The sequence below is a fragment of the Anolis carolinensis genome, chromosome 3, assembly GCF_035594765.1.
Source record: "Anolis carolinensis isolate JA03-04 chromosome 3, rAnoCar3.1.pri, whole genome shotgun sequence".
Classification (NCBI taxonomy): Eukaryota; Metazoa; Chordata; class Lepidosauria; order Squamata; family Dactyloidae; genus Anolis; species Anolis carolinensis.
Genome location: NC_085843.1, coordinates 103,800,881 through 103,872,969, shown reverse-complemented (window position 1 = coordinate 103,872,969; position 72,089 = coordinate 103,800,881). Strand labels below are relative to the sequence as shown.

At 39.4% G+C, this 72,089-nt stretch overlaps 1 protein-coding gene across 6 annotated transcripts; it reads right to left on the bottom strand.

The window, feature by feature from the left end:
- Window positions 1-27,514: 27,514 nt before the first annotated feature.
- Window positions 27,515-61,176, bottom strand: pnpla4 (patatin like phospholipase domain containing 4). 6 transcript variants are annotated; one of them, XM_062975295.1, is made up of 12 exons: window positions 61,000-61,176; window positions 59,319-59,432; window positions 57,338-57,399; window positions 52,020-52,331; window positions 49,241-49,367; window positions 42,528-42,712; window positions 39,375-39,469; window positions 39,054-39,189; window positions 37,100-37,165; window positions 33,280-33,432; window positions 30,237-30,373; window positions 27,515-27,930 (listed from the first exon to the last, which is right to left on the bottom strand). In XM_062975295.1, exons 4-11 carry the CDS (start codon window positions 52,176-52,178, stop codon window positions 30,242-30,244), a joined length of 1,053 nt encoding a protein of 350 aa, XP_062831365.1. In that variant the 5' UTR covers window positions 52,179-52,331; window positions 57,338-57,399; window positions 59,319-59,432; window positions 61,000-61,176; the 3' UTR covers window positions 27,515-27,930; window positions 30,237-30,241. The 6 variants fall into 6 exon arrangements, with proteins under 6 accessions (XP_062831365.1, XP_062831364.1, XP_062831367.1 ...); XM_062975294.1 differs by lacking the exon at window positions 27,515-27,930 and having other exon boundaries at window positions 29,597-30,373; XM_062975296.1 differs by lacking the exons at window positions 27,515-27,930; window positions 30,237-30,373 and adding an exon at window positions 31,957-32,654.
- Window positions 61,177-72,089: the final 10,913 nt, after the last annotated feature.

Sequence of the window (72,089 nt, the reverse complement as noted above, 5' to 3'; positions counted from 1 at the left end):
AGAGGACAGTTTCGCGAGGGCCTCAACATCGAGATGCAGGAAGAAATCTCTAAGGTGGACCCCCCAGGGACTCTTGGAAGACTCATCAACCAGTGTTTACGGGCTGAAGTCCTGCTTGCCAACAAAAAACAGTGGCTCCGAGGCCAGAGTGGAAGAGCTGGAGTAAAGCCCCCCACTTCTACCAACGTTCAGCCCCATCCAATATGGAGAACCCCACCGCCAGCCCCAAACCCCATGGGAAGCGAGGAGGAGCCGATGCAGTTGGGCAATGTGCGCCCCAGACTAGATGTTGCTGAAAAGGCCCACCGCCAACGCTTGAATCTGTGTTGGTACTGCGGGAATGGGGGCCACTTCGCCAGAGAATGTCCAGCCAAAAAGAAGCCTGCCGCCCGTCTGGCGGCGGCATCCTCCGCGGAGGCGGAGGCAGCCGAGGCGGCTGGGGCGAAGCCGGCGGGGGAAGCCAGCGACCGGGCGTAGAGAGGCTCGTCAACCCGGTCAAAAACTCCACTCAAGAGCCGCAAACGGGGGTCCTATTTCTCCTGGTGGTCACGCTGTGGTCAGTGAAAAAGGGACCCGTCATGATCCATGCCATGATAGACTCAGGGGCAACAAACAATTTCATCGATAGAGAGTATGCTGACTCTCTGGGATTACAATATCATGATTTCAAGAATGCCCGGGTGGTGCAGGCCATAGACCGCCGACCCCTGAAGACAGGTCCAGTAAGCCAATGGACTGAGCCCACCAGAATGTGGATAAGGGAACACATGGAAGAAATCTCCTTCTTTTTTACCGAGGTTCCCCACTTCCCTGTGATTTTGGGTATTCCATGGCTGACACTCCACGACCCAAACATCTCCTGGTCCAACAGAGAACTGCAGTTCGCCTCAAGATATTGCCAAAACCATTGCCTAGTAGCCAAGGTCTGCCATGCCACAGACGCAGAGCCCATCATCACCTTGCCCAAGAAATATTCGGACTTTTGGGATGTTTTCAATGAAAAGGAAGCCGAGAAACTACCCCCACATAGACCCTATGACTGTGCCATTGACCTGGTGGAGGGGGCCCCAATTCCGCGAGGACACCTCTACTCCCTGACTGAACCAGAGCAAGAAGCTCTCAGGGAGTTCATAGAGTCAAACTTCCGCAAGGGGTTCATCAGACCCTCTCAATCCCCAGCAGCTTCCCCAGTGATGTTTGTGAAAAAGAAGTCAGGGGACCTACGCTTGGTTGTGGACTATAGAGCATTGAACAATATCACGAAACGGAATCGCTACCCCCTGCCTCCGATCTCGGACCTATTAGACTGGCTCCGAGGGGCCAAGGTTTACACCAAGCTGGATCTCCGCGGGGCTTACAATCTAGTTCGCATAAGAGAAGGGGACGAATGGAAAACCGCCTTCCAGACCAAATTTGGATTATTTGAGTCCCTAGTCATGAATTACGGATTATCCGGAGCCAGTCAACAGACAGATGCCTGGGCTCAAGAACAGATTCGCCAAGGACTACGTTTCCCATTCTCACTTAAGGATGGGCTACTATGCTACAGGAATCATGTTTACATTCCTCCAGGTCCCGGCAGAGAAAAAGCACTTCATCTGTGTCATGACAGCAAGCCAACAGGACAATTGGGCTTCCCTATTACCTCTGTCAGAGTTTGCATACAGCAATGGTGTCCAGGCTTCAACTAAAGAAACCCCGTTCTTTGCAAACTACAGTTTCCATCCACGTTTCTTTCCTTCTGTCATTGAAACCTCAGAAGTCCCTGCAGTGGAGGACTGCCTGCAGGAACTCACAGCAGTACAAGAACTTTTACACCAACAACTGGATCAAGCCAAGGAGGACTACAAACGCCACGCTGACGGCCATCGCCAGCCGGGCCCCGAGATCAAGGTAGGAGATCGGGTTCTGTTGTCCACTCGCTTTTTGCCCTCCCACCGTCCCTGCCGGAAGTTAAATGCCCGTTTCATTGGTCCTTACCCAGTGGTGGCGCAACTTAACCCCGTGACTTTCAAACTCCAACTTCCGCGCTCCATGCACATTCATCCGGTGTTCCACCGTTCCCTGCTCCTTCCGGCGGATGGTGTATGCCCTGACGCGAGTCGGCCGCCCCCCGCCCCTGTTCTAGTGGACGGAGAGGAGGAGTTTGAGGTTCAGGACATTTTGGATTCTCGCTTCCATCGCCGCCGCCTTCAGTATCTCATTGACTGGGTGGGTTTTGGCCCCGAAGAACGCTCCTGGGAAGACGCTTCCACAGTCCATGCCCCCGACTTCGTCCACCGCTTCCATCAGACCTACCCTACCAAGCCGTGGCCCTGCGACTCGAGGAGAGGGGCCCTGTTTGAGGGGGGCCTTGAGGGCGGGGATAGTGTGATGACTCATGGGCCTTGTAGTCCTGTTCCTAGTACTATTGTAGCAGACGAAGATGAAAACATGGGATTTTCGCCGGTTCAGCAAGAGCCGGAGTCTCTTCACCTGCAGGATGTCGATGTTTGCCCTCAAGAATTCAGCCAAACAGGCCTTGGGCAGAACTCCCCCCCGTTTTCCAGGAGGGAAAATTATTCTAAAGATAGGGGAGTCAGGGAGGCTAATCGGAGAAGCCTGAGAATCGCTTCCAAACAAATGGCTGATTAGGTCTGCTTCCCTTGGGAAATTCTAAGGAGTCATGCATCTGGACAGAGTTGGGTTTCGCTTCTCGTTCTCTAGGGAAAGAGTTCTGTTGGCGGGAAAACGAGACCCAATATAGGTGTTTGGCGCGAGGGATTCTTTGCGGAGTCAATTGATCAGCTTGAGGAGAGAGATCGTGTGTGGACTTCGTAATCCCAGTTCCTTGCTTCCCGGATCAAGCTTCAAGCCTTGCCTTGTCTCACGGTTTTACCACGGACTCTGTTTCATGCTTCATGTTCGTCTTGCCTCCAGTCACGGATCTAGTCAAGAATCAAGTTTATTTCCAGCCTTGTTGTCAAGCTTCATTGGACTTTAAAGACTCTGTTATTTTCCCACACTATTGCTTGGCAAAGTGTGTGTTTCGGTCAAGTGGATTAAAACTTTGAACTCTAATATCTTATATTGGACAATACATTTCTGGACTATATTTGACCTTATCTGAAAGGTCTGCTTCTGAACTATATTCTTCACTTGTTTTTATAGATTTTATATATTTCTTTAATAAATATATTAGATAGAGACTGGCCTCTGTGTAAGGTTATTGGTGCTCTGCAGCCAGGGTCCTGACACTTGCGGTTTTACCACGGACCCTGCTTCATGCTTCATGTTTTGCCTTGTCTCCAGTCCCGGACCTAGTCAAGAATCAAGTTTATTTCCAGCCTTGTTGTCAAGCTTCATTGGACTCTAAGACTCTGTTATTTCCCCACACTATTGTTTGGCAAGGTGTGTGTTTCGGTCAAGTGGATTAAAAATTTGAACTCTAATATCATTTATTGGACAATACATTTTTGGACTATATTTGACTTCATTTGAAAGGTCTGCTTCTGAACTATATTCTTCACTTGTTTTTATTGATTTTATATATTTCTATAATAAAGATATTAGATAGAGACTGGCCTCTGTGTAAGGTTATTGGTGCCCAGCAGCCAGGGACCTGACACTATCCCATTATAAGATTCCTTTGCATACAGGTTCTATCAGTGAAGCTACTGATTTTCATCTGAAAGACCTGAGCAGAACTATCAACAACAAGGTGCTCTAGGACCTCATCACATGGAGGTCCTTAAGCTAGGGAACAGTAGGGGTATCCATCGGGCAGTGAGGTGAATCTGTGAGGCAACGCCCTGCATTGCCCCCTTACCATCACATGCAGTTTCCTGTCTGTTCCCGGCTTGGTCCCGCATTGTCTCTGGCTTAATCAATGAGAACACAGGTGACTGCCTTTCAACACGCTGCTGAGACACAGCCAGGACAGAGTCCCACCAGAAGTAGCCCTAAGTCATGTGATGGGCTCCAGCATGCTCCGTCTTGGCTGCATCTCAACCGGGCCCAGCCCAACACGGGACGCTAGCCATGCCCCCGTGTTGGGCGCCATGTCCCCAGGGGCGCTATCGAGCCCCTGGGAGGCGTGGCCACACTTGGCCCCGCCTCCGGCGCCCTGGCCCTGCCTCCCGTGCTGTGGGAGGCAGGGCCGCGTGACATGGGAGGCGTGGTCAAGTCTGGCCCCGCCTCCTGCGGCGCCTGCCGTAGGGACAGGGTGCCCGCCGCAGGAAGCGGGGCTGGCCACGCCTCCCGCGGCGGGCACCTTGTCCCAGCCAAGCTGCAGCGCATGCCTGCTGCAGCTTGTCTGGGACAGGGTGCCCGCCGCGGGAGGCGTGGCCAGCCCCGCTTCCCGCGGCGGGCACCCTGTCCCAGCCAAGCTGCAGCGGGCGCGCGCTGCGGGAGGCGTGGCCGGCCACGCCTCCCGCAGCGCACGCCCACTGCAGCTTGGCTGGGACAGGGTGCCCGCCGCGGGAGGCGTGGCCAGCTCCGCTTCCCGCGGCAGGCACCCTGTCCCAGCCAAGCCGCAGCGCACGCCCGCTGCAGCTTGGCTGGGAGAGGGTGCCCGCCGAGGGAGGCGTGGCCAGCCCTGCTTCCTGCTGTGGGGGGTGGGGTCAGGGTGCCCGCAAGCAGTGTAGGAGGCGGGGCCAGGTCTGGCATCGCCTCCCGCACTGCCCTACGCCATGGGGGCGGGGTCAGGGCACCCGCTCGTGGTATGGGAGGCGGGGCCAGATCTGACCACGCCTCCCGCGGCGCGGTGGGGGGGCGCAAAATTTTTTTTGCGTACCCCTGAAGATTCCCTTGGGCCGATCCTGATCTCAACAGCATCCTAGGATTGGGCTTTTAGCCCATGTGATAAGGTTCTTAGAGGTCTCTCATTCATAGAGTTGCCATAAATCAAAGTTGACTTGATGTCAATTAACAACAACAACAACAACAACAGGGAATCAAATTAATTTTCCTGGTATCTATGGCAGAAAATGGTTACTATATGTAACAGTTCTGCCAGGGGAAGTCCTTCTCCAATCCTCAAATGGTTTTTAAATCCCTACCCTATTGGAAATAGCATGCATAGCATAAGTTTTCAATGAGCTATGAAAATAAAAGGCAGAATCTGGAGAATATTAACTGCTGCATCCCCCTCTAGTTTCTAGCTGCTTGAATCAAAAGAAAGAGGAATTTATAACAACTCACCCAGGTTTTTTGGGGGTTGGTTTTTTTATGCAAGAAGCTACACTTAAACATGAATGTTTTATCCCATTTAACTCCAAAATTCATTTTTATTAAATTATTATGGAATAATTATCAGCCAGAATCTAACATTTCAGTGTTGGGCACAGTTCTGGAGTGTATGATGACCTCCAAGCTCCAGGGGTTTCTGGATAAAATGGATTCTTTAGGTCCATTTCAATCTGGTTTCAGATAATTATAAAAGTATGATTTGACTCACTGAATTTACAATGAAGAGAGATAATAAAACTATGATAAATGATTAAAAATATCATTTGAAGAGAGCATTTTATTAATTCCATTTGAATCTACATTCCACCCCAAAACGTGAAAGGTGCTTATATGGTAGATGATTAAAAAAAAACCAATGTATGTAGCAATAAATTTTTAATTGAAAGTCTCAAAGTCAGGACCTTTCATGACCATACACAATTTCCTCTGCCCTGTTAATCTTGTTTGAACTCCAAATGACTTTTTTTTTTTTACTTAACGCGTGACTAATAAATTATAATCTTTTAGTTTAACAGATACTGTATAGGCAGCTAGGGTCAGAACAATAGGCTGATGCAGTTGGCCCTTCATATCAATGGATTCTGCATCCATGGGTTTTACTATCCACACCTTGAGAATATTCCCCTTCCAATTTTATCAATTTATCTAATATGTAAAAAAAATCAGTTAATGTGTGTGTGTCAACTGCCAAATAAGATGCATGAAGCTGATTGGTTACGCCATGTCTGGAGAGCTGTTAAGCCTAGAAGTTTTCATGCTGTTGCAATTTTGTTCAGACTTGAACTAAACAGGTGCAGAGAAGAAAGAAGCAGAGAAAAGAGAGACAGAGTTGGAAGTGTGCTCTTACTTCATGAGCTATTGGAAGGAATTTATCCACATGGACAAAGGAAATACTATTTTAAAATCTCTCATAAAAGGACATTATGTGAGTTGGCAGGGCCGTAGTCAGAAAAAAAATTCGGGAGGGGTTTTGAAAATTTCGGGGGGGGGGGGGGTTAACACCTAGCACACACCCCTCCCCGCTACAAACCTGTCAATATCTGCTTGAAATAGTGCCTGGAGGGACTCTTAATGTTTTGTGTCTCATAGACTTAGCATGGGGATTTGGTTAACCAGTTAAAATTCATGAGTAAACCAGGGTTTTTTTATAACCTGAAAAATTTCGGGGGGGGGGGTTGAACCCCTAACCCCCCTCCCTCACTACAGGCCTGTGAGTTGGTGCAACTGAGCACATTGTGCACATATTGTTCTAGGTTTAAGAAGAATAAACCATTTGTTTTTTATTGTTCACCTGCATGGCACATATCTTTTTTGGCAAAGAAGAAATCTTCATTACATTACAGACCCTTCATATCCATGGATTCTGCATCCATGGGGTTTACTATCCAAAACTTGAGAATATTCCCTTTTATTTCCCAAAAAACTTGATTTCATCCATTTATGTAAGGGACTCCATCTTACTATGTCATTGTAAATGGGACCTGAACATCCATTGATTTTGTTTTCTATGGTGGCCCTGGACGCAAATTCCAGTAGATATCAAAGACCCAGTGGTTTGAGTTCCGCTAAGTAGCAAAGCTTTCTGCGTGTCCTTGATTCTGTTCCTCCAATTCCAGCCTAACCAACTTCAGCACCTCATCATAAGGTTTGTGATAAGGGAGCAAAGAGCCTTGTATTCATCTTGAGCTCATTGGACAAAACGTATCACAAGCAGACTTGTGAAGATACAAAAGATCTCTGTAGCTGCTTTCAAGTTGTGAAACTCTCTTTCTTATGAGGTCTGGTTGGACCCTTCTCTGCTGCCTATCTGTAGGCATGTAAGGAACTATTTATTTAAAGAGTTTTTCAGGTTTTATTATGTTGCAGCTGACAGCGTTTTTAATGGTTGTTGTTGGTGTTCTATTTCATTATGTGTGGGTTTGTTTTGTTTTTTTTGTTTTTTTTAAAAAAATTTAATTTGTCTTTTAAATTTTTACTGAATTTTTAAAAATTGTATTGTGTTTTAAAATTTTAGTATGCCACCTTGACACCCACATTGGGAGAGAAGTAGAATATATAAATTTAAAATAAATTAATCATTAATATCAGTGAGACTTGAATAAAATATTTGAATATCATTTAGTAATATTTGAATGAGCTCCAGTTGCCACTTTTCTGTTTCTGAATGTTTGAAATACTTGACCTATTCAGGTCCCTGTGGGGTAATTCGCATGAGCATTAGTAATTTGCACTGTCAGTGCTGTTTTCTTCTGCCAAGGCAACTCTTGGGAAGAGCTACACTCACTTTGACAGCAAAAAGTAGAGTTGAAAGGTGAACTACAATGGAACTACATGCCATTGCATGTTTATAGAAAAAAAATGAGATAATATCCCATCCCATAGTTCTTTGCTGTGATTCTCTCCCTCTGGTGACTACAAACACTACATTTTTTGCAGTTGGTTTCAAGTGGATCTGCACACATTAGCGGCCATGTATTAGACACCTTTCTTTGTTACCCATACTATTTGATGTAATACTTTGAGTTTGCTTTCTTAAAAAAAAGTGTTTAAGGATAACATAGGAAAAATGGTTGATACTTTCGTTCTTTCATAGCTGAGCAGCTCTGCTTTGCTATACTGATCCTGAGCTACTAGCAGCACAATACCGTTTTCATTCATAAATGTTTGTACTTCTAACGCATCATCTCCCCATTTTCAGATTGACTGAATTCATGTTTGCCCAGATGTGAGTTCCATTTAATTTAATGGAACTTCCTTCAGAGTAAATGTGGCTAGAATTAGATTCTTGTTCAGCTATGGAGGAAATCTTGAATGTGTATGATCGGAGGCAAAGTTAAGCAATTTCAAGTCCCATTGGTTTTAGTAGAGAGAGTTAAGCATGTGCTTAAATCTCGCCAATTAAAATCAATGGGACTTCAAAGTGATTGGCTTTGCATGGAAAAGACCCAGTGTAAGCCATCTGTGATTCCTCTTTCTAGTAAAAAGTTAATCAGATTCCAATTGCAACTTCCTTTCTGGGGAAATAGGTTGGGGACAGCATGTTTTCAGTGGAACTACTGTATATATTGTCATGGTTTGCAAAGACTCTATGCTGTGTGTGTTAACTGGAAAATGAAGTGCATGAAGCCAATTGGTTGACCCTGAAAAGATCTGGGGATTAACTTGATACTGTTTCAGTTCTGCTGCTGCAGAACCAGTTTGGATAAGTTTTCCAGTTGCTGACTATTACTTGGGAAAAGAGCAGTGTACTCACAGAAAGGCCTTACTATTTTGAGGCCTATTTTGCTGCTGAAAAAAGAGAGAGAAGAACCAGGACTGTATTCTTCTCTGAAGGAGATTTGTGGACTGAAAAATGATTGTTTATGACTGCAGACTTCTGTAAGTGAACAGATGGACCACTGTAAATACTATTGTTTTTTTGATCTCTTGGAATCAGTAAAGTTCCTGTAAACCTGAGTGGTATGCTATTGTTCTGCAGGTGACTCTGGATCGCGGGCACACATAAGAGCTTCCATTTATCATCATCAATACGCTACATATATGTCTCTTCCCCAGACTGTGGTGGAGGCTCCTTCTTTGGAGGCTTTTAAGCAGAGGCTGGATGGTCATATGTCGGGGGTGCTTTAAATGCGATTTCCTGCTTCTTGGCAGGGGGTTGGACTGGATGGCCCATGAGGTCTCTTCCAACTCTACTATTCTATGATTCTATGATTCTATGAAATGTAACTTTCTGTCTTGCTCATCAGTTCCAATTCTGACAGTTGTTGCTGATTGTATATGGGAAGAGATGTTTTTATTGAAAAAGGAACTACTGGAATGAAAAGTAACGAGACTTTTCACATATGTCCTATCTGGACCCTTGGAAGCAACCAAGCAAAAACAACTAGGGGCTTGAATAATTCAGGTGATACAATTTCTCAAACTGCCCTATTTTGGCACAATCTTCTTTCTGCCAAAGACATTTTGATCACAGCTTTGTTCTTGGTCCATTGGATCATAACTTCTGTTTTAACTTAGCTGATTTGTTTTAAATGGCATTAAAATAATTTAGAATGGATTCGCAAGGTCTTATTGGTTACACTATACCCTGAAGTCTTCAGATACAAGGCAGGACACAAATATTTAAATAAATGTATGATTTAGATTCATGTCAATAAGACATAAACAGAAAAAAGGTCTTCTGTCCCACTTTTGTTAAGTACTTTCTGTAGATGAGATCATTTGTATAAAAAATAAATCTAGAAACGTGCCATGAAGTCCTAAATATGCATGCTGTTTCTGCTATACATTGTAATAGTACTAGTATTCAAAGTAAAAACCTATGATAAAATAAATTCATCTAACAGGTGTTGATTAGACATGAAAACCCTTTTTAAAATGAAAATATTTTCCTACCTGATATAGTTCTGTTTCTTGGGGTGGGTTTTTTGTTATGTTTCTGGCAGTTGCGATATAATCATTTGCTAGTCTATACCTTTTATACCTCCTTGAATGCCTGCTTAGGAGAGGGGTTTTTTCGTGGATCTGAATAAGATTGCAGCTACAGATCTTGTAAGTGCATCACCATGACAACAGACTATAAAGGAAGCAAGGTTCAGGAAAAGCATCTCTGAAAGGGATTCACATATTAACCTCTCTTCTGCTAAGAAGAAACGTTATCCTGTGCGTTCCATATACTGATATTAATGGAGTGTAATATGCTTTTTACTCTCCATTTTATCCTCTGTGTCCACTTTCCTGGTAGGCCTTTTAGTATTCTTTAGACTTAGCCAGGCAGCTTTAGGACAGTCATAATATTCAGTTAGGGAAGCCATAGCTACATGCCTCGGGTTTTAGTAAGGCTATTATGTTAGGCCTACTTTGGCAAGTAATGCTGAATGCTTTACTTACCATTATCTCTCCTGTATAGGAAAAGGAAAAGGAAAACTAATAGACTGCAAACAATGACCCAAGGGTAGTCTTGAAACATAAAGGTTTCAAACCTCTACACTGTCATACCTTAAGGGTTCCTTCTTCTTAGAAATCTGTGACTATCTCATATTTTGCAAAAGAAAGCTGTAATAATAGTACAATTCTCATTTTTAAACCTAATATCCCCATTCTTGTATTACATTGGTGGAGGTTTAATATGAGAAAGAAAATATATTACGACCTAAAAATTATTTGGAGTTGAAAGATGGCAACATGAGTCAGAGCTATATTTCAATACTCTTGGCTGAAATACATGCTGCAGTGGATGGGAAGGAACCAAGACATTGCTAAACAAATAATACAGGTTAAGCACCTTTTTTCCAGGATTCCAAAATACCCCAAAATCCAAAATCACCCACATGGGTGGCACTTTTGCTCTCCAATTGTTCAATGTACACAGAAATTGCTTAATACACAATATCATTTTAAAAATTAATGTACCTTCATGGTGTGTGTATAAGGTGTATATAAAAATGAATGAATTCTGTATTTAGGCTTGTGCCCCATCTCCAGAATACTTCTTTATGTACATATATGCAAATATAGGTATTCCAAAATCTGGAAAAAAAATCTGAAATCTGAAACACATCTGGTCCCAAGCATTTGAGATAAGGGATACCCAACCTGTGTTTCTTTTTGTTTCTGTGTGATAGATTGATGAACTTTATGTGATACTAGAAATTGATATTTTGGGGCATTACATAAAAAGAAATGAATACAGTTTGTAGCTGTATTTTGTTTGATTGTATATTGTAAGATGCTTTGGAAGAAAGGCAGGTAGTAAATAAACAATATTAAAATTCAAGAAAACCTCCCTTGTTTAGAGAGGGATAGTAAATTTATGTTCCTCTAAATGCCACATTGCAGCTGCTGTAATCTTTCACTATTCGCTATACTAGTTAAGGATCCTGGTTGTTCCAGTCAAACGACATTGGAAGGGCCACAGCTTCTTTGCCTCAATGCCTACATCTCAGGACCTCGAACCTTTTCTTTGGTCTTCAGGGCAAAAACTTGCTTTCAAATTAGTGTCTAAATGAGCGCTGTGTACATATAATGTTTTTAGGATTTTTTTTAAATACGAATGACAAATTCTGAACAATTGTGGCTGACACTTAATGTATTATGCTTCCTCTTAATTACCAGGATCACTAAGAGCTACTTTCTGACCTCAGATTTCATATTATAATCTGACAGCTCTAAATGTTTAGGGCATTTAAAATCAGAAGCCATGTAGTAGGAGCCAGAATTTCATAGTGGTTTAAATGTGGGACTATAACCAGGGCTGTAGCCGTGTGTGTGTGTGTGTGTGTGTGTGTGTGTTAGGGGTTCAACCCCCCCCCCCCCTCCTCCCTGAAATTTTTTTCTGGCTACGGCCCTGATTACAACCCTGGTGAATAGGGTTAGAATACCTGCTTGGCCAATAAAACCTTGAATAATTCACACACTCTTAGCCTCAGAAAATCCCATGTTACATTCATCATAGCATCACGTTAAGATGGCTTGGTTAAAGAAACAGGTTTGTAAGATGCCCTCAGAATATTTTTTCCATGAACTTTTAATCTAAACATTTATGTCTAAGAAGGAAGGATAGAGAAAGGGAAGAATAGAAGTGTGAGTATCTGTGAGAGAGAGATTGAGAGAGAGAAAGAGAATATTGGGTGGAATGTCTGTAGACTTGGGGAAGGTCCACATAGTTCAAAATTTCCCTTAAGTTACCCACTCTATCAATCTTGTGTTAAGGGAGGTGACTCATGCAAACAAATGGTAACTGTCAATGGGTGGTGGTAATCATATTCCATTCTTAAATGCATTTTAAAAATAATATAAAGCGGGTTGTAAATGATGACACAACATGTGTGTGGGAAATCATTACCCTTCTGCCACACTCTTGGTAAATTGCTTACTGAAACCCATACCACATGACAGTTTGCATTATGGGGAAAATTTCTGGGAGTTCATTTCCTAATACTAATTATAGCAACTAGGGAAGGAGGTACTGAGATCACAGCGGAGTCAAAACTTAAATCTCTCTTCGTCTTGAGATGCACTTGCACATGCCTGGTGTTAAATGTTCTAAAATTAATGCGTACAGTTAAGACCTTATGTTCTTCATGGTCTTATACAGCCATTTCTTGCACACATTCTTAAGACACTGGGAAACCACCTCAAATCTCAGCACTGCTATAAATTTGCTGGTTGAAACTCTCATCTACAATACAGAGTTAATACTGCTATCTTTAAAGAACTGCTATACTATGCTGCTAACATGTTATACATGAAACACTTTGAGCATTTAGGAAGATGCATTATACCAGATGAAAGATATCTAATGTTTCCAAATGTTTATAGACAAGGAAAGAGATCCCACCTATATATTAGAATATATTTTCCCATGGTATAAGTGGGTCAACACTGGGAAAGAGTACCTCGGAATGTAGTGGATTCTTCTTCATTGGAAAGTTTGAAATAAATTTGGATGGCAATCAACATGCCAATAGTTTGGACTAGATAGAACGTAAGGCTTCTTAGAACCATGTAATGTTATGACGAATGTGTACAATAGGTAAGAATATAATACTGTCCAAAATCATATTGGGCAGTGAAAAGCACGTAACTTAGAGTTTACATTTGAGACTGATAGTCATGATATCTACATCATCCCTAGTTTAGCATGTATACAAAGACTGTATCCTGGTATTGGATGGGGAGGGAGTGTCCAATGACATGTTTTGGAAAGCAGCTGAAGTGTTTGATGGAGACACATTCCCATGTTGATTGAAAAGAAGTTGGCCAACAGTCCTATCTCCCACCTCCCACACAAGTGATGCTTGGTGCAAGCAAAAATCGTAGCAAGACCTCTGCTTTTGTCTCTTCTACAGAAAATTGCTCATGGGATGAGGTGGGACAGTCAGATAATTGTTTCCCAATTGCCAGGGGAACAGATTCCCATCAATCACTGTAGTTGCTGCTCTTGAAGTGGAGGTTGTAGGGACTGGGATGGATGTAACTTACAGATCCATAATTCCCCAAACAGATTCCAGCCATTTTCTGTTATTTGTTTCCTGATTTAAGACAGGGTTTCCTATCAGTTGGGAGTCCACCTGGGATAAACAATAAAGCAGTCAGAACTTCATACATTTTTCTATGCATTTTCAAATAACAAGCATTCTAGGAATTTTTTTTCTGTGCAGAAAGAAAAAAACCCTACATTTTTCTGCACAGGAAACAGTTTTTTTTCTGCATATGAAATACATTTCTTTGCACAGAAAGTTTATTTTTTTCACAATTTTTTTTGCATAGAAAAATTACTTAAGGGCATATAAATGTGTAGAGGAATCTGAACAGATATATTTGTTTTCTCCTGCAGCAAGGAAAAGCAAACCAAAGTAATGGTAATTGTTCACCTTTGCACAAGAATAATGAAATACTTTAGGATCTATTTCCTTAGTGCATATACACGATAGAAACTTTAAATGTTACATACATATAAACAGTAAACATGAACAATGTGACCATATACATATCTACACAGACAAAAGCTCCATGAATTCAGTAGGTCTCACTCCAAGGGCAGTATAAGTAAGATCTCACCATAAGTAGTTTAAGGGTTGTTATCTCTTGCTAAACAGAACCATGCAAATTTTCCCTGCTGCATTTTCCCATCCCAACCACTTCAAAAACCTGCACTGGGATATTGAAGAACTATCTAGATCAGCAGTTCTCAATCTGTGGGCCCCAGACGTTTTGGCCTTCAACTCCCATAAATCCTACCAGCTGGTAAACTGGTTGAGATTTCTGGGAGTTGTAGGTCAAAACACCTGGGGATCCACAGGTCGAAGACCACTGATCAAGATTCTTGGAAACTTCCATTGTTTCAGGCAGAGAAGGGAAAGAGAAGAATTTCTATGACATTAGGCTTGGTTGGGAATCCCTTATCTGGAAACCTGGAATACAAACATGAACATTGATCAGGCCACTTGTGTTTGTTGTACTATAATGCACTAAATATGAAGGAGGCAACCATAAATGCTTATTCATGAGCCTGACTACTTCATATAAAATAGGAATTGAGAAGGTAGCATCTAATTTGGCCTTAAAATGTTCTCCTACCATGAACATTCTGTAATTATGGATGATATGCTATAAAACAAAACTAAAAGCCATTCAAAGCAGTTAGATAGTTTATTATGAACAGAAAAAAATCAGTCATAAACCTATCAAAGATGAAGTTTTTAAGCCCTAAACAAAAAAGCCAAATCTATCAGCTGTATTAACATCATTCCTGAGCTTCAGTAGTGAACTGACTGCATGCCAAAGTCTTTTTAATTATTAATTATTATCTTTCACTCATGATAACTCATGAAAATAATAGACAATGTGATTATTTTCTTTCTTACAATTAAAAAAACAAAATAAAATGTTGTAATTAAATAATTACCAATTCTCAGTGTAACTTTGCCAGTCTGCCTCAAAGGATTCCTGCCCAAAATACTATAGCACGCCAATATATATTTATAGATGTTTGCCAATGACTCTCCCTCCTCACTGCAAGCCTGCTTCATTAATTTATTGGATGAGAAATAAATATTTGATGTGCAATTAACTAGAGATTAGTGTGGAACTTTCCCATAGAAACAGATGCTCAGTGCATTCTGCGGCTGAAAAGCATTTTACAATGAAGAAAAAATAACGTTATTGTGTAACTTTGGGCAGGGGAAATCGTTCAAAACATTCAATTAGTGAATAAAATGGCTGCTCATTTAATACTTTGGGGGTTGATTAATTGCTGCTATAGAGGAAAAACACTAGTAGCCATGTGTTCACATAAAATAGATGCCAAGTGCCAATCTACCAGAAATTATTCTGAGGTAGCAGCCAACTAAGACAATTCAGTATTTTATCCAGTATTTTAAGATCCGGAGCTCCGGTGGCAAAGTGTGTTAAAGCGCTGAGCTGCTGAACTTGCAGACCGAAAGGTCGCAGGTTCAAATCCCGGGAGCGGAGCGAGCGCCCACTGTTAGCTCCAGCTTCTGCCAATTTAGCAGTTCAAAAACATGCCAATGTGAGTAGATCATTAGGTAGCACTCCGGCAGGAAGGTAACGGCGCTCCATGCAGTCATGCCAGCCACATGACCTTGGAGGTGTCTACGGACAACGCCGGCTCTTCGGCTTAGAAATGGAGATGAGCACCAACCCCCAGAGTCAGACATGACTGGACTTAACGTCAGGGGAAACCTTTACCTTTACCTTTATTTTAAGGTCCAGTTGATAACTTGGTTTGGTAAATGTCAGGTAAAAAATGACTATATGAACATTACTCTGCATTAGATTCAGGCAGTTGAAGAAACATCAAAGAACTGTTATAGGCCACTTGCTTTTGGTAAGCTTTTCAATTATACTTATATTGCACATATATCACTACATAGATATTATTAATTTAGAAAATGGTTTACATCATTGTTACACACAACTTTGAAATCATCAGATAACAACAATTGTTGCAAAGGCCAATGTCCTATACTACTTTTGCATGCTTATACTAACTAGTACAGTAGAGTCTCACTTATCCAACACTCGCTTATCCAACGTTCTGGATTATCCAACGCATTTTTGTAGTCGATGTTTTCAATAATTTGTGATATTTTGGTGCTAAATTCGTAAATACAGTAATTATTACATAGCATTATTTCGTATTGAACTACTTTTTCTGTCAAATTTGTTGTATAACATGATGTTTTGGTGCTCAATTTGTAAAATCATTACCTAATTTGATGTTTAATAGGCTTTTCCTTAATCTCTCCTTATTAACCAACATATTTGCTTATCCAACGTTCTGCCGGCCCGTTTATGTTGGATAAATGAGACTCTACTGTAGGTATATTGTGTGTCCCTTGCTAGGAGATTAGGTACATGTTTATTGCAACTTCCTGTTTGTTAGTTTAAAAGTTTGGTATTTTTTTTCTTTGGTAGATCCTATATGTAGGCTAGAATAGGCTGATGAACTGCTCAGATTATGCGTAGTGCATTAGTTACTCTGCTTGAGAGACCTACTTCAGTATCTCATATTTTCCAGTAAGTTCCACATGTAAAAAGCTATGCTGAGCCATACACCATCCTCAACCACCCTAACTCTGGACTGACCATAAAAATACTGAATGTCTTCCCTGCATAGTCTTCAGCCTGTGGAAAGCAGAGAAAGATAGTTATGGGTTATGATTCTATAGCCAGATATAAAGCAATTACATCAGCCACTGAAGTGTGGAGGTTTTTCTAACCAATGTCATCATTTTGCCTATGGGTATAGGAACATAGATGCTTCTGGAATCACTGGCCGTACAGTAGGCCCATGGGTGGGTGGGAGCACAGGTCATTATGGAGGGAAAATGGGAAAACTAACTTTACAGTGATTAAAAAAAGAACATACATGGGCATGAGTTTAACATACACCTGCATGTGCCACACACCACCTCATCATACAGAGCTTAAACCAGCGACATACACCGGTTAAGCACTAGGTAATGCACAGAGCCCACCGGCTCCCATCAAACGCTGCAGAGGAACTTCCAGCAAGACTTCATGGATGATCTAGGGCTCATGCTGCCGACACAGAAACATGGGAAACTTCCCATGTTGCCATAAGAAGCAATGGGGGAAAGCCACATGGTTGATGATTCCCCCCATAGGATCAGCTTCCTCGGGACCTGGGCAATGTAGGGCGTGGGGTGGCAGATTCCCCATGCCCCCCAACGGGGTCACCGGATTCACCACGATGTGTGGCAATTCCAGCAGCCATGTGATGAGACCATAACAAAATGTCTTCCAAAATGTCACATTTCTTGGTTTTTTCTAGGTATGACTGAGAAAGCTCCTTTCTGAAACCCTGGAGAGCTACTGCCAAATGGTATAAAACCAGGGCTCCTTAAACTTTTCACTCGGGATGCCTTTTTGCCCAAGAAATGTTTGTGTCACCCTGGGTATAAAATATATAAAATAGGTATAGAAGTCGAAGATCTACTGATAACAAATAAAATTTGCAAGGCTTGCTAACTAGGTTGGTTTTTTATGATATATATCTGAGGCATCTCCTGAAGAGTTCAATGTATTGTCAAAGGCTTTCATGGCCGGGATCACAAGGTTGTTGTATGTTTTCCAGGCTGTATGGCCATGTTCCAGAAGTATTCTCTCCTGACGTTTCACCCGCATCTATGGCAGGCATCCTCAGAGGTTGTGAAGTATTACCTCACAACCTCTGAGGATGCCTGCCATTGATGTGGGTGAAATGTCAGGAGAGAATACATCTGGAACATGGCCATACAGCCTGGAAAACATACAACAACCCTACTGCATAATAGATTCATGTAAATGTCTAAAACAGCCACTTGGTGATGTTCAGAAAACTTTTTTGAGACCCCAACATTGAGCTAAGAGGACCCAATTTGAGGTAGGGGCCCACAGTTTAAGAAGCCCTGGTACAGACTATACTGAGCAAGATAGGTCAATAAACTGATTCAATTTAGACCTTATCTGCACTGCATATAATGTAGTTTCAGAATGCAGTTTAACTGCATTGAACTGGATTATATGAGAGTATCCTGCCATATAATTCAGTTCAATACGGTTAACTGCATTCTGAAACTGCATTATATGCAGTGTAGATGAGGCGTTAAAGTAACTTCCTGTTTTTAAATTGGCTGAAATTCATGATCACAATTACAAATTTGTAACCTGCTCAGAAAAATCCCTCAGATCTCTTTGTGGCATTTGAATACTGGGAGAAAACTGCAAATGTCTTGGTGCTCTATTATCCTTTACAATAGGCCTCCCAATTGTTGGAAAAGTTATTTTATGATCAAGGAACATTTAATGTCTCTGTGTAGGTGACTTCAAGTCACCTGTTGACTAATAATAACACAATGTGTTGTCGAAGGCTTTCATGGCCGGAATCACAGGGTTGTTGTGTTTTCCGGGCCAGAAAACTTATAACAACCCAATCATAATACATATTTTATATCCCTGGTCAAGACCAACTTGTTACAATGGTTTCGACCCATTGATTCACTGCACAATTTGATTCATATCACATGCAGTGAATAACTTTGGAAGCTCTCATATCTCAAGTGCATCACAAAATAGCATTTAAAATTTTTAAAGAAAATTTCAGTGGCTTTCACTGTGTGTCAGCAAGAGCACAGTAGTCCAGGACAGATGTTATTATGACCTCTATTTACTGGAATCTGACAGCTAGTTTAGGCACCATCTGCCACCTATTTGGGACACTCATTGAGGAGTATTAAACTGCTGATGCATAATTATGCCAGGTGTCATAGTTGATCAAATGCATCATTCTGAGTGCAATGAATTGAAATCTTTTTCATTCACTATTGCTTGAAATCTTTCTTTTAACCCAGCCACACCTCATTAAGTAAAGAACCTGAAGTCTTTTCATTTGAAACAATAGGGGTGGAAACCAAAGAAAAGATAAATATCTTAAATATTCCAGTCATCTGTTCAACTCCAGGAGTTGTGACCTGTGAAGACTTAGTAAAAGCAAAACCAGAAAATACCTCTCCTCAACTTTCATGTGAGTTATTGGTGTTCTTATCTCTGAAAAGTAATAATTTTAGGAATTTTCATAACTGTATTTATGTGAATAATTCATTTATATTCCACCCATCTTCTCCATCACAGTTCCTTATCTGCATAATGAAGAAAAAAGCAAAACCAAAAGCACCAGTTGGATTTGTGTTACTTATATTTTGTGGCACAATACAAACATTTGGCACCTTCACTGTATTGAGAATTTTGTGTATATTTAGACACAACACTACCAGTAAAATCAATTTAAACTCCAGATTGTAATACAAGAAAATGCAGAAATGTCAATCAAAGCACTGTATCCTTAGAGTAAAACAGTCATAAATAGTGATTTTGCACTTGCAGTAAAGTCTCGCTTATCCAACATAAATGGGCTGGCAGGACGTTGGATAAATGAAAATGTTGGATAATAAGGAGGGATTAAGGAAAAGTCTATTAAACGTCAAATTACAGAATGTTGTGCCAATATACAAATAAAAGTGATTTGGTCATGTTCACATTACTGTCCTGGAGGGTGGCATTTCCTTATTCCCCTTTGGGGCCTCTGGAACTGTAAGGAGTCAGATATGGAGAGCTGAGGTATAATAAAGAAGCATTAACTTTGAGTCCCACCCATGGGAAAAAGTGGGATAGAAATGAATTATTATTAATAATAATAATAATAATAATAATAATAATAATGTACACCTCCCTTGTCTAGTTTCCAACAGACCTCACAACCTCTGAGGATGCCTGTCATAGATGTGGATGAAATGTCAAGAGAGAATGCTTCTGGAACATGGCCAGACAGCCCAAAAAACTCACAGCAACCTAGATTGCTTCTCTTCCTGTTAGTAGCCAAGTGGCCTGATTGGAATTTCTGCCTCATATTTGGTGAGAAGGACACTTTTCTTTTTTCTTTTTGGCAGGAATTTCAGGCCAGCAGCCTCCTCTCTAGAGACACTGTCCTTGCTTCGGCTCCAGGCTCCCTTTTCTGGAGAGGAAAAATATATGTTGGGAGCAGTTTAGACACGTTGCTCTCACCATCCTGAATACCAATGTGTTGAAAAACATGCTTTTTAAAAATGGGGGCTTAAGAGGGTATCTGAGCATCCAGCTATTGTCCTTTCATCCCCCTCACCATCAAAAAGCCAAGACATCCTTCACAGCGAGGCTTTGGGAAAGCCAGACGCGAGGAAGAGCAGCTTATTGCTATGATAAGAAAAGGAGACACTCTCCCTCCCTTCCTCTTTGGCACCTTCTGGGTGGATTAAAGCCTCACCCACTGTCAAGCACCAAAACAGCAGTAGCAGCAACAATGCTCCCCCCGCCACTCTGTTTCCCTCACTCTGACCCAGCACCCTCGTCCTCTGTGACATATTTCCATCCTGATTCCTTTTGTGAATCGCCTGGATGGAGGAAAAGCGGGCGGATTTTGGGTAAGCCCGTAGCTGCTCAGTAAAAGCGAAATGCTGAGTGGAAGAAGGTGGGAGGAGGAGGAGAGGAGGCGGGAGGCAGAAGGTGAAAGGACTGGCACGGGGAAAGGCCCACTGCGTGTTGCTGTCTAGAGAAAGGCAGCAACAACTGTGGATCTGGGAGGCAAACTGCTGTCGGATAATACAAAACATCGGATGAGCGGAGGTCGGATAAGCGAGACTCTACTGTACATGGTCCTTTTGATAGTGGTCCAGAGATGAGCCTTCACAAACATTAGGAAAGAAAATGGTTCATGTGAATGTTAAGCTTCTCTACATGCACTGCCTATTTCTTAGCAGTGTTTATATTGGGAAGCAGGACAAATGTTGCCCCTGCATCTTCTTGCAATGTAGGTGTGTGCATTGCATCACCAATATATCAGTGTATTTTGTGCTTTTATGGATTTTGAAATAAAGGTTGAGCATCCCTTTTCCAAAAATCTGAAATAATCCAAAATTGCCCACACAGTTGAATGTACACAATCTTTGCTTCATGCAAAATATTATATAGAATTATCTTTTTATATATATATACATATATATATATGTTATGTTTAGACATGGGTCCAATCTTCAAGATATTTTATTATGTACTTATATCCAGTATAGGTTTTCAAAATAAAGAAATAAAAGTTTTTTAAAATCCCAAATCTCAAATACTTCTGGTCCCAAACATTGTGGATAAAGGATACCCAACCTGTATTTTCAGTGTCCCAAAATAAAGACAATTTTTATGCCCCCCCCCCCCCCCCGCCACTCCAGAAATGAAGAATTGTAATTCTACCCCTTTCAGCTAGCTCCAAATAAATTGAGATAGGGGGCAACAAATAATTTGTCTTCATATCTCTTGAAACAGAAATGGTTTACCTGAAGTGAAAGAAATGTGATGACTAAGGAATTGTGATAAGCTTTATATTTAGACTGGCTCAGCCACAAAAAAGAGAAGAAAAAGAAAGGCTATATATCACTGATTTCCTTTCTGACACAAAGTCTGACACATGTTAAAGAATCTGAATTATGTTCCCTGCTGGCCCATCTGTTTCTTATATTTCTCCTTGACTTTCTTACACACAGAGAAAGGAGATATTCATTTGGTACTCCCAAACATCTGTGACTTTGCCAGCCGAAGACATATTTATGGAGGTGAATGCAGGAAAGAGTCTTCCAGGTTTGTGAGACTTAATTCATGTTAAACTGGATTTAGTGCTGTCAAAAGATGATGTGGTAACAATGTCACTTGAATTAAATTATTTGGTTCTTTGCCCCAGCATGACAAAAGCAGAATTGATATATAACATTATAGTTTTCAAGATTTAAAAAACTGCGAAAATAAAACACTGCCTGCACAATTTTGAGAACTCTAATTTGTCTTTTCTGTTCCTTTAGTCATATAAGGATCCTAAGGTGCCTGTTCTTTGTTTAACTGTAGTAAAACCCCTCTGGACAATTAAAACCCTTAATATCATTACCATTTTGATGTGTAAAGTTTTTTTTAAATAAAGCCATTTTGTTGATTTTTGTCTGGCATATGCTATATGCTGAAATGTTTTAGGCAATAGATTGGATAGTTTTTCAGTAATTATATGATGCCTAAGCTATGTTTTACTTTAAAGGCAGAAGCATACCTCGTGTATCTTTTTGAAAATGTGTGGTTTCTGAAAATCACAATGGGCAGTTATAAGAGGCTAGGAGAAAAGCTTCTTTATTCAACTTTTTCAAATTTCAGAACTTTCTGTGCCAAATCATATTTACAGTCATGACAACTCAAACATTTCTGAGATATGTGATTCACGTCTAAACACATATACACCTTATACACATAGTTTTGCACCCCGTTCCACCCTGTATTTTGTGGCTGTGTAGAATTGGCATTAGAGACATGAATTTGAAGCTAGCCAGCTCCCTGCTATACTAGTTCTCTATGTACAGGAAATATTAGTAGAGACACATTCAAACACATCACTGCACCACCACCTGACTGTAAGATAAATAATACAGACATTGGAAAGCTAAAACATGTTTTCTGCTGTATGTATATTTTTCATCTTAAAGCAGTGGTGGGCAAATATTTTTATCAACCTTTTCTTATCAACCCTTCCTTGCCAAGGAAATAAAACTCAAGTTAAAAACCATCTGAAGGATCACAAGATTGCCCAGCATTTTCTTATACATTTTCGCTGACATAGATTTTAGGCAGTTAAGATAATGCGATTTTTTATCATTTTGCACTGGAATAATGCAGCAGTTCTTCATCCATAAGTGGTCTCTACAGGCTTGTCAAAAGCACAGAAATATGGAGGCTGAGCTAGGATAAATTTCAGTGATAATTCAGACCGATTTCTAAATTCTCAGTAGACCTTGACTATCTAGACAGCTGCTAAGCTGTGGGTCTTTTATGCCTCACATTGGTTGACTGACAAAAGCTTAAATACGTATGGTATAGAGGAAAATCATTTGCTAGCTTTATTTAATAGTTATACAGGTTGTCCCTTATCCAAAATATTTGGGAACTGAAGTGGGGATAGGATTCAAGTCTAAAGACAGCATTTGTTTATGTTTCATGTACACCTTAAATGGACAGCCGTAAAGTAATATTATACAATATATTTAATAATTTGTGCATGAAACAAAGTTTGTGTACACCTGACCGTTAGAAAGCAAAAATGTCACTATCTCAGTTAATATTTCAGATTTCCAGACAAAGAGAGTCTCAACCTGTCTACCTCCAAATAGAGGGAGATTCCCCCCCCCCACCTAAAGCACTCATTAATATTACAAGTGCACCCTCCAAAGATCTGACAAGATAAATGGGACTGGTCACCTAAAATAGTAGCTGTGCCTGAAGCTAGGCTGAATGCTCTAAACCTGGTTTTCAACCATGAGGTATGTAGAATTAGGTTATTACTGGCTGTGGCTGGTATGTGTTTAACTGTGTCTGTTTTTATTTAAGGCCAATGTTTAGCTGTTCACAATTTAAAATGTCTTTGCAGAGTGTTAGCCTCTGGGAAATGAAATCATGCTGGCAGGTGTACATCACATCACACAAAGGGTGAACACTCTGTGCTATTGTGATTAATTACTGTAATTTCCTACCAAAAGAAACACACAGAATTTTAAATAATTATCAAAGGTGGGCTGCATGAGATGGAAAATCAAATATCCATTCTGCTTAATTATAGTAAGCCACAGAAGTACTTATGGTTCTAAGAATTCTAACACCAATTCACAAGCAAGAGTATTAGCACTGTCTAATTGTTCTTTTGTTCACATGTCAGGGCAAGAACTGATGGAAAAGGAAATGAGCTAAAGAAGAGCTAAAAACAAAGTTTCATGTAACAAGTATTTTATAATTGTACATTAGCATGAGATAACATAGCTGTATTAACAGAAGTTGGTCATTTGGCACATGTCCAAGGTGATGCGACATCTTCTTAATTGCTCCAGAACTGCCTTGGGTCCCAACAAAATTTCAAGTGATTTGAAAGTGAGTGAAACAGGAGAAAAACAAAAGACGACATAAAATGTCCCCATCTTCCCAAGAGATCTGCAAGAAGGAAGAGGAGGGGTAATTTATCACCAACTGTAAATTTCAGCTCTAGATGTTAATATTGTTTACCAACTATGTGCCCAATGTAATGCAGTTACATGCTGTTATGAGGGTTTTGGAATAAATTGAACCTTTTCCAAAGCTGTATTTTGGCTCAACATTTTGAAGGGAAAAGAATCCACAGCATGGAGGGAAATGTTGCTCAACTTAGCTATCCAGAAGCTTTCACGCTGCACAATTATAGCCCTATAATCCCACTTTAAGCACTTTGGCAATATCCTGTGCCATCCTTGATGCTTAGAGAACTCTAACCATTCACCAAACTTCATTCTCCCTGTTTATGTTGAGACAGAGATCATCCACTAAGGTGACCATAACAGTCTCAATCCCGTATCCTGCTCTAAAGCCAGTTTGAAATGGGTCAAGGAAGTGCATGTCATCCAAAACTGTCTGGAGTTGGAGGGCAACTGCCTTCTCAATCACCTTGCACAAAAAGGAATGTTAGACACTGGTCTGTAATTATTAAGGTCCAGGAGATCCAGGGAGGGCTTTTTCAGCAGCAAGCTAACTACTGCTTCTTTTAACAGAATGGAAACTTCCTTCCCTGAGACATTCATTAATAATTTGTTGTATTTGAGATCGAATTGCACATCCTCCCTGAATGACTAGCCAAGATGGGCAGGGAACAAGAAAGCAGGTTGTCTTCCTTATTTGCCCCAGCAGCGTGTCCACATCAACAGTGCTCACCAATTCCAGTGTAATCCCACATATAGAGTTGCTGGACACGTCGTTTTTAGCCTCTGCTCCAATGACAGTGTCCAAGACGGCTCTTATGCGAGAGATATTATCTGCAAAATGGTTGTTAAAAGCATCACAGTGAGCTATTGAAGATTCTAGCAATGGGTTCAAAGGGGAGGGCACCTGAGTTAATCCTCTCACCACTCTGAACAGCTCAGCTAGATGTGAATCTGCAGGCACAATGCGTGCAGGGAAGAACGCTTTCTTCGCTGAACATATTGCCACGTTATAGGAGTGAGGATGCCCTCTATACATGTCTTTGTCACATAAAAGTCAAGTTTTCTGTCATCTTTGCTCCCGTCGTCATCCTTCCCGTTTCATTTCCCTGGGGATTTCTGTATACCAGAGAGCCAGATTTGTAATGGGTCAGAGCTATCGTGTCAGCTAGATTTTGATTCCATTTATTGACTAAGGATTCAACAGGATCATCAGTGATGCCAGTCATAGAACCCTCTAAGGCCTCCTCCAATCTCAGAGTATCAATTAGCCTTTGAGGATAGACCATTTTAATAGGTCCTCCACTCCTGCAGGGGTATGTTGTAGTTGAGATAATAGCCCTCATCAGGAAATGATCATCTCTGGGGTATTGATCACCACCGCCCACAGAGCCGTATGTTCAGAGCTAAAAATCGCATCAAGGGTATGACCTGCCAAATGTGTTGGTCCAGAAACTAATTGGGATAGGCTCATGTTGTCATGGATACCATGAACCCCTGAGCTGCACCTGACAGACTGGCCTCCAGTGGTATGTTGAAAGCACCCAGAAGCAAAAGTCCATGTGACTCCAACAACACCTTCAAAACCAGCCAGGGAGTCTGTTAGAGGGTAAAGTGGATGGTATATTAACAGAAGCCCCAGTCTATCCCTGGTTTTCAGATTTGGGTACACACACTCTATGTAATTCAGCTTCCTAGTAGGTAAGCTGGTTAGGTTTAGATGGTCTTTATATACCACAGGCACAGGGCTACAGTCTACTCACTAGTAGCCCAGCAAACAAAAAAGCTGAATGGAATGTTTCAGGTCTCTTGTAGAGTAGTAGTAGTAGTAGTAGCAGCAGACTCCATGTATCTCTTGATTGAATATCCTTTATCTGAAATCCTTGGAATCAAAAGCATTTTGGATTATTCTGGATTTTTGAGCATTTGTATGTACTTAATTTGACATCTTGGAAATGGTCTAAAAACAAAATTCATTTATGTGTCATATATGCCTTACACACATAGTTTGAAGAAAATTTTATATATAATATTTTCAATAATTTTGAGCACAAACCATGTGTGTATATTGAACTATCAGAAAGCAGAAGTGCCATATTTCAGATAACCATGTGGACAATTTTAGACTTTGGTGTAGTTGGGATTTTTACATAAGGGATGCTCATCCTATACCACAGTTTATCAGCTTATGGAACTAAGGGACCATGCAACTGAATGGCACCATATTGTTTGCCACAGTAGACCCTAAAACCAGAATCACTGCCATAATGATAAAAACAGACAGCATCATGCATTTGAAAATGCACAAAATTTGATGCTGCAATTATCTGCCAGTCTTGGATGGTTTCAAAAACATGTTATTTTAGCTGCCACTGGGCTTGTTAATATCTGTGAATTTTAACCTGTCCCATCAAATAGTCTACAGTTAATTTCATGCATGCCTTGTAAAATGACCGACCAAGCCACAATATCACTGTTGGTGTGCATACGTGAAGCATTGAAATATAATTCTGAACATGCCTTTGTAATCCATTTCAATTAATGTACAGGTGCAGAATGATTCAAAATTGCAATCACATTGCAACCAATTTATGTGACAGTTCTTCACCTCCCCATTCTTTTTTCCTTTGTTCTTGCATCATCAGTGTACATCTGTACATTACTTTGGCCACTTTTAAAAGGTAAGAAGGGAGAAACAAAGATACTAGAAAAAGAAGGTGGACTAATTCTGAACACAAAGTTTTCCTATTCTATGAGAGAAGAAATTCAAACTCAAGAAAAGAAAATGGAGGGCAAAAGATGTTGCTTGCTTCTCCTTAAAATAGCTTTGCCTTCCAAGGATATTCTGCCATAAACACATCTACTGCATCCTTTGGACAAATGGGGGTGGGGCAATATTTGCTTGTCAAGAAGCCAAGGATACAATTACTTGCCTTGTCATATTTTTGTTTTGTACAAGACAGAAAAAATTAACCCCAAAAGCATGTGTGAACTTATAAACCCCTATCATATCCTTAACACTCCCCTTACATTCAAGGCAAATTGGCTTTCATGAAAGGGGAAGGATCAAGTTATATAAGATGAAAACAGCCTTTGAAGGAACGAAATGATGTGTTTTAGGTTTTGCACTGCTAAGTATGTTTAGCTGATCTTTTTATTACATACAGGCTGAACAATACAGCGCAGGCCATATATCAGCATGATCTTCTTTAATTAAAAGAGAAGATACTCCCATTTTTATGTTTTGGAGCTGGTCTTGTAAATAGACAGTACTGCAGGCCTGTAACTGGCTGTGTAACCCTTTGATTTCATCACTGCTTTTTGGTTTTTGTATGCATGTACTCTTTTCTATTTTTCACTCTGTATTTGAAGGCACATATACACATACTTAAGTCATTGCATAGTTTCATTTTCAACAAATAAACAAGACTTATATTTCAATAAAAAGATTTCCATTAATAATTACATTTCCAACTAGAATGTTTTGAAACATGAAAGCCAGTTTTGAAGTCTTCCTTAGCCAATCACGGTTGGGCTGTATTTATTTTGCCAAAGCTGCATGATAAGTATTTGGCTTTTGTGGGTAATTAAGCAATCATTTGTGGGCCTGCACCCTCTACAATTCAATATGCATAAAATATGGCTTGTGGGTTTTTGGCAAGCCATTCCCAGAAGCATTATGATCTGTAATAATGAATTCAAGATTTTTCAAAAAATATTTTTATTTTTTACTTAAAATATTTATATTTTATATCAAGGACCTCAGGGTGGCATACAATGAAATTATTTATGAATAAAACAAAACAATAATAATTTAAAGTCTGAATGAATATTTCATCATCTATTATTTAAGATAAATCAAAGCCATTTAAAACATTTTAATACACTGCAAAACAGCAAATGTGCAAATAAAATAAAATTATTATGTTCCAAAGCCTTTAATAGAAAACCATGTTTTGACTTGGCACCACAATGACATCAGCTTTGATACCAATTGGGTCTTACATAACTTACATAACCCTTTGGCCGATCCTTTTGGATTCTTATGTACAAAGTGGATGTGTAATTTCAAACTCACTAAATCAAACACATGTCTGTCAAAGTAGGAGCTAAAAACAATCTAGAAAAGAAGGAATACGGGAATTAGCATACTAAGCAAGTATCACACCAGATGTATAAATCATATATGAAAGAAAAAGAAATGCATGGAAGTCTGTTATTTACTCTTTTATGTAAAACTGAACTTAGGAAATGCTTTAACTGCTTCTCAGAAATGAAGGACTTCATTATTTGCAACAATAAATGCCCAGAGCTTTCTACCTATGTTTCCCTCTTAGAAGTAATGCCGTGGTCTTGAAAGAACATTGCTTCATACTGCAGTTGACATCTTATCAGTAATAGAGGTTGCCAAGGATGCATGCCCTCAATGGTTTTCTTACTAGAACTGTATCTATTATATATCAGTTCAGGTTCATGATTTTTTTAAAGGGAGGGAGGAGGAACAACATAAGAAATATGTTGCACATTGAAATCTTGATTGATCATACTATTAAGAAATCATGGAATAGTTGCATGTGTGACAGAAATATGGAAGAGCAATATATCATGTGGCATTGTTGACAATTCAACATATGCTGGCCTAGTTTTATGTATTACCTCTACCCCATACCTCAGGAAGTCCATAAATTTTCCTTTTAGATTAAATAGAATTTTAGTGATACAAACGTTGGTGTGACCACATTTAGAATCCTGGCATACAGTGCAATTGTTCAATTAAAAAGGACATAAAAGAACTGAAGAAAGCACAGCTTTTACAGTGCACAAGGTAATTCTTTTAAACACACAAAATAGTTTTGATGCAGACAAACATAGGAGCATATGGAATTTGACTTGGTGGAGTTTTGTGGGCAAGTGTTGCTTATGCACTGGCTGATTTATTAATAGTAAATGTTTGATTTTATACTTGTTTTATATACCTATATACCTGGGACCATGTAAAAATTTCTCAGAAAGAAAGGGGTTGCAAGTGGGGAAAGTGTAAGAAGCTCTATTCTAATTCAATCCCTAATCCCAATCTATACCCAACAAGTGGTCATCTAAAATAGCCAACCTCTATTTTAGAATCCCTAGGAAAGCCAACACCATCTGAGGTAGCTTGTTTCAGTTAAACAGTTCTTACTGTCAGAAAGGTCTTTCTAATATTTTGTTGGATTTTCCTTTTTTATATATATTATGAATTCTCTGCTTTGAGTCTTACCTGCTTGAGTGGCACAAAACAATCTTGTTGCATTTTCTATGTAACTTCCCATTAGATATTTAAAAGTGGCAATTATATCACCATTCAGTTTTCTCTATACTAAGCATAACCAACTCCTTCAACCATTTCCAGATCTTTATCATTTTGACTGTCCTCTTCTACACATGCTTCAGTTTGTACTACAGGGGAGACCAGACCCAATAGTGGTACTGTTACTGTCCCATAGGCTTGATATTGTTGTCTGCTGATCGATGTTTACTCTGTGATGAATTAAAATCTTTAAATTCTTGTTTACCCATACTGCTGCCAAGATAGGTGTCACACATCTTATATGCATCTGATTTTTCCTAAATTGTTACACTGTCTTGTATTCTTGATAGGAACTAGTCCACCAATATAACATAAGAAGAGGCCCAGAATATGTGGAGCATTTATCTTTTTTAAAAACACACACACACACACACCTTTCACTGCCCCAACCTGCAATGTATTTTACATATGAGAAAACAAGAAAGTGCATATGCAAATGAAAATTTAAATAGTTATGGAATTTATTTAAAGAACAAGATGTACTAATAGCAAAACACACATGCATAACAATTAAAAGATATACAATTAAGCTGTTTTGTTTCCCACAGCTTCTTTGTAATTAGAGTTCATGCTTGAGACTACACCAGCAGGGGAGGGGGGGATGACGACTAGATTTAAAAATGAAAATGAATAAGTCAATTAATGGGCATGTCAACAGGATTAATTGTGAAAGAACACAAGTAACTCTCTGCTGACAGTTCATATTTGCTGACTGCAATCTGAGTATAAATCTCAAATCATATTTGTTGAATTATATTGCATAATGTATGGGAACAAAAACAACTGAAAAAACAAAAGAACAAAAAAAAATCTCCCCCAAAAACAAACAAATTTCAAAATCAATCCTTTTTAAAAGGCAGAACTGCTTATTACATTAAGTACAATTCTATTGCATTTCAACCTGTTTACCAATTCCATCCAACATACCTAAATATAAACACTTCTTTGACAGCGACAGATGCAAGTCCTATGGCATTCATTTTAGATAAACAGAAATTGTGACAGCAATCCCTTGGGCTCTGTGAAGTGTTTGTAGCTTTGCTTTGACGGCCATCAGACACTGTTAATTTTCGACTCACATAATCTATTCAAACCAGTTTTCCTTCAGTAAAAAATGTATGGCATCATCATATCCTTCCTGGTAGAGTGATTCCATTTTCTCCTGGCCTGGAGGAAACAGAGCCTGGTGAAGTCTTACAAAATTTGCAGTGGACAACTAAAAGCAAGAAACAAAGAAAGAAACAATGATGGTCACTATAGTTTCTTTTGTGGGGGGGGGGGGGGGAGTAGGTTATGGCAACATTTTTCCTGCTGTGAAGCCCAGTATTTTCTGCCTGACCTCATAATCTTATTGTAACCAATATTGCCTCACTGGATTCCTTAATGGCTTTTTATTGTGTTTCTGAGATTATGCAAAATAAATGGTTCCTCATCTCAACTTTATAAACTCTTCAAGGATAGATATTTATTACAGAGAATGATTTTTTCCATGTTGCAACAATTACCCATTTCATTTATTTCACTTACATCCCATCCTTTCTCCCAGGTGCCAACCTGGCCTGTTGTTGTTTGTTATTCATTCAGTCGCTTCCGACACTTTGTGACTTCTCTGTCGGCCATCGCCACCCCCAGCTCCTTCAAAGTCAAGCCAGTCACTTCAAGGATACCATCCATCCATCTTGCCCTTGGTTGGCCTCTCTTCCTTTTTCCTTCCATTTTCCCCAGCATCATTCTCTTGTCCAAGCTTTCCTGTCTTCTCATTATGTGGCCAAAGTACATCATCTTTGCCTCTAATATCCTTCTCTCCATTGAGCAGCTGGGCATTCTTTCCTGGGGTATGGACTGGTTTGATCTTCTTGTGGTCCAAGGCACTCTCAGGATTTTCCTCCAACACCACAGTTCAAAAGCATCTATCTTCCTTAGCTCAGCCTTCCTTATGGTCCAGCTCTCACATCCATAGGTTGCTATGGGGAATACCATTGCTTTCACTATGTGGACCTTTGTTGCCAGTGTGACATCTCTACTCTTCACTATTTTATTAAGATCCCATCTGGCCTATCACCACTTAATTTATCCTCAGAATAGTTTTATGAGGCATGGTTATACCAAGAGATATAAATTAGTGCAGGATCACCTAATAAACATACTGGCTGTACCAGACTCAGCTAGATCCTTATCCAGTACCCATAGTCCCACGTTATCATGTTCCTCATTTAAAACTGATAGATTATGGAATAGTATTTTTGGTTCCAGGTCAAAATCTATTTGTTTCTCTGGCATTTCAAACGGCTTAAGTTAGTTGATATGAGCTATCTATTTTATATATTTTCTGCTCTTTATTGCTACAATTGATGCTGCTTTATCATTTTTATTATCCATTATATCAGGATTTTATTACATTTTGTAATAAGATAAAGGATGATATAAAATATTTTAAACATATTATAAATATGAGGCAGTTGAGTCAAATAAATGAGCCTGAGAACTGATATATCATCAACTGGGCTGCATCAACAAGAGGATTAAGTAAAGTAATAGGAACACTCTATTCTGCTTTGGTCAGACGTCACCTGGAATATTATGTTCAGTTCTGGACATCACAGTTAAAAACAAGTTGAAACATATTCAAAGAAGGTTGACCAAGCTGATGAAAGGTTTGGCAACCCTAGTTTTATGAGGAACGACTTAGGGAGTTGGGTATGATCAACTTGGAGAAGAGAAGATTGAGAGGTGACATGATAGCTATAATAATAATAATAATAATAATAATAATAATAATAATAATAATAATAACAACAATAATAATAATAATAATTTTATTCTTATATCCCGCCCCATCTCCCCGAGGGGACTCGGGGCGGCTCACAACAATAATAAAAACAGTGACAAATTACACATTGTAAAATCAAACATGAAAAGCAGTCATACAATCAATACATACATCACATGTTAAAAACAAGGAGATAAAACAGTTCTAGGCCGAAATAAAGGGCTTCTGTAGCTTCGTGGCAGAAGTATTCAGCAAGGTATCAATAATCATGGCAGAACACTCTCTAATTAAATTAAATGGGCAGACATCTTTAAATGGGCAGACTATCTTTAAATATCTGAACACATGCCATGTAGATGGTTATTTATCATATCAGAAGCAAAACTGAGGGTACAGTTGTAATGTATTTAGAAATACAAACAAAGTTAAAAACTTGGCATTATATTAAACGTCCTTTGATCAGAATCTGGCCACTTGGAGTGTCTCTAATGTCGCTGAGAAAAGGTCCTCCATTGTACATGTGGCAGGGTTCAGGCCTCATTGTTGTAAGTGGTCTGTAATTTGCTCTTCCCCACACTTGCATGTTGCAGACTCCACTTTGTAGCCCCATTTCTAGAGATTGGCTCTGCACCTCGTGATGCCAGAGCATAGTCTATTCAGTGCCTTCCATGTCGCCCAGTCTTCTGTGTAGCCGGGAGGGGAGCTGGTGAAGCAAGCTTATTTTGTGCTGGTCCAGAGAGTAGAGAAAAACCAATGGATCCACAATACAATAAAAGAGATTCCATGTAAACATTAGGAAGAACTTTTTATACTATACAAGCTATCTGCTAGTGGAATAGGCTGCCTCCAATGTGGTGGACTTTCCATCTTTGGATGTTTGATGACCACGTTACAAGGGTGCTTTAGTTGTGTATTCCCACATGGCTGATTGGAATGGATGAAGCTTGCGGTCCCTTCCAGCTCTACAATTCTGTGAGTCTATGATAACACTGCTTTGTTTTCATGAACATACTCTAAAATTTGATTTATTTTGTTATCTATTTGTTTAAAATGTTGAACATGCTCAATCCCAAAGATTTAAGGGTTATTTAAAAAATCTTAAATTAAGAGATTTTGCTTAACAAGGTTGGTTAAGCCTTAGGCAATGACTTTATCTTGGTGACTGAATTTATTTATACAAGCTTCACATCAGTAACCTGAAAGCAAACTGGGCATAAAATGAAGCTACATGCACAGAAATATAGATAAGGAATTGTAATATTATCAGATCTGGGTTTAGCTCAAATACTTCCCCAAACAGACAAGTATTATTCCAAAACTATGGGACACATCACTTTGCTGGCACAACTGACCTTTAAGTCTTGTTTTGCAACTTTAGCATAGACATCCATCCGCCCTCTGTCTTGTGGGCAGATATCTAGTCGTCCAGAAAAGGGAGAAACAGTCACAGTTCGGCCCACTGGCAGAATAGGGAGGCCATCGGTTAAACCACCATCAATCCATTTCTAATAGAAAATTTAATTTGACTTAATTACATACATTATTCTGTTTTTGGATATCTTTTCCAAATCTACTTGCCTACTACACATAGTCAGCAATTTATCCAAATTTTCTGTTCCAAAACTTCCTTACTTTAATGGGATGCTAATTAAATACAATATTCTAGTACTTTTTCCAAATACTTCCTTTGGAAATAACACTTTGCAAGTTTAATTCACTTATTTACTTATCTGTTTATGATATTTTACAGTCCAACTGACAAGTCTCATCAGAAAGCTCACATAACCCCCTGGATTTTCTGATGGTCAGATTTCCTTTTTTAATTCTCTCTATTATGCCCCCCAGGATGCATTACCCACAGAACGATGCAAAATGTGTGTATGATTTATGGGAGTCTGTAAGATGGTCACAGAGGGTTATGTGTTATTTTGCAGAAATTGCATGCTGAGGCTAGTAAAACGTAAGATTTGTTGAGATAGCTAACCTCCTGGGTAAACAAGAATTTAAAAACAGGTCCAAAACAGGGGATAAAGTTCAAAAGTAGTCTCATCTATATTGTGTTTATCATGATCTTACACTTAAGGATCAATTAGTATCCTAACTGGGGCAATTTGTGAACAAGACAAGCAAATGTCCAGCTGCCAGGAATTTAATTTTCAATTAAATATTCCTTCTAGCAGAATTTATTCCAAAGTAAAATGAAGCCAGATTAAAACTCTCCAGTGCCCTTTTTCTTGCTTAAAATTTGTGGCTTATCGACAGCTATGTTATCATGGACATTTCTGGAATGGAACAACAACAAAAAGGGACAGGCTTGTAGATATAAATGTCCAAAACTTCAGCTTGAACTATTTTCATGGGCAAAGAATGACCTTGCTGGTGCTGATTCAATGGGTTTACTCTTCCACAGACTAGCAATTGCATTTAGGTGCCAGCTGGGAAATGTTGCACACACACCATGTTGCTGAACTGTAACTTCCAACACTTCACAGCATTACAGTGCCTGATTAGAGGTGCAATTTAAAAATATCTGTAAGTGCCATAATTGCCACTCTAATTTAGGACATAGTGTTCCTCACAGCAAAGGTCTGTTTCTATAACACAAGCTATGAGGACATGGGTTGCTGTGAGTTTTCTGGGTTGTATGGTCTGGGTGGGAGGGTGGTCCAGAGTAGGAGAAAGAACTCTTATCAGTTGTCCCACCCTGGACCTTCCAAAGATATATAAACCTCCCTTGTCTAGTTTCCAATATACATCACAACCTTTGAGGATGTCTGCCATAGGTGTGGGCGAAACGTCTGGAGATAATGCTTCTGGAACATGGCCATACAGCCTGGAAAACTCATAGCAACCCAGTGATTTCGGTCATGAAAGCCTTCAACAAGATCTATGAGGACATGGTTTGGGCTGTTTAGAAGTCACTGATGAAGCAGGAGTGACATTTCTCTTCTGAGGTCAGGGACATCCCTACCCAAAGATTCTCCTAAATGTGCAAAGACTCCAATGAGATAGAAGAAAAGAGCTACATAGGCTAGTCCTGTCTTTTACAAGTCAATGTACATCCTCCCCCGACCCCTCAATCCTGACTATTCCCCTCTATTATCAGAGTCCTGTTCAAATAGAGTCCTGAACCCAAGCACAAAATTATGTAAAATGGTTCTCTGCTTCATATCTTCTCAGCATATGGAGGTTGAGAACTGAGACGCTGTGTACCAACATGCATGAATGTAGAAGGAAGATCCAGTGTGCATGGCCCCTTTCTCCAAGGAACCTTGAACCATCATATCTTTCAGAAAATATTACAACAGGGATATCTTCAGTCAGAAAAACAGGGGAGGGCCAAGGCCTTTGAAGACAAAGTCTCTTGACACTCCTTATTCATGCTGTCTGAAGCAGCAATGCAGATGGTTCAGTCCTTAGGGAAGATGTTCTCCTTTCCGGAAAACCTATTTCTCCCACTGCATCATATTTAAATGTACCTCTTCATAATTCAGAGCCATATTATTTCTAGTAATTCACACATATATTACAGGCCAAAGAGATAGTGTGAAATACTGCGCAGTTAAAATCCACTTAAAAGAAGCTCATGAAGCATGAAGACTAAGCTTAATGGAATATACATCTACAAGCAAATCCAGGTATCTAAATCTATGTAACTCTGAGCTCGTTTGTTTTAAAGTGCTATATGTTGTTTCATGAACCACACAAATGTATAATCAGATGGGTAAATGATCAAGTCTCTCTTACTCATCCTCTAAAACATCACTCAGGAAAGTGTCCCAGAACTGCATACATCTGCTACAATGGAAGTCCATGTTAGAGGAAAGGCAGAAAGACACAGAGTTTTCTTGAGGTTACAGAGGCATCTCAACCATGGGACTCAGAAAACAAAACACTCCTCACTAAAAGACAACCTTGTGAAAACTGTCAGTGATCTGCAGTTCCTTTTTTGAGACAAAAGAGCCAGCGAGGTGAAGAAGGATCATACTTTCCATGAAAGCATTGCTTCAAAATCCCCTGCATTTTTAATGCTGACATAGCAGAAAGGGAATTAGCAGACACAACCTTTCACCTCAATTGTTCTAAAATGTGAAAAGTTCTTCTTACTGTAATCCCATGCTTTATAAGTGTTACATCTGTGGCTTGGTACAAATAATAAATATAAATAAAGTTTTTGTTGTTGTTTGTTGGTAGTAAGCAAGCTGAACCATTTTTATACATAAATTCAGCAAACAAAGAAACCAAAACTTTCATCTACTCCCACATCAGTAATACACAGATTCCACAAGTCATTAAAATAATGATGATGAATTCCAGTATCAGACACCAATGGAGATATAAAACCAATTAAGGATTATCACAGTGTACTATTGTGTTTACTGTATATTGCTATATTCTACAATGTAGCACTGTATTTCACTTTAGCTGCCATAGTGACATTTTGAAGAACTGTGGAGTCTGTAGTTTAGTGAGAACCAAGAGGTCTCTGGATGCAAATTGTAAGTGTCCATACCTGAATTGCAAGTTCCAGGATTCTACATGAAGTGGAATAGCAGTTAAAGTGAAATATAGAGTTAAAACAGTGTAATATGATAGGACCGTAAGTTAACCATGTCTACCATGCCACCTAAATCAGCGGTGCATTAGAGAAAGCCTGGGAATAATGTAGACTGAAAAATGCCTTGGGGAAAAGGGAATCCTGTGTCACTGTTGGGCAATCCCAGGACTTCAGCCCAAATTTTGCCCCACAAAAATTATTTTTCGGGGGAGGGGAAGGACTTTGAAATGTTCTATAACATTAAAACAAATTTAGTGGGCAACCTAAAAGCAGTACCCCAGCCTCACCTCCACTAATTAATCTGGAGTTACAAAATATTCCTTCTTGTCACCCCAAATGGCATTATAACCCTCTGAGATCTCACCACAATTCCTCTAAAAAGTCAACTTGTAGCATGTCTGCCCCTGCTTTCGATGATGTCAGGAAAACCAGCTAGAATATAATAAGAAACAGTGTTTTTAAAGGTTATCTTGCTACAGAAGTGAAATGTAAGGTGGAGTTATTAAAGAACACTAGCTTTTATTAGCGCTGATCTTCTTAATGAGGAGGATGATTTTAACAGTACCCACATAAATGTAGCATCCAAAATATAGAGGACATTTAATCACACAGACCTGTCCTTTATAATCCACTGCATTGATTCCTGCATACAAAGGAATAAAACTGCTGGCTAGGAGGACCTGTAGGAAAAGGTGGAGAGGATGGACATGGACAATAAACATGTTTTAATATGCTAATAATTTCTGCTGGCTTTCATTACTTTTTACTAAAGGATATTTGTTGTGTAATAACTATTTTTTCCTATTCCATAATAACTATCTTTCAATCCATTTGAGGATCTGCTGCTTCACTGTGCCTAATGATGTATCAGAAGTTACTGAACAGCATGCAAACCATGTTTTAATGTTACATCTAAGGATGGCTAACTGAAGTTTCTGCACATATTTCAGATCAGGCACAGGCTAGTGTTATATGAAAAAAATCTTAAGAGATGGCTAATTCTAACTACTTTTCCTAATAATGCCTTCCCAAAGTACAACTGGAGACATTAGCTTGCTTCATTAAACCAGAGTTAGGTGAATTCAGATCATATGGGGAAACACTTGAGGCTCACCTATGTTCATTTTCAAGTGCTAAATTATGCCCTATGTTCTGGCTAACTATGGTGCCATCTACAGAAAGTAGACATTCAGATCAGTCAAGCAGCAGTGATATCACCGCCAAACATTTCTTTCTGGTCCTAGAGTAGTATGACTTTTCTTTTTTAAATTGCTTCAAAATTGAGAAAATGACATTTCATCTGAAATAAGCTCTCATAAGTGACCACTTAATCTTGACTATTTTTAAAAAAGCATGTTTACCCAACTCTACAGATATAATGTATCCTGGAGCAACTTATACAGTCTGTCAACAAATAAGATAATCCCCCTCTTAAGAAGCTTACAATTTAAAAGACACAAAACAAAAAAGTGGTAATAGGAGGAAGGCTTTCAAGTTGTTTGTTACTTTAAATCTGGCCTAACTACATCGCTAATAATATACAATAGAGCTTTCCAAACTGTGTATCGGCTGAGGTGGCTAAGGTGTGGAGATGTGTCACATGAACATAACGAGAAATGACAAAAATCTTGGTAATGTTATGTTATTATCTTACAAATCATATAATTTTAAAAATATAAATGAAAGGTTTTCATGAGATAAGTTATGTCTCTATAGATTTCATTATTACAATTTATTTATTTATTTATGTAACTTGCTGTATGTTCTCAAGTTGCTTCTGACACAATTTCATCATCATCATCATCATCATCATCATCATTTAATTACTTATTAATCGCCCTCCATCCAAGATGCTCTAGGCGATTTACAAGCTAAATTGTAAAGGATAAAAATGCATACATACAAATATTGATAAAATTAACATAGATCAAAAGCTCTAGTAAAAAGCCAGGTCTTAAGTGCTAGGGTAAAAGGCCCTAAAAATTATGCATCCATATCTCTTATAAGGTGTTGGTTTAATCTCTAGTTTGCCAGTAAAACTGAATCACTGCTTCACGAAATGATGCTTGTCTAAAAATTGGGTCACCACCAACATGAAATGTTTGGAAAGCTCTGATGCACAACATCTCATGATAATGGATCCTATCTATGTCAAAACATGCAAGCAGTCAAAATGGTTTGCTCTACGGAAGTCTACTTCCACACAGAAAAATGTCCCGTGCTAGATTGGAATAATTATCTCTTGCAACACTTCATTTTATTTTACTTAAAATATCAAGGTTAATGCTACAATTAACATTGTGCACAACATGCGAAGGCACACACTCACAGAGACAAAGAGGGAATTATTATTTTTAAAGAAATGAAACTTTTGCCCAGTTGCAAAAGTTTTCAAAAATATTAGGTCAGGCAGTTGTTATTTCAAACAAGTCAGCAATCCTTCTTCAAGCACTGAAGTGAATAAAAAGAAGAGTTCTCAGACCACACTTAATAAAAAAAAACCTAAACACTCCAACCCTGGAGACAGTCATGCATTTTCATTTATAAAGTGATATGCAGCTCTCCTACCTTAACAAGATCCTCCCTGGAGGCAAAATTTGAAAGCAAATGATTCTTTCCATTTTTAGCACTAGTGACTGATACAAAGAGGCGATTTTCTGCTATCTCATGAGCATTAGGAGGGAGAATCGAATCAATGCAGCCCCTACAGAAAAATAGAATAATAAGCATTAGTCAGCTTCAATAATTAAAGACCATCTAAATAATTTAGGCAGAAGAGAATGTGCCGTTTCCCTCACAAGTCATTACAAGAAGCCATCCAAACAAGACTCTCCTCAGAACCATTTGTTTAAGGTGTTTACATGAAGCCAAATTTGAAAATATACTTACCTAAGTTTTGCCATGAGATCAAAGCCTGGTGTGAGGGCTCCCAAATACAGTTTCCTAGTATCTTCTGCAAATTCATAGGTAATTTTTGTACATTCCTGAAAAACGCCCCACCCAGTTTTATAGAGTTATAAATAAAAACACACACATACAGTTTTTATAAAGAAGTTAAACAAGTCAAAATAATATTTAATATTTAAAAGCATGCTGACAAAGAAAAACAATTAATACACATCCCCTCCCTATGTCAGTTGCATGTGGATAAGCATTTCCTATTTCCCATTATGTATACCAATTCTCATCATCAATGCGCATCATTTGTCACAAGACTAAAACAATAAATCAGATATCCCTGCCAAAGGCATGCAGTATTAACACAGCAAGAGACATTATCTCTCATGAAGCTAGAGCTAGTACACTGCTGCCATTATGGATCAATAGACAGAAATATCTTAACTAGGGTAAAGCTGATGGAAGAAAAAAAAACTCACATTAACTACATTGAGATGTTGTGATAACCCAGGTATTGTTATAATAGAGCTGGAAAATATTCTGCTTCTCTAGATGTTTTTGAACTGACATTCCCATCAGACCTCGCTATGGTGCTAAACGGCACATGATATAAACAGTAGTCAGTCATGATCTATAGGGCCGAGGTTTCCATACTCCAGGTTCATAGACTTCCCCCTTACAGAGGTTTGGTTCACAGGACAAAGTATTTCATCAATAATAGAAGCAAAAGCTTCAAAAATTCTCATAATAGCTCTAGGATCGTAAATTATGGTTTCTCAAAATGTTCAAATGTATCCACTTCACCAAAAACAAATCTGAACCTCTGTTTGGCCAAGGTACAGGCACTAGCAGAACGGTGAGTACAAATGGACAGTGTTTTTGTTTAAAAAAAGACCCCTATTGAATCTAATATTAATGGAACAAATGTGTATTTGTACATTTAGCAAAGAGTCACTATTTTGATTTTAACCAAAGTCTGTGAAATTTTCACCAGCCAAGAGGACAGATGCCTTGACAACAGAGGTTGACAAGGAAATTATTCTCAGATTCTTCTCAAGCAACTTACATCCTCGAATACATATAAAGAATTATACAGATTTAAGTCACAGAAAACTGTGGGTGACAATATTCAGTTATTTTTAATGCCACAGACAAGCAGTTGTAATTTACTATAACAAATGCTCGTAAAAATGCAAAATCAGCTTAAACAGCTGCAACGAGCATATGGGCAGTACCTAAAACTGGAAATTTAAGAGAAAAACATTTAAACAATGATTCTCACTCATGACTGGCAAAAGCTCTTGAGAAGTCATGACTAAGGCAAATATGGAACTGAGTGAGTATGGCAGTGTCGGTTTTAGAGCAAACCGCAAATGATACAATTTTGTTTGGTTTCAGTACGAACCAGCAGCAATACTGGATTGATGGGAAACAGGAAAAATCAAAAGAGGTCATTGTATTAGATCCATTCAATAGTCTGCAGCTAACTAGAGTGAGATAGATGTACTTACTATTTTTTGTTTTTTTTAATGCTTCTAATTAGTACAATTATAGAAAACATTTTTCATTCCCAAAACCAATTACTGAAGTTTTTGCTAGAGTGAACTGTTAGTGTGAACCTGCTTTCTGTCAGATTCAGATTTCTGTTGGGGAGAGAGGATTATGGTGGATTTATACAGCAAACACAAATCTATGATAAGGAGGATATTTAAAAATTGAGATGTGTATCTAATTGTACCTTTGTGCATGCATTTGGACATCTGGATGCCCAGCCATAATTTTTTGCAATGTTTTAAATCTAGAGACTGCACTATCAGGAGATAATGATGTACTGCAGATGCAGTAGGAATGCATGCATACCTTTCCAAAGCGAAGAGGAATTACTGGCCTCATTATCTCTCTTAAGAGGAGCTGGTGGAGAGCAGGGTTCAAGTGGGCAATTGGTGCTGACTCCTTTTGTTGATAGTTTTCCATCAGAGAGGTCTTGCCTCAGTCACTCTGCAGCACTAGCTGTTACCATTACAACTGCAGCTCAATTCTACTCAAATAAAGCTGTGGTCTTACTGTTCCTAAAAGACTCATATTCCTGGGTTGTAAATGTAAATATTCAGCAACCATATTTCAATGGTCAGAACTTACCATAGGATCTTACACTTGCATAAATGTGTATTTTACGACATCTGTTGTTTCTAAGTAAATGCATTTTTGGACACATGGTCAGATTTTATCAATATAAATGATGGCCCAAGTTCTTAAGCTTCACATTTCTCCCTGCCCTTCCTTTCCCCTTTTTCATCCATTTTGTTTCTTTCCTCCCTTTGTATTTATATTTGTAAAAATACAGACCTCCCTCTCACCCAAAATTGCCAAACATATTTATTGGCCATTCCTGCTTCTAAACCTTGGGTTACTTCGACATTTTCTCATTTCCAAATTATGGCAACTACAAGATGAGTTTCCTAGCAAGATTTGTTCAGCAGCAGTTTGTCATTGCCCTTCTCTGAAGCTGAAACAGTGTGATTTGCCCAAGGTCATAATCTCCATGATGGAATGGAGATTTGAACCCGTCTCCTGGCATCCTAGGAAACCCTTAAACCATGCTGACTCCAAGATTAAGGAAAGTGAAATACGATATTATTTATTGTTTCTATTTCATGTCAACAGAATGTGCTCATGCTTATTTTTGCCAATTACACTAGCTGTAACTGTGAGCCTATTTTGCTTTTACTATAAAGTACATTTTTATAGGAAATATTTTAGGACTAGATTGATAGAGGTTTTATAGCCCCTGCCTCAAGTTTGTCTTTTTAACCGCACAATAAATCCTTACATGATAAACACTTCTAAGTGCATACTATAAAATAATCGAATCGGAATTATAAAAGTAATAGCCCTCAAATATAAAAACCTTTCATCAACTTTCCCATATCAGTTTGTAATGTAGCAGATACACAAAGGATTTGCAGGCTGAAATAATACTTTCCAGGAATCTATCATCACTACCATATATTTTCTTTAAGACTAAATATATTAGCAGTAACCTGTGTCTGCTATGTAGCAAAATTCTGATCCTGACTTTTATTTAGTTCAGTTGATATCCTAAATTAGTAGACTTTCAAAATCGCATGTTCTTTTTCTATTTACCTCTATATTTTCTGGCACTGTTAAAAGAACAGTAGCAACCAAAGATCCAGCAGAAGCTCCGGCAAAGGCCTTGACAACCTTCAGTAACTTCTTACCATGTCTGCAAAGAGCAGATGCTGCCCCCAGGTGGTATATCCCCAGAAAACCACAGGCTGCAAAGGACAAGTTGATATGTTTCATTTTGGCTGCGGAAAGAAAAATAACATTTTATTTTCCACAGACTCTTCACTCTGTTCTTTAACGTGAAGCTTAGAATCAGCAGGTGATGCTGCATTGTTAAAAGCTAAAATAATTGGATATATGTATATGTAATAGGCACCTTTGATGTCTAGGTCAGAGGTTCTTTGAAATCCAAATGAACACAACGTAACATGTTAATTTTTCTGAGTTGAATTCCATCTTATGCAAACATGCTGCCGATGTGAATTTTAATCACTTGTAAAAATAAATTATAACCTGTTCTGAACATTTTACTCCAGCAGGCAACTTGTAAGAATAATCAACACGTTTAGAGATTTTTCAGAGCTTCTCAGAGCTTTTTTTTAAAAAAAAACAGTGATTATATCTAAAATGCATACAGTTCTGAACTACTATCACATTTACAACTAATCATTTGTTCCATTAAACATGGATTTTAATATCAACCAATGGCCTAAAGTTAGGCAACACCTGAAAATGCCATTAAAGTGTACACACTCAAGAGGTGTCCAGAACTCTTAATCACTGAAAAGAGTGGAACTTCCTTCTAAATCAGGGGTAGGATGGGTGTGGCTTTTGCTGGACTAAAACTCCCATTATTACTTGGCACTGGCTATGGTGGCTGGGGCTAGTGGGAGTTTCAGCCTTCTGTTCTTGATATGGGTGATGCTCTAGACTTTCCCAAAGCTTTGGGTGCAACTATACTATTTAATTAATGCAGTTTGACACCTCTATAACTGCCATGGTTCAGTGCCATGGAAATCATGGGAGTTTTAGTCTCCTCTATGGCAGAGGAGACTAAAAACCCTGTAAAACTACAACTCCCATTAACTCCACAGCCCTAAGCCATGGCAGTTAAAAGTGGGGTCAGACAGCCTTAATTCTATAGTGCAGATTCATCCTTTGTTTGGTGGCAAACACTCATGTGTGTTACTGCTATAAGGAAAAATATATTGGTGGCAAATCAATTGGTAGCATATTTAGCAGGAAAGCATTCTAGCTCTTCTGTTGAGTAGGTTAAGCGTCTTTTCCCAGCCAATGGTAGATTGTGATCCCTAATCAGCGAATTCTACTCAGATTATCCCTTCCAGTAATTCATTTCCCCCAAGCTGGTTATATGGGGACCCTGGGATAGGTTGCATCCCCCTCTCCCAAACACAGCAAGGCTAATTAAAAATAGATACCTAAGGGATAATAATGCATAAGCAAAGAAAGAAAAAGCGTGCAAGCATAACTCACTTCCCTCCCCATAGCCATTGCATCAGGTTAATAACAGTGGTTAATGTAATCCCCAGTCCCAGTCCAAATATCTTTTTCCAGCCTCAAAGTCCAAGCTAATGTATCAGACAAGGTCACTTACACAAATCAACCCTTTCTATACCACTGGGCAGTGCTTAAGCATGAGCTCACAGGGACTCTAAAACAGATGGTGGCAGAGCCTCAAATCACAGCAAACAGTAATCTGAGAAGCAGTAAGTAAACACACACACAAGATTGGTTTGAAAGTCTTTTCAGAAACATTTTAGTTTCAGAAGAGTAAAATGAATGCTAATGATTACCAATCACCATTGTGGAGAAAATAATATTAAAAATTTTGTATTTATGATATCAGAGCAGATGGAGATGTACAAGTCATAGCCTGCTTGGATCTAGAAAAACAAGGTGAAGTCACAAGTTGGAACTCAGTTTTGAGCAGCTGCTAGAAGTGATACCTACACTGTTTCCTCACTCTCCTAGCAATATTTCTTGAAACAAAATCCATGATAACACAGAGGTAGCGGATAAACTTGTCAAGTCATGTTTTTCATTTTTGTAATATAACAACTCTCCAATGAGTAGTTTGAAATTAAAAACAAGTAAAATAACCCAAAATGTAAGAACAAAACCACTGTAGACCTCAATTCAGGCTGAATAGCTATAATTGTTTAATGATCTATGTTTTCATGAATAAAATTGTATGGATTTACAAATTCTGGTGGTGGCACTATGACACCCTATCTGTGGCGGATACGTTCCCAGACGTTATGTGGATATGTGAAACCACAGATGATAGTGAATCTTATTGAAATGAAAGATTTTTGGCCCAAGAATATCATGGAGGCACACTGAGGGACCTAGATAAGGTCTAGACAGCACATATTTTTTCAGACACAGATAAATGAAAGCATGAAAACTGGTTACAGGGGGTCCTATTATAGTCTTAATTTTTTAACATGTCTTTTGCTATAACTCATATGACTTCATTTTATGGGCGTGCATGAGCTCAATATAGCAGCATACAAAAGATATGTAAATCTAATTAAGTATATCTTTATATTTCCTGTAGCTAAGCCTATTGCTTGAATTGCCAAAAGCCACTAGAATAATAAGCTTTTTTTAAATATATCATCTTCTTCATGTAATCCACTTATTTTACTGTCTCCTCTTGTATGCTTTTTCAACTTCAAAATTAATATAAAATAAATTCAAAAACTACACATTTTGGATTGAACTGTATTTTCAAGATGAATTGTCCAGTCATAACAATAGTAAATTAGCAGATATCCAGAACACTCAATTTGAGCACACCTCTCTAAGTAGCAGTAAAAGCGACACACAAACAATAGTAATATTGATCCTTATACTGGAACACAATTTTGCAAACACACAGTAACATTCAGGACTATCTCAAGTAAATAATTAATGAGCAATAACAATAAAACCCACCACAGATTTTAGAGCTATGTGATAGACAAAACCTTAGTATAAAGCACGGCAAGATCTTGTCCGAAACAGATAAGCATTAATAATTTAGAATCATGGACTCAGCAAGCCCCCTAAACTGACATTCTCCAAAACAGGAGTGGGAATGAAAGCTTCACTTTGGCCTGCCTTCCCGAGTCAAGTCTTATCTCAGAACCTTTGGAGGTATATCTCTTGGAAAGGTCTTCCTTTGACACACCTGAGGGCAAGCGAGAAGGATGCTGGGATGAGACTCCTGACTTAGCTAGACTTCACTTGAAGCTGCTCTCCCTATAGGTTCATCACATGGACGTGCATGTTTTCTTCTGTCCATTAGTCAACAGTGGCTATGGTAAGGTGTTTTTTCTCAGCTGACAAAATGAAACTAGCCAAGCACAAGAAAAAATGACATTCTTATCCTGGCTTAAATATTAATTCTGCTGAAAGTCTGTGTTAAATAATTTTACCAAGTCATTCTTACACGAATCCATGAAAAAATCAAAGCATCAGATAACAGCCATTACATTGTTATAATTATCTGTAACTTTAAACTCTTTTTACAGAGTGCAAACTTAACACCAGTACATGTGTTTGGGGCTGAAAACAGCTTTCATGGAATTATAATAAGTTAAGAGGGATCATTTTTTGAGAAAGAAGAGACAGACTGCAGACCAAATTAACCATGTAACAAGCAAGTGAGGCAATATACACGAGAAGTAATTGAAGAATGTGAATATTTTATGAAGTCGTGGTGGAAGGAAATGAAAGAAGAAGAAAAAACGACCTCAAAGAGGTCTTGCTGAAAAAAGGAAGTAGAAATACTACAGGGAGAGAAAAAATAAAACTTCACATGTTCTACGTGTAATAAAAAGATAAAACACAGTAGTATGCAGGCCAATTAAGTAATCAGATACTGATTATAGACAATATTTTTATACCAGCAATGGCCCTATGAACAAGGGTCCGTTCACATGCTACATTTTAGAGTGGATTAGCATCCCTTGGCAACTATTGCTACCATGACTGAAGATGCTGCTACTTATGTTTTCATAACAAAATGCCACAACAAATAATCAAAATGATTGCAACAGACCACAATAATGGTTCTAAAGTAAGCTAAAATTTCAACACAGAAAATGTGTACCCCTCCAACAATTCCCCCCTCCAAAAAACTGAAATAGGAATATTTAAAATTTGGAGAATTTTCTTATAATCCAACAAATTCCAACATTTAAAGACTGCCTTTGCTTGACAATCAACATGCTCTTTCCTAATAAGGTCACTCAGCCCTTTTGTATTTGTTAAATGAAAGTTAAATGTATTTTGGCTAAAAAAAATCATCTTGAAGATAAGCAGCAACAAAATTCCATCCAAAATTGCATCCTAGTAATGTGCCAAGATGGATTTATTGCAAAATTTAACTGAGTGTGCATCTACAATGTAAAATGAATGCAGTTTGATACCACTTTGACTGTCATGGCTCAATGGAAATGAAATGAGATAAATAACAAGAGTAAAAAATGTGCCCCAGCAGATTAATATTATTTATTGTGGAATGTTCATGAAAAGAATTCTTACCCCACAAAATTATATACCCTTTACCTTAACTACCACCAATTCCACCAATTCCTTCTTTGGAGGCTTTTAAACAGAGGCTGGATGGCCATCTGTCAGGGGTGCTATGAATGCGATTTCCTGCTTCTTGGCAGGGGGTTGGACTGGATGGCCCATGAGGTCTCTTCCAACTCTACTATTCTATGATTCTATGATTCTATGATTCAATACTTTATTTCCCATACCACCATACTTCGCCACAGCAATGTGTGGCCGGGCACAGCTAGTTACCATATAAAACTAAGCATGATCAGAGGCTACCAAATACTACCCAAGTGGTAAACTGAGCCAGCTTTACTTCTTCAGAAAGAAACAACTAAATACTATAGTGGTTGACTACAATACCAAACAGAGGTTGGTAAATCAGACATTAATCAAATGTAGTGGGAATAATTAGGCTGCATTTCTGCACACACTTATCTGGGGAAAATTAACAGCAGAGTCTTACACTCATGAATTCAGATGCAGGTCTCTTCAAAATCAATGTTATTAAGGATGCATCTACATAGGCAGGGACCCCTGGTGTGTGTGTGTGTGTGTGCACAGAGTGCAGTCCTCCACTCAGTTTGGCCTCGATAGATGGCCATTTTTACTTTTGTGCTCCTGTCACTGTTGGGTGGTGCAATGGTGCTCAAAACAGCTCCTGGATGTCTTGGGGCACCACTGCTGACATGTGTGACTTGGGGAGGGGGTAAAGGAGGGGTGTCAGAGCCTGGGGAAAACGGGATGATCATGTAAACAGTTCTGAGGAATAGCTGCTGTGAAATGTTGATATACATCAAAAGGGAAGTGAAAAAGGAGGACCTTCTGGGTGGATTGTCTCTGGATGTAGATTCATCTGGAAGACTGAAGATGACAGTTTTTGATAATCACTAACAAATATTTCTGAACTAACTCAGATGGACAAATTGATTAGGCTGATAGAGGAAGAATATTTGCTTAATTTTAAGAGAGATTTTTGGGATTTATTGAATAATATGTTCCAACTTTTGGGGGGGGGGTCATTACTTGTGGAATTTATGAGTTTGTGGTATGTTATTAGTAAAGGTAAAGGTTTCCCCTCATCTCCAAAAGGTGCTCATCTCCATTTCTTAGCCGAAGAGCCGGTGTTGTCCGTAGACACCTCTAAGGTCATGTGGCCGGCATGACTGCATGGAACACTCTTACCTTCCCGACGGAGTGGTACCTATTGATCTACTCACATTTGCATGTTTTCGAACTACTAGGTTGGCAGAAGCTGGAACTAACAGCGGGCGCTCACTCCGCTCCCCGGGTTTGAATCTGGGACCTTTCGGTCTGCAAGTTCAGCAGCTCAGCGCTTTAACACACTGAGCCACCGGAGGCTCTGGCACGTTATTAATTACATGTAAAAGTGACTATATAACATTTCTTACAGGAAGTGGACTACTAAAAAAAACCAACAGAGAGTGAGAGGCATGTAGACTAGTCTCTAGATTTGTTAGTCTTGTTTTAGTATATATGTTATGTGTGTATGTATACACATTGATGCGTTTATTTTTTGTATATGAGTTCTGTGCTGTCATGTGTAGATCTTTTTATACTAGTTGGAAATTAAATTAGTAGTTTTCTTTTTTTAAAAAAATATAAAACTTTTAAAGAAAGAATGGCACAACTGTTTACACATCATTGACGTGTGGGGAAGATGCAGAGCATTATTCTACTTTAGCTAATGCAGGGCAAAACTGCATTTAGAATCCTTGTCCAGAGCTGGGGGCAAGAAGGGCCCATGTGTTACGTGGACACCATGAGATTGATTCTCACCTGCCCAGTTTATATGACCTGTGTAAATATGCCCTGAGTCCCAGGAAAATATGCACAGGAATGAATCTTGCTCCCAATTTCCTGAATTCAATAAGATTGCTGTCATATAAGCATAGTTACCTGGGGGTTTTACCCACTAATATAAGAATAGACATGTAAAGGATAGCAGTATCTCAAATTCAGTGAGACTAATCTTCAAGTAAAAGGGGATGCATCACAAAATGTCTCATGAGGATAAACAAATATTTCAGATTGTCCTAATCTTGTGAACTGATTTTGCGGTTTGTGTTTTTCCTCCTATTAAGCAAAGTTTTGGTTTATCTTTTTGATTTCTTGTTTAACTAACATAGTTTTGCAATGCAGCTGGGTTCCTAAAAATAAATAACAATCAGAAATACCTTCCATCTCATGATGTCTTCCACCTTGTGGTGCCATTGATGCTTTGTCATAAGACATCTTGTCCCCTTCCCCATTGACAGCTGCTACCATATCCATTATCAACCATGCGTACTGATATTGGGATACCTAAATGTACAATAAGAGAGGGGGTATTTTAGAAGACCAAAGAGAAAGCAAATAAAACAAACGGGTCACATTTCACTTTTTAAAACAAAAATAACCAAGCCAGAATAAAAAAAACAAAACAGCAAGGCATGTATTACACTAAGTTAGGAGGAAGGGTCCATCCAAGAATTACAAGCTCTATGCCATTTCACTTATAAGGATCTTTTGAAAGTGTATGAGTACCAGGATTTTGTCAAAAGAAAACAAAACTGTATGCTGTATTACAGTCCACCTTCCATATTCACAGATTCTGTATTCATGGATTCCACCAACCTCAGCTCGAAAATATTTGAGAACCCCCCCCCCCCCCCCAAAAAGCAACCTTTGATTTTGCCATTTTATACAAGGGACATCATTTTATGACACATGGCATATAATGGGATTTGAGAATCCGTGAATTTTAGTATCCATGGGGGGTCCTGGAGCCAAACCCCAGTGGATGCCAAGGTCCACTATATACACATAGTTCATGTATTCGTATCAATTTATTTGTAAAATATTTACAATGGCGATGGTTACTACTAATATTAATTGTAATATAACATAATATTTTTTATTTATTTACAGTATTTATATTCCGCCCTTCTCACCCCGAAGGGGACTCAGGGCGGATCACATTATACACACACAGGGCAAACATTCAATGCCCATATACATATAACCGAGACAGAGACAGACAGACACAGAGGCAATTTCACCTTCTCCTGAGGGGATGTTCGATTCTGGCCACAGGGGGGAGCAGCTGCTTCATCATCCACTCTGACCGCACTTCCTCATTCCAACGTGGTAAATTAGTTAAATTTGCCTCCCCACTTTTTTTTATAAGTGGTACCTTATCTCCTACTTGATAGATGCAACTATCCTTCGGGTTGCTAGGTCAGCAACGAGCAGGGGCTATTTTTTATTTTTAATTGACGGGTGCTCACCCCGCCACAGGATGGCCTCGAACTCATGACCTCCTGGTCAGAGTGATTTATTGCAGCAGGTTGCTTACCAGCCTGCGCCACAGCCCAGCATGTTTATATTAAATGATATTGATGATAGCATTTATTTCTATCTCTTTATAAAATTAATAATGTTTACAGATTAGTACTGTATTTCACCCAATCCAAGATACCATTGAATTAAGGCAAACTCTGATTTTAAGGGTTCAATTTCAGGAAAAAGAATAATTTTCTTAATTTTTTTTTTAGAATTTCTTCTGTATGCACAATACTTTTTTATTTCAATGTGGTTTTGTGGAGCAATCTTTCCTGTGGAGTGAGGAGGGAATATGAAGAAACCTGGAACTCATCTTGTCTGCATTAGTCTATTTTATTAAGTCTATGGGTCAATTAGGGAGGCAGTGGGAGCAGAAAGCAGCACTTAGCTAAGACAGACGGTAAACAGTAATTTGGCTAGGGAGAAAATGGTGGGGGCTAGCAGAATTAGAGCTCCTGCTCTTCCTGCTGCTGCTCCTCCTCCTCCTTTCTCGGGGGGGGGGGGGGCACTAGACCCAAGAAATCCAAGACACCATTAAATCTAAGGCACACACCACTTTTGATGCCCCTAAAATGAGAAAATGTGTGCCTTAAACTAGATGAAGTATGGTATATCAGCCTTTACCATCATTTTTATAAGGCACACTTTAACAACAGTAAATATCCTCATTCCATAGGAAGAAGTTCCACTGATTTTAATGGGCCTTGTTTCCAATTAAATATGCCTAGCACTGCAGTCTGACAACCAAGTTGCATCCATATTTACTTAGCAGTGTCACTGAGTTCAGTAGGACTTACTGCTTATAATAAACCCAATTAAAAAAATATATGAACACAATGCAATTTCTTCCCCTTCCTCATTTCCCTTATCAGAAACCAATTTTGCTGCATGACACTGCTCATATCATCTTGCAGTGCAATCCTGTGCAAGTAATTTTAAAAACCTGCTCTGTTCAGTGAAGCTTATTCCAAAGTAAGCATGTGCAGGATTGCATTTGCAATCCATATTGCCTTCTGTAATATTTTAAGTCGATCATGGAGCAGACACACATTTTCCTCTCTACTGTACTCTTATCCTCAGAGCCTCTAAAAATTATGCTACCTTCTTATGAATTAGACATTAAGGTCATTTTCCTACTCCTTCCTTCACCCCCTGGGTCTTAGATTACAATCTCAAGTATGTCTACTTGACAGTAGGATCCACTGTACACATTAGGACTAACCTCCAATTAATAAACAGTACTAAATCCCTAAACTCTCAAGTCTTTCCTTCAAGTCATTCCTCCAAATGAAATCTGGATCAACATTATTATTATTATTATTATTATTATTATTATTATTATTCTCTGCAAGATTATGTTTCATGTGTATGACAAGATGTAAATAAATGAAAAGACTAATACCGACTTTCATGCAAATCTCCTTGGTTAATAAGATTTTTAAAAAGATATACATTTGCTAGATCTCACTTATTTGATGTGTCACAATCAAGCATTTAAAAGAAAGGAAAAGCTTAAAATATACTCCAGAGTGAACAGGACAATACTAAGTAGCATGCCAATGAAAAGATCCTTTGTTTTTCTTGCAATCTTTTGTTTATAGAAACAGATTATAGAAGTAAATAAATACTTACACCGTATGTGGATAAGGGTTGAAGATCTTGTGAAATGCAGCTGCTATCAGTATCACTGCCATATTCCTGGATTTTAAGTTGCAGAGTACTTTGTGGTCCACGCTGTTTGAAGTTGCACCATTGTGCAGAAGATCTATACATGTTTCGGATAGCCCACATTCTTCCAAATTTAGGAAATATCAGGAGCAGTTCAAAGAAGATTCAGCTTGCCCTCCATCAGTATAAAGACAAGGCGGACAGAGCACTGTCTGACAAGTTTATTGTGGAGACACTCTCAAGACTACAAAAGCCTGTAAACGATTTTGAAGTTACCTGGTTAAAAACACAAACAAATAAAAGATAAATAGCTGTCACTACTGCAAACTGTGTTGGATCAATATGATTGAGGCAGAGGCAACGGTTGGGCAAAAGATAAGCTTCAGGATCAGGGGCTTAAACCTGCTGGAAACAGTCAAGGCTGTCATAGATGGGGAAAGGTTTAGAATATTCAAATTAAGACTCATCTTCCATTGTTTTCAAGAAGCCCTGAAATTGTGTATCTATGGTAGGGACAAAAAAGGACAGGGTTTTCAACTCGACAGGATCAAAGTGAGATTTAAATATCAACCTCATCAAAAGCCTCAGCAATGTAGCAATCATGCCCAAATCAATATTTTAAACAGAAGATGCCTTGTAGCACTTGTATCATTGTAGAAAGGGGAATGAGGACTACATGTTTGGAGGGGGTTTTTTTAGAGTTCAAAGCCATTTTCCAAACATGAATTCTATTCCCATGCTACTCAAAGTGGTGATTCAGAGAATATTGCTCTCCACAAAGCATCAGCTGCCAATCCCTGGCAAGACAGAAAAAAATTCAATCATTAGACATAAATACGGTTCCTGTCTCTTTACGCTGGAGGGAAAAAACTACCCATCTCCCACATCAGACTTCTTGGGGAAACAATACTTTATTTCATGTCAAAATCTGGAATGAGAAAAAACATATAGAGAAAAGGTAGTTCAGTGTAGTAGTTTAAGCACTGGATTATGACTGATGGCCACAGTTCAAATACTCACTTGGCCATGGAAGCCCACTGGGTGATAGCAGGGCAATAACAAAGGTAGACCACCCTCTGAACAAATTGTGCCAAGAAAACCCCGTGATAGCGTCACTTTAAGGGGTCTATAAGTCACAAACAACTTGAAGGCACACAACAAATGTTTGGTTTCTCTAAAAACCTGCACATAGGCTCAGTAAATATAGTGTAGTGGTTTGAGTGTTGGGCTAGGACCCTGGGAGACCAGTGTTCAAATCCCTGCTCAACCATGGAGGCCTACCTTGCAAATCACTCTCTCTTGCCTCAGATCAAGACAAAGGCAAACCTACTTGGAATTAATTCTGCCTAGTAAATCCCATGGCTGGTTTCCTTTAAGGTTGCCATAAGTCAGAAATGACTTGAAGACACAAACAACAAGAAAGCTCTGTCACACCTTTCTTGTTTATGACCATATTATTCCATCTACCACAGTGGGGAGATAATATATTGGAATTTCTGGAATTTTATTAAAATTTATTACAGGCAGTCCCCAAGTTATGAACAAGATAGGTTCTATAGCTTTGTTCTTAAATTGATTTTGTATGTAAGTTGGAACAGATACATTTTTAAGTGTAGCTCCAGATACACACACACACACACATACTGTACATGCATGCATGCTTGGATAGCATAGGGAACAGTTAACACCCCTATGGTGTTTGCTTTGCTCTCTGTGCCCGTTCAGAAAATTTCACCTCACTTTCTGTATCTGTGATAGTTGGCTTTTGAAAAATTGGTTTGTTTTGGAAATAAGGGTTGAAAATAAAGTTTCAGCCGAGACACCCATGATAACACTTTCTGGAGTGAATTCCCCTTCCAAGAGGTAGATTTCTCTCACGTCCTGTTATCTCACCCCCATTCTTAATTATTAGTCATTTGTAATTCTGGGACTGTTTGTATTCAAAACAAGCAAACAAACAATCTCTAAATTTTAGGCATATATCTTTCTTGAATTTGAATGGTAACTTTAAGTGGCAATGAAAACATGAAAGTGCTAATAGGATGGTATTTCCATATCTCATTGACAACTAGCGTAGAAACTAAAGTGTGTTCCTCCACATGTTGTTGGACTGCAATTCTCAAACACCCTTGTAGTAATAATGAGAAATACTGACAGTTGCAGTCCAGCATCTGAGGATATTACACTTTGCCCAGCCAGTTTAAAACAACCTGATTCTACTAAGAAATCCCATCCCACTGCACACAAAGTTGTCAATCTCTCATCCTTCTGTCCCTCACTCCCCCAGCTCACAATTATTTATTTCTTACAGAATGATCTATAAAATTGGTTGAAGCAAGAGTTCCACCTTATACTCCCACATACAATGGCTGAATGATTTAACTCCTACTGCATAAGAGAAAAGCAGAGTAGATTTCTGTGTACAATTACTATTATTATTATTATTATTATTATTATTATTATTATTATTATTATTATTATTTTATTATGACACAGCAAACAAGATAGATATGCTGGATTTCGTATCACAAAATCACAAGTCGAACACTTCCCAAGTGTCTAGGACTGTGTGATGTACTTTCGGATGATGCGTGCAGATCCCAGTAGGGTGGCCTTTTGCAGTTGGCAGATTGTAATTTTGTCAATGTCTATTGTTTCCAAATGCTGGCTGAGATCTTTTGGCACGGCACCCAGTGTGCCCATCACCACTGGGACCACCTGCACTGGTTTCTGCCAGAGTCTTTGAAGTTCAATCTTGAATTCCTGATAGTGGCTGAGTTTTTTCTGTTGTTTTTCGTCAATGCGACTGTCACCTGGGATGGCAACATCAATGATCCAAACCTTTTTCTTTTCTATAACTGTGATGTCTGGTGTGTTGTGTTCCAGAACTTTGTCAGTCTGGATTCGGAAGTCCCACAGTATCTTTGTGTGCTCATTTTCCAATACTTTTGCAGGTTTGTGATCCCACCAGTTCTTTGCTGCTGGGAGGTGGTACTTGAGGCATAAGTTCCAATTTATTATTATTATTATTATTATTATTATTATTATTATTATTATTATTTAATTAATTAACTGCATTTCTATACTGCTTTTCTCACCCCTGGAGGGACTCAAAGCAGTTTACAACATAATAAAGGGCAAAATTCAATGCCTCACATATATATACAAATATATCACATATCTAAAGCTGTAGATTAAACCATTAAAACTATAAAAACATCATACATAGATATACGCATAAGCATGTTATTACAGCAATTAATGTAGATCCCTTCTCTTCCTCCCCCCCCCCCCCCATCTCCCTCTCCATAGAGTTTCAATGCTTCTTTTTAAACCCTCCCTGCTCCCCCAGACAGCAAGATGGCAGAGGTCCTCTATGGCTGAGGCCCCAATAGGTGTGATCCATTTGTGCGCTCGCCCCTGGAGGCAGGCAGGGCAGGTGTTCTCGCTGAGCCTTGCTTCGCAGAGTCGCTGAGTCACAGGGCCAGGGCCTCAGTTCTGCAAGGAGTGAGTTCCAGGAGCTGAGCCAGAGGCAGCAAAGAAAACAAAGGCTGCCTCTTTCCTCAAAGCCCCTTGATAGTCCTCAAACACCATTGGAACAACTATTTGCCATCCATTTGGCTTTTATTCATAGCAACTCTATGAATGAGGGACTTCAAGGAGTCAGGTGTCAGACCCCTGGCAGCAGGGCATCAAGAACCATACACGGAGGCCAATCTCTATCTAATATCTTTATTAAGGAAATATATAAAAGCAAATAAAACAAGTGAAGAATATAGTTCAGAAGCAGACCTTTCAAATGAGGTCAAATATAGTCCAAAAATGTATTGTCCAATAAATGATATTAGAGTTCAAAGTCCTTTATCCAATACCGAAACACACACTATTGCCAAGCAATAATGTGGGGAAATGTCTGAGTCTCAGGAGTCCTAGGTAGCTTGACAACAAGGCTGGAAACAAGGCTGGATACAAGGCAACAGTGATTCTTGGAACAAGGTCCGTGGTTAACAGCAAGCGAGGCAAGTCTTGATTACTTAATCCGGGAAACAAGGAACTGGGGTTACGAAGTCCACACACGATCTTACTCCTGAAGCTGCTCTGTTGACTCCGCAAAGATTCTCCCGCGTCAGGCACCTATACTGGGGTCTCGTTTTCCCGCCAACAATCTCTTTCCCTAGAGAACGGGAAGCGAAACCCAACTTTGTCTAGATGCAAGACTCCTTAGAATTTCCCAAGGGAAGCAGGTCTAATCAGCCTGTTGTTTGGCAGCAATCCATAAACTCCTGCGATTCTGTTCCCTGACTCCTCTGTCAGCACAGTAGGATTCTTTTCTAGGGAACGGAGGCGAGGAATGTCCAAGGTCTGTTTTACTGAATTCTTGGGGACAAACATCAACATCCGGCAGGTGAAAGGACTCCGGCTCTTGTTGAACCGGCGAAAACCCCATGTTTTCGTCTTCATTTGCCACGATGGCACTAGGAGCAGGACTACAAGGCCCATGAGGCATCACATCAGGGCTGTGGCTCCCTTGACTGACTCAATCCATCTGTAAAGTGTGTCTTCCACTTTATCCAGCATTAGTCTTTTCCAAGCAAGAAGAGCAATTAAAATTGTGAAAATGCAATACTACACTGTCCAAACTTGCCACCCCTCACAGAGCTTGTTTCCACATTATGTCATTAGCATATTAAGATGTTCAAATCAAGAAATTAGAACGACAGTCAAGAATAATGCAAACAAAGAAAGTATAGTTATTTAAGAGACATTTAAGAATTATATAACAGGCACAACTATTCGAGAGACTATTTCCTTGATGCTTTATAACCTAGGATTTACACCCTTTTGTTTTTATTCAAAGAAATATCTGTATAGATCGATGCCACTATACAAAAGACTCTCATAGCACCTTTGAGACTAAATGTAGTATAACCTTTGATAGAATCTGTCTACTTCATCAACATTTGAGAATGAGTAGGCTAAATATATGAAAACTTATGCAATAACCTTCTTTTCTCAATTAATCTCAAATATGCTACAAGATCCCTTTATCTTTGCTTGTTTGATTTATTCAGAATTGTGTTTCTACCTGCTGCACAGCATGAAGAAAGTAAACATGACTTCTCCTGGAAAATACAAGGATAATGAAATACACATTCCTATCATACAGGTTTTGGTGATGCAGAAGAATAAAAAACAGTATTACTATAATAGTGTAAAATGGCATTCTTATTATAACTGTGCAGGTTGTTGCAGAAAAAAGTCAAGTTTAAGAGTTTGCCTACCTCTTATTTATCCTTATTCAATCGACAAAATATTGCAATATAGAGGTCTGGAGCCAAGACGCCTGACAACAAAGCAAATGTGAATTAATGTCAGTCACAATTTATTGAGGCATTACTAACAAGGACCAAAACTGTGCCAACAATCCAGAGATTTAAAGCACCATAATTTATCACTTATTTAGTTAAACCACCCAGTACTTCGGTGTAATGCTAAGAAAATTAATGAGGTTGGTTAAATAACTGAATTTAAATCATCAGCACCATTGATCTAGGGCACTGTAAACCTGGCAGAGAGCAGATGGGCAATAGTTCCTGCTTGGCAAAAAGCTGGCTTCTTCAGCTCTTTGGTTTCCCCCATCCAGAACTCAGTGTGGTTTCTAATCCGTTTGATGGCTGCCAGGAGTGAGGGAAGTTCTTGCATCTGAATTGTAAGATTCTGCCTCTTATACTGATGACTACAGTTCTCCTGGGCCATTTGCACAAAGTTTCTTGACTGTAACAAATCTTTTGTTAAAGCTACTTGTTTTTGTCTGATCTTAAAGAGCCTTGATAATCTCTTACAAAATATATTCAGTTTCCAGATGGATCACAATAAGGCTGAGAAGGTTACTTTTTCAGAAGTTTCAGAACCTGCCAGCCACTATACTCAAGCTTTACTGGGGCAGTCCATAAAGTAACTTATCCAAACTCTGACCACAATGAACCAAGATATATAACAAAGCTTTCCAAACTGTGTGTCATGACACATCAGTGTTTCGGCTATAGTGTAGGTGTGTCCTACAAACATAACGAGAAATGACAAAAATCCTGGAAATGTATTTTATTATTTTACAAATCATATATTTTAAAAAATATAGATGAAAGGTTTTCATGAAATATGTTGTGTCCCCATACATTCAGCTTTTACAATTTATGTATGTGTAAGGAGTTGATTTAATCTCTGGTTTGCTACTAAAACTGAATTACGGTGTCGTGAAATGATGCATGTCTAGAAAGCATGTCATCAACATGAAATGCTTGGAAAGTTCTGATAAATACCTTTGATATGGGAACACAGGGTACTGGGAGAAAAGCAGGAAGTACAGTCAGCCCTCCACATTTGCTGGGATTAAGATTTCCCTAGTATAATAAAGTTAGAAGAGACCACAGGGGCCATCTAGTCCAACCCCCAACAATGCAGGAAAAACACAATCAAAGCACCCCTGACAGATGGCCATCCAGCCTCTGCTTAAAAGCTTCCAAGGAAGGAGCTTTCACCACACTCAGAGGCAGAGAGTTCCAGTGCTAAACACCTCTTATAGTCAGGAAGTTCTTCCTAATGTTCAGGTGGAATCTCCTTTCCTGTAATTTGAACCCATTGCTCCAAGTCATAGGCCCATTATATACTGCCATATAAATCCAGATTATCTGTTTTGAACTGGCTATATGGCAGTGTAGACTCATATAAAACAGTTAAGCAGATAATGTGGATTATCTGATCTGACAATCTAAATTATATGGGAGTACAAGGGGCTTCACAAGGGCCCCCAAACACAAACCTATCACACTGCATAGTTATGGCACGATTATTCCACTTTAACTGCCATGGCCACATTCTATAGAATTCTGGGGTTTGTAATTTTGAGTGAGGCTCAAGAACTCTGGCTGTGAATTCTAAATCCCCTTCTACATTGCCATATAATCCAGATTATTATTTATTTCATACGTTTGTATCCTTTCCTTTTCACACACCCCCCGGGTGGTTTTACAACCAGCAGTCATTAGATGCCAAAACAAACAATCATAACAAGTACAGTTAAAACATCAATTATAAAACATCATTTAAAAATTGCACAAGTCTAAGTCATAGTCCAGGGTCTGACCATTGTCAGTCACATAAATCATTCTTATTAATATTGCTGCATTTGTTGCTAGAATGCCTGGTCCCACAGCCATATTTTGAAGTTTTTTCTTCTGAAAGGACAGAAGGGAGGGAGCTGACCTGATTTCAGTAGGGAGGGAGTTCCACAGACGAGAGGACTTGTCTGTCGTCCCCACCAATTGCGCTTGCGAGGGTGATGGGATCGAGAGCAGGGCCTCCCTCAATGATCTTAACCTGCGAGGTGGATCATAGAGGGAGATACATTCAGACAAGTAAACTGAGCTGGAATGGTTTAGAGCTTTATAGACTAAAGCCAGCACTGTGAATTGTGCTCAGTAGCAGACTGATGTAACGGGGGGTGATATGTTCCCTGTACGCTGCCCCAGTGAGCAATCTGTCTGCCGCCCATTGAACTAATTGAAGCTTCTGAACAGTCTTCAAAGACAACCCCACGTAGAGTGTGTTGCAGTAGTCTATTTGGGATGTAACAAGAGCATGGACCACCATGGCCAAGTCAGGCTTCCCACGGTATGGGCACAACTGGCGAACAAGTTTTAATTGTGCAAAAGCTCCCCTAGCCACCGCCGACCTGGGGTTCCAGGCTCAACGATGACTCCTGGATCATTTCCAAGCTGTGAACTTGCACCTTCAGGGGGAGTGTAACCCCGTCCAACACAGGCTGTAACCCTATAGCCTATTCGGCCTTATGACTGAGTAGGAGGACCTCTGTCATGTCTGGATTCAATTTCAATTTGTTCACCCTCATCCAGTCCAAGACAGCTGCCAAGCACCAGCTAAGAAACTGAACAGCCTCTTTAATGACAGGTGGAAAGGAGTGACAGAGTTGGACATCATCTGCGTACAGATGACACCGTACTCCGAAACTCTTGATGATCAATCCCAACAGCTTCATGTAAATGTTAAACAACATGGGGGACAATACTGAGCCTTGTGGTTGTGGGGCCAAGCAGGTGTTCCCCAGCAACACCTTCTGGGACCGACCCTCCAGGAAGGGCTGAAGGCACTGCAGAACAGTACAACAGATTATCAAATCAGATAATCCAGATTATTTTCTTGAACTGGATTGTATGAATCTACTACCATATAATCCAGTTCAAGGCAGATAATCTGGATTTTATATGCCAGTGTAGAAGGCGCCTAAGGGCCCTTCCACACAGCCATATAACCCAAAATATCAAGGCAGAAAATCCCACAATATCTGCAGTTCACAGCAGAAAATGTGGGATTTTATTCAGCTGTGTGGAAGGGGCCTAAATCTCCTTCCTTCAGCTACACGTGAGCGTCAGCCTGATATTGTGATTTGAGTGCTAGACTGCAAATCTGGGAGCCCAGGGTTTGAATCCCTTCTTCGGCATGGAAGCCCACTGAGCAAGTCACACTCTCTCAGCCTCAAAGCAAAACCCTCTCTGAGCAATCCTTGCTAAGGAAATCCTGTGGCAGGTTCTCCTTAGCATGGCTTTAAGCCTGGGGGTGCATCTACACCAGGCATGGGCAAACCTGGACCCTCCAGATGTTTTGGACAATTCGTAACTTGTGGAAGTTGAGGTCCAAAACACCTGGAGGGCCCAGGTTTGCCCATGCCTGATCTACACAGTAAAACTGATGCAGCTTGCCATGGCGCAATGCAAGGGAATCCTGGGAGCTGTGCTTTCACAAGGCGATTAGTTTCCTCTGCCAAAGAGTGCTTCTGCCTCACAAAACTACACGCCCCAGAATCCCATTGAGACATAGCAGGGCAAGTGGTGTCAACCCCACGAAACAGATCCTCCCACAAATCTACCCGAGCAGCAGCTCCCTCTTCAGGAAAAGAGCGCGTGAAATTGCCTTGAGCCGTGGTCCTTGGCTTTACGGTCCGGGAGTCAGTAAGGGAAGAGCTTTATAGCGCGCCTGGCCCCTTCCTCTTCCTCCCTTTAGCTTCCTCCAAAGGCCCTCCCCGCTCCGCTTTTTCTCTGCATTTACCTAAAGCCAGCAGCAGATTCTACACGCTCTGCCGCCTTTTTGGCTCCTATCCCTTAAAGGGCCAGCGCACCCTATCAGCAAGAACCAGAGTTTCTCCCCGTAGAAAAAAAGGCTTCCAAAAACCTGGCCTCCAACAGAAGAGTTCTTTCCCCCACCCTGGACCTTCCACAGATATATAAACCTCCCTTGCTTAGTTTTCCAATATACCTCACAAACTCTGAAGATGCCTACCCTAGATGTGGGCGAAACGTCAGGAGAGAATGCTTCTGGAACATGGCCATACAGCCTAGAAAATGCACAGCAACCTACCTTCCTCTTCTGCTCCCCTGCATGCATTTACACTGTAGAAGTAATGCATGTTGACAACGCTTTAACTTCCAGTGTTCAATGCTATATGGAATCATGGGACTTATAGTTTGGCACTAACCCTCTTTGGTAAAGAAGACTTTACTTAGGACACAGAAATGCTGGACCACACTAACCACCATGTCAGACTACACAGAGAAGCCATTGAAATCCACAAGCACGTGGACAATTTCAAAAGAAAGGAGGAAACCATAAAAATGAAAACAATCTGGCTATTCTAAAATCAGGACAGTAAATGTAGAACAACACTGAGAAGACAGGGGAATTCCAGACAGGAAACAATCAGGGCCAGCTAGCACCTCCCAACAAAGGATTCCCCCAAGCAGGAAACAGCCAGGCTTTGAAGCTGCTAGGATATTCAATGCTAATCAAGGTGGCCAGTTGCTACATTCACACTTGTCTCAAACAGACAAGAGTTCTTTCTCCCACCCTGGACCTTCCACAGATATATAAACCTCACTTGCCTATTTTCCAACAGACCTCACAACCTCTGAGGATGGCTGCCGCTGAGAGCCCTTCTACAAATACTCTGAAACCAGGATGTAACTGGGTTAAAGGGATATGTGTTGCTAAATGATGTTTAGCCAAAGTGTGGGAGGGATTGGGTTAAGAGCTAAAAAGCACGGTTTAAAAGGTGTGCTTATGACCTGACTTCAGCTGGAAAATGTACACCTTCGCATGATTGTATATCCCTGCAGTCATGCAAAACACGGGCTCTCCTTGTCCTCCCTGTGTAGGCTGGGTTTTTGAAAGGATTTTTGAACATCCCGTATTCGGCATTCTGAAACCAAGAATCCAAAATGCTCCACAGGGGTGGCTGAGATAGAAACACCTTTGCTTTCTGATAGTTCAGTATACCGAAACCTTTTCAAGCACAAAATTATTTTAAAAAAATTGTCTATACAATTACCTATGTGTATGATGTGTATATGAAATATCAATAAATTTAAAGTTTAGACTTGGGTCCCATCTCTAAGGCTGGATCTATACTGCCCTATATCCCAGGATCTGATCCCAGATTATCTGATTTTAACTGGATTATATGAGTCTCCACTACCATATAATCTGGGATAAGCAGATAATCTGGAATTTGATTCTGGGATATAGGGCAGTGTATAAGGGGCCTATGACATCTTATTACAGTAGAGTCTCACTTATCCAAGCCTTGCTTATCCAAGCTTCTGGATTATCCAAGCCATTTTTATAGTCAATGTTTTCAATACATCATGATATTTTGGTGCTAAATTGGTAAATACAGTAATTACAACATAACATTACTGCGAATTGAACTACTTTTTCTGTCAAATTTGTTGTATAACATGATGTTTTGGTGCTTAATCTGTAAAATCATAACCTATTTTGATGTTTAATAGGCTTTTCCTTAATCCCTCCTTATTATCCAAGATATTCGCTTATCCAAGCTTCTGCCAGCCCAATTAGCTTGGATAAGTGAGACTCTACTGTATATATGCAAGTATTCCAAACGCAAGCAAGCAAACAAACAAACAAAAAACCTAAATTCTGGTGCACTTCTGATCTCAAGCAACTAGGATGAAGAATACCTGCCTGCATTTTGTTTTATTTTACCTCACCAAGTAAGGAAACTGGTTTTAAATTGCTAATTTTACTAAACTAGAGATTAAATTTATTTGGCACCCATGAATTAACCGAGAAGCAGACTTGTGCCTCCCTGTGAGAATGTACTTATAGAGCAGCTCTTAAATAGCTTTTGGCAATATTGTTTATTCATTTGTTTGATTTATATCCCCCTTTTTTACTTTGCCCCATCCAAGGTGGTTTACAATATTTTAAAAAACAGTACTCTATATAAGGGCTTTTGAAACTTTTTCCACTCATGACACCTTTTTGACCAAAAATGTTATATATGACCCTGGGTGTATAGAGTAGATATATAAATCAAACCATTACTAATAATAAATCATATAAAATATTTTAGAACAAATCTTTGGAATGCATATATTTTTACAATTTATTAGAAATGAAAGCCAATTTACATAGTAATATGATGCATGCATCTGTTTATTTTCACATAAAGAATCAAATTGTGACTGAATATTTGATCCTGCAGGATGAAGATCATCTTCAACATTCTTCTATGCCATGCTGCCATACTTGATTTGTAGCCTCAAGTAATAATAATAATAATAATAATAATAATACTTTATTCTTATATCCCGCCCCATCTCCCCAAGGAGACTCGGGGCGGCTTACAAAGGGACCATGCCCACACAATATAAAAATACAACAGTAAAAACAAATCCAAACAGATCAATATATATATCAAGAAAAAGCATACTACAACAACAATTTAAAAACAAGTAGCACAATATTGGCTCTCTTTTTTCCTCCTGAATTAATGTAAATGTCTAAAACAGCCACTAGGTGGCAAGCTACCCATTTTTGTTACCCCCAGGTTCAGTTAAGGTAAAGGTAAAGGTTTCCCCTGACGTTAAGTCCAGTCATGTCTGACTCTGGGGGTTGATGCTCATCTCCATTTCTAAGCCGAAGAGCCGGCGTTGTCTGTAGACACCTCGAAGGTCATGTGGCCGGCATGACTGCATGGAGAGCCGTTACCTTCCTGCCGGAGCGGTACCTATTGATCTATTCACATTGGCATGTTTTGAACTGCTAGGTTGGCAGGAGCTGGAGCTAACAGCGGCCGCTCACGCCGCTCCCGGGGTTTGAACCTGGGACCTTTCAGTCTCCAGCTCAGTGCTTTAACACACTTCGCCACCGGGGCTCCTTCAGGTTCAGTTAAGAGACCCCAAATGAGATCATGACCCACAATAAAGAAGCTTTTCTCTATACAAGTTTTAAAATAATTAAGTATTAGTTTAATTGTATCATGAACTGTATTTCAATGAAGACAAGAATGGATTTGGTGTCTCCATATAAAAGGTAAAGGTTTTCCCCTGACATTAAGTCTAGTTGTGTCCGACTCTGGGGGGTAGTGCTCATCTCCATTTCTAAACCAAAAAGTGTTCATAGACACTTCCAAGGTCATGCATGACTGCATGGAGTGCTGTTACCTTTCCGCTGAAGCAGTACCTATTGATCTACTCACATTTGCATGTTTTTGAACTGCTAGGTTGGCAGAAGCTGAGGCTAACAGCAGGAGCCCACCCCACTCCTTGGATTCGAATCGCCAACCTTTCTGTAAGCAAGTTCAGCAGCTCAGCAGTTTAACCCGCTGTGCCACCAGGGGTCCATATATCTGTCTCATTTTCTCTTGAAATACTTACTCTTTGTGTAGTGAGGGATATCAGTATGGAAAGCAGAGCCCTTGCATCAATTTGTCTAAGATTGTGTGATTTTCCTCCCTTGCGGACCAATATTTCTCTTTCTTTATTCATGTTTGAAGAAAGTTCTCTTCCTGCTCCAACTAGTTTTATTTGGAGCTATTTTCTTGTTCTTTCAGTTGTCAAGTTTGACTTGTTACTGAAGGGGCCCTCAAGCACTTGGGGGCAGCAAATAAATAATTTAAATAAATCTATGTTAACTCATTTGCATGTGCTGTGGGTTTCTTTCAGCCATTAGTTTTCATTTACAGCAATGCTCTGGGTTTCAGCACATAGCAAATCATGATCGGCACCAAAATACACTCAGATAAGACAATTCTGCACAACACAAAGCATTGGAAAACTATTTAGCTGACAATGAAGCATGAATATAAACTATTTATGAACTAGTAATGAAAGATGGGGACTCATTCACTGTTAGAGTGAAGTATATTGATGTAGGCTTTGTTTCCTTGTGTGGAGTTTATATCTATATTATTTGTCATATCAGCTCGTTTTTTGTTTTGTATTCTTAACAATGTTTTTCATATATATTACAAAACTATAACACAGTTGCTCTTCTGTATATACACATTGCATAGAAGTAGCTCTGTGGTTGCATTTAATCTTCAAAGGATTACTCCTTGCCATTAGAGACTATTGCTGCCCCTAGCAGAAAAATATTATCAGTAATGTAGCTTTTTCTTCACCTCAGGTCCTCTTGGGGATCTGGCTTGCAGAGCTGGTTTGCAGTTATAAGAAAAGTATCCAGCAGCATTCTCAGATTTTTTTTCACTGCTTTCCAGAATGCTTTTGATTTCATTTAACAATTTAAAGCCTTGAAATATTTTTTTTAAAAAAACTTTTAGCAATTTATTATTTGTATAGGGCTCTGATTATGCTGTTTTCACATTTAGTTACTCATTCTCAAGTAGCATCTGTGGAGATGTATTTCTATGCATATCAAAACAGACTGAACATAAATAGTGACATAGAGTATAGAACTTGCTTTCCTTTTGTTTTTGTTGAAGAAAGCCATCTTCAACCTCAGCAACATGAAATGGACGAAGGATTGGGGGAAATCCAACCCCAAATAGGGAAACAAGTTGTCCAGGAACACCTGGCCTCTCTAAACGAATTCAAGTCCCCAGGGCCAGATCAGCTACATCCAAGAGTATTGAAGGAATTAGCGGAAGTTATTTCAGAACCACTAGCAATTATCTTCGAGAGTTCTTGGAGAACGGGAGAAGTCCAAGCAGATTGGAGGAGGGCGAATGTGGTCCCTATCTTCAAGAAGGGAAAAAAGTACGACCCAAACAATTACCGTCCGGTCAGCCTCACATCGATACCAGGCAAGATTCTGGAAAAGATCATCAAGGAAGTGGTCTGCGAACACTTAGAAACAAATGCGGTCATTGCTAATAGTCAACACGGATTTACCAAAAACAAGTCATGCCAGACTAATCTGATCTCTTTTTTCGATAGAGTTACGAGTTGGGTCGATACAGGGAATGCTGTGGATGTAGCCTACCTGGATTTCAGTAAGGCCTTCGACAAAGTCCCCCACGACCTTCTGGCAAATAAACTAGTAAAATGTGGGCTAGACAAAACTACGGTTAGGTGGATCTGTAATTGGCTAAGCGAACGAACCCAAAGGGTGCTCACCAATGCGTCATCTTCATCATGGAAAGAAGTGACAAGTGGAGTGCCGCAGGGCTCCGTCCTGGGCCCAGTTCTGTACAACATCTTTATTAACGACTTAGACGAAGGGTTAGAAGGCACGATCATCAAGTTTGCAGACGACACCAAACTGGGAGGGATAGCTAACACTCCAGAAGACAGGAGCAGAATTCAAAATGATCTTGACAGACTAGAGAGATGGGCCAAAACTAACAAAATGAAGTTCAACAGGGACAAATACAAGATACTTCACTTCGGCAGAAAAAATGGAAATCAAAGATACAGAATGGGGGACGCCTGGCTTGACAGCAGTGTGTGCAAAAAAGACCTTGGAGTCGTTTTGGACAACAAGTTAAACATAAGCCAACAATGTGATGCGGCAGCTAAAAAAGCCAACGGGATTCTGGCCTGCATCAATAGGGGTATAGCGTCTAGATCCAGGGAAGTCATGCTCCCCCTCTATTCTGCCTTGGTCAGACCACACCTGGAATACTGTGTCCAATTCTGGGCACCACAGTTGAAGGGAGATGTTGACAAGCTGGAAAGCGTCCAGAGGAGGGCAACTAAAATGATCAAAGGTCTGGAGAACAAGCCCTATGAGGAGCGGCTTAAAGAACTAGGCATGTTTAGCCTGCAAAAGAGAAGGCTGAGGGGAGACATGATAGCCATGTACAAATACGTGAACGGAAGTCATAGGGAGGAGGGAGCAAGCTTGTTTTCTGCTGCCCTGCAGACTAGGACACGGAACAATGGCTTCAAACTACAGGAAAGGAGATTCCACCTGAACATCAGGAAGAACTTCCTCACTGTGAGGGCTGTTCGACAGTGGAACTCTCTCCCCCGGGCCGTGGTAGAGGCTCCTTCCTTGGAGGCTTTTAAGCAGAGGCTGGATGGCCATCTGTCGGGGGTGCTTTGAATGCGATTTCCTGCTTCTTGGCAGGGGGTTGGACTGGATGGCCCATGAGGTCTCTTCCAACTCTACTATTCTATGATTCTATGTTGAACTAGGGTATTTAAATTTGCCTCCACTGTGCTCTGTGATTCTCTTTGGAATTATATTATCTGTTGAAAAGGGGAAAGAGAAGGGGAAAGCAATGTATTACTACGATATTTTATTCATGTATAAGTCTAGAAGTTTTAGGCAAAATCTCAGCTCCAAACACTTGGGTTGACATAGCCATAGGTCAAGGTAAGTACTGTATTATAACTTTTATTCAAAAAGGACACATGGCCTTTTTTGAGTAGAGTGGTGAGAGGTGATAGCTTAGTCTGTCCCCAAAAGAAGCACTGACCACCTCTACTCTCTCCACCCCATCACCATTTCTGGCCTCTTTGAATGCCTGGGTGAGAAAAGTGGTGGAGATGGCTGAACCATCGCTTTCCCCTCTCTGACAAATGAACCTCAAATTATCTGCAGGTCATATCAAGATCCAGAAGTCTGGCTCCAAAACATGAGATCAATTGTATACACATCGAATTAGTTAGTTGTAATGCCGTATGTCTTCTATTATCAACAAGAAAGTTTTACTGATGATTTTTTAAGTGTGCTGTTAGGTGTTCATATTTTATTGTGGGTTATACACACACACACACACACACACACACACATATGGTGTTAATCCAATATTTCAATACAAAAGAGTCTGTCTTAGGCTAGTGTGGAAGGGGATGGATACAAAGAAGGCAGGGAAGGACAGGAACTTGACATATTTCAAGCAAGGATCAGATGGAAAAGCAAGAAATATGTACATGGAGGTACAATCAAAACAAAAATAACTGTAAATTCTCAATATGGGGATCTTGTTGGATCTTGCGATGGTTTTGGTATCAGAAAAATGAATACCAGTTTACTAGATACATTTTTATGATTTTGGAACATCATAAGCTTGCAGTCAATGTTTATGATTTATCCACTTATGAATTAATTGTTGCCTACCCAAGTGGATTAAAGATGCAATCACCTTTTGCCATGCCTTATTGTTCTACTATGCTGAGCTCACCTCACTGCTTGCCAACCTGATAGTAGTATGTTGAAATAGTTTTGCTCATGAAACCTCAAAGGTGAAATCTGGTCTAAAAATACATCTCTCTCTGTAAACATGCATTAAAATGTCAAAGGTTTTCCAGTATAATCTGTTTTACAGCATTTTTCTTTCAAATGCGGGAAATGCTACATGGGTAATCTTGGCAAAGATGTGCACTAAGTTCATGGGCCAGAATAAAGCTGAATGCTGTAATATTTGGTTGACTACAAGCAATAGCAAGCTGATTTTCTTCTTGGGTTTTTATTATTTTTATTCCGATATAATCCCCTAAATTTTACTTCTGCCAGGAAGTGCTAACTATAGAAACCAGGAGTGAAATAATGGTGAAATAATATATCTGTAAAATAATGACACTGTAAAATATATGCCATCCATAACTGTATTTTTTGAATTAAGAAATCCTTCATATTGATATTAGATTTAATCAATGAATAATAAAAATATTCAATAAATTCATAAAATTTGTGAAATCCTTATTCTCTAAATTTTTAATGAGATGTTCATAAAATTACTAGTATGACTACATTTCTGTGGACATTAATAAACTAATTCCCACTGAACACAGTTATGACTTATTTCTGAATAAGTATGCACAGGTATATTTTATGTTTTCAGAAATGAGGAATCTACCATTGTTTGTTTTTTCTTTTCCAGTCAAAAAATTAGGTACCTCACAACCTCTGAGGATGCCTGCCATAGATGTGGGCGAAATGTCAGGAGAGAATACTTCTGGAACATGGCCATACGTCCCCGAAAACACACAACAACCCTGTGATCCCAACTATGAAAGCCTTCGACAACATACTGAAGGAATGTATGAGATCTTTGTCTTTTGGTTTTGTTGCTGCACCCTCTTTAGCATCTCTGTGCTATTCTTATACCACCTCTCTGACTTGGTTTCATTTTTATATACTTCCTCAACCCTGGTTAGTTTGAGACCCAACTAGATCAGGGACTCAAAACTGTTACAGCCATGAATCTAACAGTTGGCCAGCTTCATTCCCTGAAAATGGTGGGAGGGAGTAACAGGACTGTATATTATATTTCTCACAAAACACAAAAGGTTATAGCTAATAGTTGATTCTCTCTCCCTGCCCCACCTATTATAGTCAGTGCAGAGACATTTTTGTAACAAAAAAGACTTTCTTTAGAACTGGATGATAATATTGTAGTCTTCCAGACCTTTTTAACTGGAATCCCTAGTATCTGGCACCATAGGCTCTAATGGTTGTCTGGAGAGCCACAGAATTCCTACCCACACTTTATTTTGCACAGTCTTTCTGGGGATCTAAACTTGTGTTTTTTAAAAGAGCTCTATGTATGTTCTTCTCATTGTTTGCATTGTAAACATGAGATACAAATTGAGATAATTGCTAAGGACACATACACAGTTTTCTTACAAGCATATGGGATAAACAGATTGTTGTGCTTATTATTATAGACATCAAGATGCAGGTAGCTCAACTTGGGAGGCTTCACCTACACACTGGTAATGATTAATCACTGATTGTGGTAAATTCACGTTGAACTAGATATTCTTAGCAATGTGCATTATCTATCAGAAGCGGGAAAAGAAAGCAAATAACAAATGAAAAAAGAACAGATGTTTTCAAAAGTAGTCATGCAACAAAACATCTAAAATTGGATAACAGTGAGCCTAACAACAAGGCTGCAATTAATCACTACAGAATATAAATCCCAACCATGAAATGCAAATCCACATCTTTTGTTTTTCAATTTGTTGCCTTTTTAGTGCTGTGGTTGCTGGAACTGCTGGAACTGTCCTTGCTGCAATTGTGTGTGATATTTGTGTGGCTCCTGAATGTACATGTAATCCCATCACTTGTGTATCCATAGTACAGTGGCTGATCAAATAGTGGATTAATAGCAACAGCATTCCTCAACAAATTCGTGTCTGTTTTGCTAACCATCTTTTCCTGGTGATGGCTGCCTTTCTTGACATAGGTCAAATCCTTCTTGTTCTTTGTCATACTTGGAGGTGCCTTTCCTGTTTTCTTTGTCATCTCTCAGTAAGCAGTCACTGTTTGCTCTCACAGTTTTCCTGTCAAACATTCTACCATTGTCTTCCACCTGACATATATACTCTCTTGTAGTTCAATATTTGCTGACATTATTTTGAAAACCTCTTCCTTCATGTTCCCTATCTTCGTGTGATGTTATGTGATGCAATAAACAGTACACTTTTGTATAATTGGTCAGAACAAGTGGAATTTTAAACACAATGTTGGGAAGTGCCAGTTAGATAAACAACCCTCATGCTCAATATGCTCTTTTCCTGTAAACCCACTAAATGTACCTCTCTCTCATAATTTCATTTCCCTTCAACAACCATTAATCCATACCTATCCTGTTCATAGTCCCTGTTATGATCCTTCCCATACTAATGTGCATTTCTACAAGACTTTCCATAATCTTGAACCTAGGGATGAATTTCTCTTGCTGTATAATTGTGCCATTTTGGCTACATCAATCTGTAAAAATAACACAGATGGAGCTGTGCTGAAGAGGATATTAAAACATTTCTGTTTGGTGCCATATTCCTCTTCAGAACTTCCTCCCAAAGCTTCTATTTTCTCTCCTAGTACTTATTTCCCTGTCACACAGTCACATACAGTCACAAAATCTGAATATGTGTTGGAGAGGAATTAATGTTTTCACGCTTGAGGGGGAAAAAATCCAAATGGTGTTTCTTCGTGATGGGTCAGACTATACTAGATCATCAAGAACTTAATCACATTTTAGTGATGCCTGAAAAAGGCCTGCTCAATTATACCAAATACATGGCATATCAAGCCGACCATGTGATACAAACTAAAGCGGAAAACACAAGGAAGCTGATAAGCTCCCCATCCGCTGTCCAGAGGCAGTTTGTACACCATTGCCGGTCAAACAGTTTGAAAGTAAGTTTCCAGATTAATTGTTTGCAGTGACTCAAGATGACAGAGTTCAAAAAACAACTTTAAAATTAGCACAGTGAATTCTCATAACAACATCCTCCTAGGAATTGAGAGAGGCGTCATGCTAATTACCACTTATTCGCAAGTTTGAAGTCAAGGCCTGTTGGCTTCGTAAATGTAAAAAATCTAATTTTAACACTTCCCATGGTACCTAGGGAAGCATAGATTAAAGGCTGCAGTTGCTGCTGCCAAGTATGTTGTTATTTAACAGACAAATTAAACCCCTTGGGGAAAACTTCTCCTCCCACCCCTTCAGATACTGATTAGATGTACCATAAGTGTATTTAAGAGCCGATTCAGTATGCTGGGGGCTACAAGACAGGAGGAGGGTAAACAATCATAACCATCAATATGGAATAACTGTCACATTGAAGCCTTTCACTGTGTTGAACCAAAGTAAAATGTCATCCTCTAGATCTACCTGGATATGAAGTCCCATTAATCCTCTAAATACTCTCCTAATATCTTTAGCATATTAGAGAGGGTACCAATTAATCCCCCATTCTACCATTTGTTTAGCTGCCTTTAAAATTGAAGCCAAAA

Bases quoted from the DNA above. Each gene is read 5' to 3' on its own strand.
- pnpla4 (XM_062975295.1), bottom strand. From the start codon at position 52,178: ATGTGGGCTATCCGAAACATGTATAGATCTTCTGCACAATGGTGCAAC. The intron at 37,166-39,053 runs GTAGGAGAGCTG...CTTTTCCTACAG, and splicing joins CCAGGGAGGATCTTGTTAAG to GTCCTCCTAGCCAGCAGTTT. The intron at 33,433-37,099 runs GTCTGTGTGATT...ATTTTCTATTAG, and splicing joins CAGTGGATTATAAAGGACAG to AAATGGATTGATGGTGGTTT.